The following is a 72,089-nucleotide window of genomic DNA, read 5'->3' as shown; positions in this document are numbered from 1 at the left end:
ATTGCCATTAGCGTGTTTTATAGGCCTGTTTATAGGCATACTTGTTGTTGGGGAATAAGAGGATTTAGGTGAGAATTTTCGTTAGATTTTGGGTAGGTACTGGACATGGAGGCCATGAATGTCTGAATGAGGTGCAGGCAGTGCTAAAAGTATTAAATGCCTCGAGTGGAGAAGACATAAATGTATAGTTGTGTGCCATCATTATATTAATTCTATGAGGAAATGGGTACTTACAATGTTGTTTACAGAGCTCAAAGTAAACCACTCCTTTGTCTTATGTGGCTGCAGATCAACCCAGATGATCTATTCTTTAGGGACACAGGTAACAATTTATATTTAAAACAATGAACAACATTTCTTCCATAATTCACACACATAAAAAAACTTTACTCTAGAAGTTATCTCAAGACTGTATTCAGAGAAAGGATGATCCTGATTTAGGCAAATGTTCCCCAGATCAGAATAAAAACCTGGAACTGAAAGCAGCATTATCAAACAAAGGGGCCAAAGGCTTAAAACCATGTTTAGAAGTCATACATTCTGATAGGCTTAGACTGGGGGTCTTCACACTTTGAGAAGAGAGGAAATTACGAAATGGCTTAACTGCAGCACACGTTTGGTTTTTGCTTTTGTGACAGTGCTACATTAAAAGCTACTGTAATTTCCATATTATTACCCTTTTTTCAAATTTAATAAATCTACTAGGATAAGATAATTATTCCCATTATTGCACAATGTTTGCTCTTTTCTTGAAGCATTATCCCTTCCCAACTAAAAGTAAGTCAAATCAGTATGGTCTTGTCATACAAAAGCACTGACTGCTTAAGCAAAGTCCCCCATAATGCTGTTCTCTGACAGGATAATATTTGTCAACATTACGCACCTTATCCTGGACAAAAAGTAATCTGAATGGATTCTATGTAGCATGAAATTCATGTTCATATTTTACAATGACTATCAGAGTTATCTAAATGTTTAACAATTTGTTTTTGATTTTGTATTTATACTTTGATTTTATGTAATGATAATTGCATGTTTGTGCATTTAGAGGGGTGGTTACTGTTAACTGGGGGGAGCAAGAGGGAGAGTGGAGATAGCAATTTGAGTGGCAGACGATGACCCAGATGCAACAGTCACTCCAGGGTCTGCCACCACTATGGTCTGGTCATCATTGGAGGCCGACAAAGAAGATGTAGAGTCACTCGTGGCCTTCATACCAGTCCACACCAGAGCCATAGTGGCGAGCATCCTCCCCACGGACGTTAACACTACTGCCTTCGCCTTGCCTAGGTGATGCTTAAAAGACAGATACAATAGTTTGAGGGTATCTGTGGGAACACAATTGGACATGAACTTTGATCACACAACATTTGCTCAAAGTCTAGAAATTCCCCATGCTAGCATCTATATCATGTATGCCTTTATTTATTATCTACTCCTAATCCCCTTAATGGCAAAGGGCTTCGACAGCATGCTTTAAGATAGTCCAAACCCACTGCAGTACAGAGCTAAAATATATTCACAGATCCAAATGAACCATGTGTCTACCTTAAAATTAACATCTCAAGATGGGACACTACTACATATATGTGATGTAATCTTCCATCTGCAAATGTCCCTTTAAGTATCACATTTCTCACCATCATTGGTTTTTCATCTGGACAGATCTAAGATGGTACTTTCCTACACAACCCCCCCAAATGAGGGACAATTAGGCTAACCTTGCCCAGATGAGTCTTCATTGTCTAAGTGGAAATATCTGGAGAGTCCATCTGCATTGGAGGGGGTACTCCCAGGTCTATGCTCCACTGTATGGTCCATTCCCTGTAGGGATATGGACCACATCAACAATTTAGGGTTTTCACCTTACATTTGTTTTAGCCAAAGTAGAGGTTTGTGGTCTGTCTGAACAATAAAGTGAGTACCAAACAGGTATGGTCTCAGCTTTTTCAGTGCCCAGACCACAGCAAAGGCCTCCCACTCTATGGCAGACCAATGCTTTTCTCTTGGGGTCAACCTCCTGCTGATAAAAACAACAGGTTGATCCTGGCCCTCAGTGTTAAGCTGTGATAGCACTGCCCCAACCCCCAATTCTGAAGCATCAGTCTGGACTATGAACTTTTTGGAGTAGCAAGGGCTTTTTAGGACAGGTAGAGAGCACATGGCCTGTTTGAGCTCATCAAAAGCTTTTTGACAGCTAGCTGTCCACAATACCTTTTTAGGCATCTTTTTACTAGTGAGGTCATTAAGACAGGCTGCAATGGAACCATAATCCTTAATAAACTTCCTATAGTACCCTGTGAGGCCTAAAAAGGCTCTCACCTGGGTTTGAGTTGTAGGGGGAGCCCATTCCATAATGGTCTGGATCTTCCCCTGTAGTGGTGCAATCTGTTCCCCACCTACCAGGTGGCCCAGATAAACCACTTTCCCCTACCCTATCTGGCACTTTGAGGCCTTGATAGTGAGGCCTGCAATTTGCAGGGCCTCTAAAACTTTCCACAGGTGGACCAGGTGCTCTTCCCAGGTGGAGCTAAAGACAGCTATATAATCTAGATATGCTGCACTAAAAGCTTCCAAACCTTGTAGGACTGTGTTCACCAACCTTTGAAAAGTGGCAGGTGCATTCTTCAGACCAAAGGGCATCACAGTGAATTGATAGTGCCCTCCAATGGTTGAGAATGAAGTTTTAGGTTTTGCATCTTCTGATAACTTAATCTGCCAATACCCTGCAGTTCAGTCAAAAGTGCTCAGATACTTGGCAGAAGCCAGTGTATCAATCAGCTCATCTGCCCTGGGTGTAGGGTGAGCATCTGTCTTGGTTACTTGGTTGAGCCCTCTATAGTCAACAGAAAACCTCATCTCTCTTTTACCATCCTTACTGTGAGGTTTAGGAACAAGCACCACTGGGCTAGCCCATTGGCTTTCCAAAGGCTCAATCACTCCTAGGTCTAACATTTTCTGAACCTCTTGTTTAAAGCAGTCCCTGACATGGTCAGGCTGCCTATAAATCTTACTTTTGACAGGTAAACTGTCTCCAGTTTTGAATGTATGCTCACACCAAGTAGTGGTACCTGGTATCAGTGAGAAGAGTTCAGAAAACTGACTTAAAAGATTTACACAGTTATATTTTTGCTCAGCAGTAAGACAATCTGCCAGTACTACTCCCTCCACTAAGCCATCTGCTTCAGTGGTGGAGAAGAGATCAGGGAGAGGGTCACTCTCTTCTTCCTGTCCCTCATCAGTTGCCATGAGCAGGGTGAGATCAGCCCTGTCGTAGTAGGGTTTCAGGTGGTTGACATGGAGCCCCCTAAAGGGGCTCCTGGCAGTTCCAAAGTCTACCAAGTAGGTAACCTCACCCTTTTTTTCAACAATTAGATGGGGTCCACTCCATTTGTCTTGGAGTGCTCTTGGGGCCACAGGCTCAAATACCCACACCTTCTGTCCTGGGTGGTACTGAGTCAGGACAGCCTTCTGGTCATGCCATTGCTTTTGCAGCTCCTGGCTGGCCTGAAGGTTTTTACTGGCCTTTTTCATGTACTCAGCCATTCTTGATCTTAGGCCATGTACATAGTCCACAATGTCCTGTTTAGGAGCTTTTAAAGGTTGTTCCCAACCCTCCTTAACAAGTGCAAGGGGATCTCTCACAGGGTGCCCAAAGAGGAGTTCAAAGGGGCTAAAGCCCACTCCTTTTTGGGGTACCTCCCTGTAAGCAAAAAGGAGGCAAGGTAACAGGACATCCCATCTCCTTCTGAGTTTTTCAGGGAGTCCCATTATCATACATTTGAGAGTTTTATTAAACCTCTCAACCAGACCATTTGTTTGTGGATGATAAGGAGCAGTGAACTTGTATGTTACACCACACTCCTTCCACATTGCCTTGAGGTATGCAGACATGAAGTTACTACCTCTGTCTTACACCACTTCCTTAGTGAAGCCCACTCTGGAAAAGATTCCCAGGAGGGCCTTTGCCACTGCAGGAGCTGTAGTGGTCCTTAAAGGGATGACTTCATGGTACCTAGTGGCATGGTCCACTACCACCAGGATAATCCTATTGCCTGAAGCTGTTGGAGGGTCAAGGGGGCAAACTATGTCAACCCCTACCCTTTCAAAGGGCACCCAAACCACAGGAAGTGGAATTAAGGGGACCTTTGGAGTGCCACCAGTCTTGCCACTGGCTTGGCAGGTCACATAGGAGCGACAAAACTCTTTAGTGTCCTCTGACATATGAGGCCAGTGAAACAGGGGAACAAGCCTGTCCCAAGTTTTACTTTGGCCCAAATGCCCAGCCAAGGGAATGTCATGTGCCAAGGTAAGAAGAAACTCTCTGTATTGCAAAGGGATGACCAATCTCCTGGCAGCTCCAGGTTTAGGGTCCCTTGAGTCGGTATACAAGAGGTTGTCTTCCCAATAACCCTTATGGCTATCACTGACATCCCCATTCTGCTGTTTGACAGCTTGCTGTCTCAAACCCTCTAGTGTTGGACAGGTCTGCTGTGCCACACTCAGCTCTTCCCTAGCAGGCCCCCCTGCACCCAAACGCTCAGAAGTGTCTGCTGCCAGCTCATCTGGTGTAGGTTCTGCACAGGGAGAGGATTCCTCTTCCTCAAAAGGGGAACCTTCTGGTGAGGGAGGGATAGTGGGCAAGGATTTACCCTTCCTACCCCTAGCTTTTGGGAGCACTTGGTCCATTGTTCCATGATCCAACTTTCCCTGTCCTTTTTGCTTCTTGGCCTGAGCCCTTGTTAAAGCAAAAATATGCCCAGGAATGCCCAGCATTGCTGCATGGGCCTCCAACTCCACTTCAGCCCAAGCTGATGTCTCCAAATCATTGCCTAGTAAGCAATCTACAGGTAATTCAGTGGCTACCACAACTTTCTTTGGACCAGTAACCCCCCCAGTTGAGATTCACAACAGCCATGGGGTGGCTACACGTGTTATTGTGAGCATCAGTCACTTGGTACTGCTGACCAAGTAGGTGTTGATCAGGGTGGACCAGTTTCTCTATAACCAGAGTTACACTGGCTCCTGTGCCCCTGAAGGCCTCAACCTCAACACCGTTAATTAGGGGTAGTTGCATGCACTTACACATATTAAGGGGACAAGCAATCAAGGTGGCAAAGTCAAAGGCACCATCAGAGACTAAAACAGCCTCTGTGGTCTCCCTAACAAGACCAACCACAACTACACTGCCAATAGTTAGCCCAGCTACACCCTTGGATTGGCTATTTGTAGTAGACTTCCCACCACCACTGCTAGTGCACATGTTTAGTGCTTTTCTTTCGACAAGTGGAGTCACTTGCCCAATGGCCTTTTACTCTACATAAATAACACAAAAGCTTTTCTGATTGTTAGAAGAGGATTTGGACCCACCACCCCCAGAGGATTTTTGTGGGCCTGATGAAGACTCAGAATGTTTTTTATCTTTGTCCCCACCCTTGTCAGAAGACTTACCATCCTTCTTCTTGCCATCCTTGTCACCCCCTGTAAGAACTTTTCTGTTCACTCTTGTTCTTACCCATTTGTCTGCCTTCTTTCCCAATTCTGGGGGAGAGGTCAAATCTGAGACTAGCAAGTACTGGTGCAATAAATCAGGCACACAATTGTTCAAAATATGCTCTCTCAGGATTAGATTATACAGGCTTTCATAGTCAGTCAATTAACAAAAAAATATACACTGTTCCAAAAAAGATAGTAGGAGGGAGGAGTCCTAATTATAGGAGCAAGTAACCTCACACACCCGAATGGGTGTCATGCTTCATCATCGGAATTGCTCCTCGTCAGGCTGGCTCTGCAATGCCTGACGGGCACCCCCCAAAGGGGGCTCTTTGCCGGAGATCTTTACTCGATAATGCCAAGGCCCCAAAGGTGAGCTTGGTAGTGAGGAGAAAAAGAAAGAGAGTGGAAATAAAGAATAAAATTGGCTCAGAACCCTCCACCTAGGAATAACAATTTCATTTGACCACGGAGGGTCAAGGCCAAGACTAAAACTAATGAGGAGAGTGGAGAGTGGGATGAGTATAATGGTCAGACCACTCTCAACAACATATCATGGAGAAAGGAATGTGTGGAATTTCCAAGCCGTCCCTGAAACAAGGGTCAACATGTTTCGCGTCTTTAATGGTCCAAATGGATCCAGCGACACTTCATCAGGACCAGGATGGGGATATACTTCTCCTTCTATACAACTAGAAACACTCCTATACAGTAAGACTGTACTATACTCCAGTCACTTACACTGCTTGTGTGTAGCTAGAATGTCCTGTTCCTAACTGTCGCCCTGTAATCAAAAAAGAAAACAGGTAACAAACGAAAACATATAATTGGTAATAAAAATGAAAAGCAAGTGTGATTTATGGTGAAAAACACGCTGCGATGGTGCATGACGTGGCAGGCTGTGCATATAAAACTGTTCAATAGCTTACCCTCCCCCTAGAGGAACGAGCCTCATGGGACAGCGATGGCCCAATGGCCGGGCGTGAACTTATCAGGTTAATAAATAAATAAACAACAAGAATGGTTGTCATTCTAGGAAAACATTGTTTCATACCAACAACAAACAATAGGGTGAGTATGTCTATTTTTGACAGCGAGCAAAGTGTTAAAACTCTAACGGTCATGGGACACACATATATATCCATTTGATCTGAAGCTAGGCATGAATCCAGAATAAAGCACCATTTAAATGGATGATGCAGGGTGAAAGGAAAAGTCAACACTACGCATATGGTATGATGCAGAGGGAGCCTACTCTGGTTTACAAAATCGTAAAAAAGATGAATATCTTCTCACACAAATACTATTATGCGAGGCTGAGAGAACATGGCATCGTAATTGCAAGGAGTCAAAAAGATTTGCAAGGTTCAAGGCAAAATAGATTACCAGCCATCAACCAGAGGTGTCAGGAAGCCGAGATCTCAGCTCGTCTAACAATATGAGCTGATATAGTTAAAAGCCCATGTATAACAATGTGGAGGGTATCGCAGTAGTAATGTAGAAAAGAAAAGTCACTTGGACATAAGCTTACGGGTGACGCTCCGTCGCCGCAAAGAGGCACCTACCCCTGGCTGCGCTCCCGTATGAATGGGGGAGATGCTGGATGCGGGGAAGAAAAACCCGTCCACCGGAAACAGGGGCATCGGAATGACGCATATCATACCGGGTAGCTACCCGGAACGAAAAGCACCGGCATGACGCGGGTGTTGCTAGGCAACATGGCCGAGCAGACGCTACGGTCGTGTTGTGGGAAGATAGCAACAGAAAGAGGACTAAGCCAATACACCCCAGCTGAATGTGTGCGAGTTGTCAAAGACCAGAGAGTCAGGGTATCTCAAAAAATTCTTTGTGAGAAGGAAAGCGAACTGGTGCTCCTTAATGTAAAAAAAAAGAAACACTACTACCAGTAAAGGGGAATACCAAAAAACTTGTGATCACCACTCACAGGAGTATCAATGAGTGGAACGGACGTTTTTACAATCAAACTTCAACTGATTGGAAGAACATCACATGGATCCTGAAAGTGTACATCCTCAAAAAGACAACGGAATTCAGTCATAAAAATACAAAGGGCACATACACTGGGGACCCAATTAGATGATAAGTCAGGAATGGTTACGGAACAAATAACTAAATGGACATTCCAAAACATAATTATCTTTGTGACAGGCTTATCCACGGGATATCGTCATTAAGTCCCCTAATATGGGTGTTGAGTTTGTACACCCACTGTTGTTCTAGTTCAAAGAGGGATCTCGTATCCTGTAGAGGGCTAGTATGCAAAATTACCCACCACATGTCATCTGGACTGTGGTTCACATCAATGTAATGTATGCTCAGTTTGGTTGTAGTGCGCCCGCATCTGATATTACTCCGATGCTCGTTGATTCTCAGTTTAACTGCTCTCATAGTCATCCCTACATAACGCAAATTACAAGGGCATGTGATCAGGTAAACACAATTGCGAATGTTACAATTGGTATGTTTTAACACCTGCCAAATGCCGATAGGGTCCAGTTCAAGGGTATGAGTGCGTTTCGTGAGAGTACACACGTTACAATTACTACAGGGAAAATGGCCTGTAATCGGTGGGATATCCCACAATGCCCTTCGTTTGCAAATGGCTGCCGGCGGACGTGGTCGAGTGTGGACCAGTAAATCCCTTATATTGGTTGTTCTTTTGAATGCAAAGAGAGGTTTAGTTATGGCTAATCCTCCACTACACAAAATATTCCATCTTTTGTTGACCACCTTTTTGATAGTATTTGACAAAGGGGTGAATGTAGACTGTAGTGGTACTTACACCTTGTGCCAGGTCCAGTTATCCCTTATTAGTAGATTAGAAGTGTTCTAGCAGCTTAGGCTTATAGAGGTAGCTATAGCAGAGCATCTGAGGCTGAACTAGGAGACATGCAGAGCTCCTACTATACCACTTATATCACTTAGCATTATATATTAAGAAACACAATACTTTATTACCAAAAATAAAGGTACTTTATTTTAGTGACAATATGCCAAAAGTATCTCAGAGGATATACTCCCTTGGGAGGTAAGTAATATACACAAAATATACACACAAACCAAAATCAGGTAAGTAAACCGTTAGAAAAGTAGTGCAAACACTGCAGGGCACAGTAGAATGCAATAGGAGACAGTGGTCCTAGGGGCAACACAAACCATATACTCCAAAAGTGGAATGCGAACCACGAATGGACCCCAGGCCTAGTGTAGTGTGTAGAGGGTCGCTGGGAGTGTAAGAAAACACTAAGGGTGTCCAAGATACCCCACCCCAAGACCCTGAAAAGTAGGAATAATGTTACCCTACTACCCCAGAAAGACAGTAAAGTTGAGATAGGGGATTCTGCAAAGACAACAACTGACTGCAAAGCACTGAAGACGGATTCCTGGACTTGAGGACCTGCAAAGGAAGGGGACCAAGTCCAAGAGTCACGCAAGTGTCCAGGGGGGCACAGGAGCCCACTAAACCCCGGATGAAGGTGCAAAAGGGCTGCCTCTGGGTGGAAGGAGCCAAAGATTCTGCAACAACGGAAGGTGCCAGGAACTTCTCCTTTGGTCAGAAGATGTCCCACGGCATGCTGGAGGACGCAGAGTTGTTTTCACGCAGAAAGATTGCAAACAAGCCTTGTTAGCTGCAAGAGTCACGGTTGAAGGTTTTGGGTGCTACCAGGGCCCAGGAAGGACCAGGAGGTCGGTCCTTGGAGGAAGGGGCGCTCAGCAACACGGATAGCCCATGCACAAGTAGGCAGCACCTGCAGAAGCACCTGAACAGGCGTTCAGAAGATCTGAGCACAGCGGTAGACTCAGCACAACAAAAGGGAGTCCCACGAAGTCAGAGTCCAACTCAGTGAGTTGGGCAATGCAGGATGGAGTGCTGGGGACCTGGGCTAGGCTGTGCACAAAGGAAGTCTTGCTAAAGTGCACAGAAGCCCTAGCAGCTGCAGTTCACGCAGTACACAGGGTTACTGTCTGGCGTGGGGAGGCAACGACTTACCTCCACCAAATTTGGACAGAAGGGCCACTGGACTGTCGGGGACACTTGGATCCAGCTCCTGTGTTCCAGGGACCACCCTCGTCAAGATGAGAGGGGACCCAGAGAACCGGTGATGCAGAAGTTTGGTGCCTGCGTTGGCAGGGGGAAGATTCCATCGACCCACGGGAGATTTCTTCTTGGCTTCCAGTGCAGGTTGAAGACAGACAGCCCTCAGAGCATGCACCACCAGGAAACAGTTGAGAAAGCCAGCAGGATGAGGCGCTGCAATGTTGCTGGTAGTCTTCTTGTTACTTTGTTGCGGTTATGCAGGCGTCCTGGAGCAGGCAGCGGTCGATCCTTGGCAGAAGTCGAAGAGGGAAGTGCAGAGGAACTCTGGTGAGCTCTTGCATTCGTTATCTGGTGAGATACCCACAGGAGAGACCCTATATAGCCCACAGAGGAGGATTGGCTACAGAGAAAGGTAAGCACCTATCGGGAGGGGTCTCTGACGTCACCTGCTGGCACTGGCCACTCAGTGCTGTCCATTGTGCCCTCACACCTCTGCATCCAAGATGGCAGAGGTCTGGGACACACTGGAGGAGCTCTGGGTACCTCCCCTAGGCGGTGCTGGTCAGGGGAGTGGTCACTCCCCTTTCCTTTGTCCAGTTTCGTGCCAGAGCAGGGCTGGGGGGATCCCTGAACCGGTGTAGACTGGCTTATGCAAGGAGGGCACCATCTGTGCCCTTCAAAGCATTTCCAGAGGCCAGGAGAGGCTACTCCTCCCAGGCCCTTCACACCTATTTCCAAAGGGAGAGGGTGTAACACCCTCTCTCAGAGGAAATCCTTTGTTCTGCCTTCCTGGGACCCAGGGGGGCAGAAACCTGTTTGAGGGGTTGGCAGCAGCGGTACCTGCAGAGGAGACCCCGGAAAGTTAGTTTGGCAGTACCCGGGCTCTATGCTGGAGACCCGCGGATGCATGGAATTGTCCCCCAATACCAAAATGGTATTGGGATGACAATTCCATGATCCTAGACATGTTACATGGCCATGTTTGGAGTTACCATTGTGTAGCTACATATAGGTATTGACCTATATGTAGTGCACGTGTGTAATGGTGTCCCCGCACTCACAAAGTCCAGAGAAATTGCCCTGAACAATGTGGGGGCACCTTGGCTAGTGCCAGGGTGCCCTCACACTAAGTAACTTTGCACCTAACCTTCACTAAGTGAAGGTTAGACATATAGGTGACTTATAAGTTACTTAAGTGCAGTGTAAAATGGCTGTGAAATAACGTGGACGTTATTTCACTCAGGCTGCAGTGGCAGTCCTGTGTAAGAATTGTCTGAGCTCCCTATGGGTGGCAAAAGAAATGCTGCAGCCCATAGGGATCTCCTGGAACCCCAATACCCTGGGTACCTAGGTACCATATACTAGGGAATTATAAGGGTGCTCCAGTGTGCTAATCAGAATTGGTAAAATTAGTCACTGACCTGCAGTGACAAATTTAAAAGCAGAGAGAGCATAAACACTGGGGTTCTGATTAGCAGTGCCTCAGTGATACCGTTAGGGACCACACAGGGAACACATACAGGGCACTCTTTATGAGCACTGGGGTTCTGGCTAGCAGGATCCCAGTGGCACAGAGCAAAAACAAATATATATATATATATATGTACAGTAAAAATGGGGTAACATGCCAGGCAAGATGGTACTTTCCTACAGTGGTCAGTCAGGCTTTGAGACCTAGGCCGGAGGTTGTTGAGTGACAGGTCACAGGTGGGGTGACACGTAGCCGGAAAGCAAACACACACCTTAGGGCCAGATTTACAAGGCTGTAGCGCCTCCTTGTGCCACACTAGTCTCATTTTCTTCTCGCTGATGTGGCTCAATAAGGCAATTTGGCTGCGTCATATTTACAAATTGCCACTTTGCATCCCTTTGTGCCACATTAGGCCTGCGTCAGGCATAATGTATGCAAGGGGTACGTTCCTGCGTTAGGAGACCTACAAAAATGGTGCAGTGAAATCTAAAAGATATCACTACGCCATTTTTTACGTCATTTTTAACCCTGCTCAAAGCAGGCTTTAAAGTGATGCACCCATTTTAATCAAAAGGCCTCCTTGCACTTTGCTGCACTAGCTTCAAATGTTTGACGCTAGTGCAGCAAAGCACCACAATAGGGTAAAAAATGTTGACGCTATTGGCCTAATGTGCTCCATGGTACACCGTATTGTAAATACGGTGCACCCATGGTGTCATTAGGTGGGGCAGGGACAACGCAAGAAAACTGGTGTATCAGCACTGATGCGCCAGTTTCTTGTAAATATGCCCCTTTGGTCAATTCACACAGATAGGCGCAGTGACATCGCACTGGTCCTAGGAGATTGGCCCCAATAAAACACACTTGGCCAGAGGGGTGCGTGCATTCCCAAAAACACCACAACGTTAGATGCCACATGTAGTTAAGAACACTTAACCAATCAGAACACAGCAATCATGCGCCCCCTATTTATGACTCCATGATAAATGCAGGCATTCCCAACCAACAAATGAATGTTTTTTTAATTACTTTATCGTACTCAGAGAAATGTATAAAACGTTACTGCAAACTGATGTATATCAAGGGACAGTCCTCAGAAAGGCATTTCTTTAACTGGTCTCCCTACCCTAATGTTTAATTAAATAAACTATTCCTTCACTGCTATATGCCTCATATCTTTTGTTTTTTTTAAGGTAAATTCACACTCGAGCAATGCTAAGGACATCAAAATGTTGTTTAGGGGATGTGTAACTCTCTCTCCAATGTGGCACATTCCTTTCTGTTTCAATCAACACAGTTTAGTATACAATTTCACTGTTTTTCACACAACCTGCTACGTTCCAGATGAACTGAATTGAAATGTGCTGTACAAACAGGTTTCAAACATATTCCAGATAAGGAGTGATGCCACTGTATACATGTTTCCAGTCCTTTTGGAGCAGTTGCTCATTATCATTGTGTCATAGCACCAACTTACCAACGTCAAGTCTGATACATCAGCTGCATAATAAGTGGTAGTTTGCCATTTCACTTGTAACAAAGTCTACATGACCTACTCAATTTGGTGACGGAGCATCCCACCTGACCGAATCATTAAATGGGGCCTGTTTGGTCAAACTCTCCCTCATGACATAAAGAAAATTCAGATACCCCTATGATTACATGCAGCCGTGTGTCTGCTCAAAACAGTACTTGGCTTGTGATGAGGAATCTAGTGGCAACCTTCAGCACAAAGCAATACACCAGATACAGTATCAGACACTGTCTGATTAACCTACATTTCCAGAATTACTCAAGTGTGTTGGATGTGTATCAACCATCATGTTGATGTCATACAACATTGCTGGAAGTTTAAAAGGTAAAATATATATATATCTACAGACAACAACTTACTCCCTTGATTTTGCTGTTGAACTGCCCATCAAGCTCCAGGTAGGCCACCTTAATGATGCAGGTCCTTAGGGCGGTCAGGGTGCTGCATACCCACTTGGTTCACTGGGAGGACTGCCTGAGCTGATCTTCTGCAGACTTGCGTATCTAGCATCACAGATCTTCCCACCTCTTCTGACAATGCAGGCTGTGTCGCTTATGGACCCCCAGGGTTCACACCTTTTTGGTGATGGCCTTCCATATTTTCCACTTTTGATAGGCGTTGACCTGTATGAATGATAGAAAAGAACAAGAAGAGAATTTTAGAGTGATTTGTCTGTAGTGCTGTGACACAGTTTTGTAGCATCACTCACATACATTCACCAAACAGTAACTCAGTCTTCTCCTAGAACATATAGAGGTTCTTAGGAAACACTGATTTGCACTGTTCATTTGAGCACTATCTTTCTCCTCATTTTACTAATTCATGCCCAAAATATCAGCTAGGCCAGGACTATGAAACGATTCCTGTTCTGAGATCCACTCCTGATTACTCACAATCCTTGAGAGCTGTACAAGTGTTGCACAGAACCCCACGCACAACTACACTGTCTTCAGGCCTAAGCTCTCAAGAGTCAAAACTCAAGGTTTGCATCACATACGGTGACTAAGGGAGGTATGGAAGAGTAGCTATGTGTCAGCAAGAGCAGAGGCTTGATGTATGTATGAACAAGTGTGTGTAAGAATGGAACATACTTGTGCAAATGAGTGAGAGCCTGTGGCATTTGAACTTGCAGCACAGGAAATAAGTTTCCCTATATGTGACACCATGACATGAAACCACACAGATCATCCAATCCCACAATATGGACTGTAATGCCACTTAGCAGGACAGCATCAGACAACTCCACTACTTTAAAACATTTTCTGCCACTTAACATCACATAAGTTTTGATATTGGCTGTATGTTGTCACTCATACTACTGGTACACAGTCTACGTATCACTGTTAGGAAGGGGCCTGCTGTTTGTCTGATGAAACTGGAATTGTGAGTTACACGGACAGATATTACAGTTTCTCCTATCTGGTGACTTTACATTCCCATGCATAGACATTTCTAACAGTGACAAGCAATTCTGTCCCCATTAAAATCATTTGGTTCACTGCACTCCAATCTCAACACTTCACTTGTGAATAAAAAAGGGACCAATTAGGTAGTGGACAAAAGGAAACAAGTAAGTTAGTTAAACATTTCCCAGTCAGAATTACCTGCTCTCTGGAACGGAGCTCTGGCTCCTTTGTGGTGAAGGCAGGGCCTGTGACACCTGCTTTGCCTGGCATCCTAGTTCCCAGAGGTCAATAACAGCAGCAAAAAAGCAAGGAGGTCTTGTTGGCTGCAGTGTAAGGAGGCAAGTGAGCCTTTTATCAATCTACCACATTCAAGTACACGGTGGACGCGATCTGTGACAGGGATGGACAGCCATTGGCTTTCGTGCGTAGCTGTCAAACATGTTTGCCTAAGGGAGAGACCATTGTGGAGGGTACCACCTACTAGACAGCAAACTTCTACCGACGGCCATCTGGTATCCAATGTCCTGATGGCAAACTCAGGCATCCGTCATTTTAGGGTGTGAAGTTGGGCATTTTTCAATTGTTAGTGTGTCACCAGCACTCAAAATGGAGGTTAGTGTATTTCTAAATTTCAGATGTGAACGACAATGTTCTTGGCAAGATATGACACAATAAAATGTGCACCGTGACTGTGTATGACCTCAATAGTGCTGTGGACAAAGTAACACCTCCATTGATGGTTGCTAGACCAGGCATCCTTGGTGTGGTCTCCCCTGTCTTCTTTGCCTCTGCTTTCCTGTTTGCTGGACTCTGTTTTTCCTGTCTTTTCACCCCTATGGTAGGCCCTAGGTAGTCCCATGGTCAGGGTGCAGTGTATGTTAAAAGTGGAACATGTACTAATGTGTTTTACATGTCCTAACAGTGAAATACTGCCAAATTTGATGTTCACTGTAACAAGGCCTATCTCTCATCGGTTAACATGGGGGCTGCCTTTAAATATCCTTAAAGTACAGTTTCCCTTTGACAGCAGATAGAGATGTAGGGCCAGATGTATGAAAGACTCAATTTGCATTTCTTAAATAGCAAGTTTTAAGAAATGCTATTTGAGAAATGCAAAATGGGATGTAAGAAAATAGTGAATCCCTAATAGCGATTTCTCAAAATTCGCAATCGCAATTAGGTATTCACCATTTGGGAATGGGACTCCATTCATCCCAATGGGCCTGAAGGCCCATAGGTGCAAATGGCTTTGCATTTCCTAATTTGCAAATTCCTGTTCGGAATTTGTAACTTAAGTAATGCAAATCTAAGGGTGCTGGGGGCCTAAGGCCCCCTTTGATGCACCCCTCAAAAAACTGTGCACATGTAGCGCAGGGCATGTGTACACTACATGGCACTTTTAAAAATGCATTTTCAATCCCTTTTTTAAAAGTGCACATGGTTACCACCAAATTTGAATTTGTGGTAATTGCATTTCCTAAATGCCCAGTTCACATTTAGGAAATGCATTATACATGTGCATAGGTAATTGCAAATAGGTATTACCTATTTGCGATTACCTATTTAGGTAATTGCAATTTGCAGTTCGCTGAATGGAGTCACAATTTTAGGGAATCGCTATTTTAGCAATTCCTTAAAATTGTACTGTTGATACCTTTCATAAATCCTGACATGCTAAGTTCCATTTGCAAACAGTGGAATTTTGCGATTTGCACCGTTTGCGAGTGCAAAATTGTTTGATACATCTGTCCCAGGGAGTTTGGGATCTCTGAACTCACAATTTCAAAATACATGTTTTAGTGCAGATGGTTTTTAGATAGTTGGTTTGAAAATGCCACTTTTAGAAAGTGGGCATTTTCTTGCTTAAGCCATTCTGTGACTCTGCCTGCTTGTGTATACCTGTCTGGGCCAGACAAAGTCATTGTGAACCTGCGCGGATCCGAGGTGCCCTGTCTGGAAATTGTTGCATCGCTTACCCTAACAGGAGAAGAAACAACTCCCGGCCTCACTTGCGAGTAAGGAATCGATGCATCGATGACTTTTCCGACGCAAGTTCGCCCGTGCGACTTTCCTTTGACGCAAACCAGGTACTTTGTGTAAAATCATTGATTTCTATGGAGTAAGACTCTTATTCTTTTGAAAATTCATATCTTAACTTGTGTATATTGGACTTTTGTTGATTTGGTCTTGTTTGATTTAGATAAATATCTAGATAAATATTACCTATTTTTGGAAACTGATGTGGTGTCCATTTTGTAGTGTTTTCATGTATAACTGTGTGTGTTGGTACAAATACTTTACACATTGCTTCTGGGTTCCAATCAATCAGTTTTTATAAGGTGCAACTATTTACCCATGAGGGTCTCAAGATGCTGGTGGTGGGTCTGGGCCTCATTCGAAGAGTCATGTCTTGAGGTTCTTCCTGAAGATGGTGAGTGATGGGCTTTGTCTGAGGTGCGTGAGTAGGTTGTTCCAGCTCTTGGCTGCGAGGTAGGTGAAAGATCTTCCTCCGGTGGTGGTTTTTCGGATGTGTGGAATTGTGGCTAGTGCCTGCTGGGTGGAACGGAGGGGTCTAGCTGCGTTATAGAAAGAGATACGATGATTCAGGTAGGCTGGTCTGATGTTGTGAAGGGCCTTGTATGGTTGGGTGAGTAGCTTGAAGTTGATTCACTTCTCCACCTGGAGCCAATGGAGAAGTCTAAGGTGTTGGGAGATGTGTTCCTGGTGGGGGAGGTTCAGGATGAGTCTGGGGGCACCTTTTTTGATGAGTTGTAGTTTCCTGATGTTCTTTGTCGTGGCGCCAGCGTAGAGTGCGTTGCAGTAGTCAAGCTTGCTTGTGACTTGGGCGTGGGTGACTATTTTGCAGCAATCGTCTGGGATCCATTTGAAGATTTTGCAGAGTTGGCAGAGGGTGTGCCAGCAAGAAGAGGTGACTTCGTTTACCTGTCGGATTATTCTTAGGGAGGAATCGAGGATGATTCCCAGGTTGCAGCCGTGATCAGTCGGAGTAGGTGGGACTCTGAGCAATGTGGGCCACCAGGAGTCATCACAGGCTAAAGTGGAGTTTCTAAAGATGATGATCTTGATCTTGTCTGAGTTGAGCTTGAGGCAGCTCTCCCTCATCCAGGCGGCGACAGCTTTCATTCCTGTGTGAAAGTTCCTCTTGGCTTTGTCCTGGTCTTCAGTGAGGGTTATGATGAGTTGTGTGTCATTGGCGTATGACACGATGTTCATTCCATGGCCTCTGACAATGGCTGCAAGCCGGGTCATGTAGATGTTGAAGAGCTTTGGGCTCAGGGAGGATCCCTGAGGGACTCCGCAGCTGACTTCTGTTGGTTTGGATATGAAGGGTGGGAGCATGACTCTCCTTGTTCTTCTGCTGAAGAAGGAGTGAATCCATTGCAAGGCTTTTCCGCGGATTCCTATGTCGTGGAGTCTGGTACATAAGGTGCTGTGGTAGACAATGTCAAAGGGTGCTGAGAGGTCGAGGAGTATGAGTGCAGCGGTGTGGTCGCGGTCAAGGAGTCTGTGGATGTCATCGGTGGCTGCAAGGAGAGTTGTCTCCGTTCTGTGGTTACTGCCAAAGGCATACTGGGAGGTATCCAGAGAGTGTTGAGTTTATGGATTTTTCCAGGACTTTGGCCGGGTAGGGTAGTAGCAAGATGGGACGGAAATTCTTTAGCTCTGATGGGTCGGCTGTGGGTCTCTTCAGGAGAGGGCGGACTTTGGTGTGTTTCCAATCATCAGGGAAGGTGGCTGTTTTGATAGAGCAGTTCAGTATCTTACAGAGTTCGGGGGCGATGGATGCACTGGCTCTGTTGTAGATATGGTGAGGACAGGTGTTTGGGGAGCTCCAGAGTGAATGCTGTTCATGATGATTTCAGTCTCTTCTGTGGTGAGAGTGGCCCAACTATGGATAGTTTGGGTGGGTTTTGCGGGCTGGGTTGGTAGTAGGTTCTGATTATGGGCGGGTTCTGCAGGAGGAAGCTGTCATAGATGTAATTAATCTTGCGGTGGAAGAAGGTGGCCAGTTTGTTGCAGAGGTCTTGCAATGGGGGATGTTGGTGGCTTCGGAGGGGGGGATTGGTGAATTTGTTGATTATCGTGAAGAGTTCTCGTGTTGTGTAGGGAGGTGTTGATACGTTCCCAGAGTGCAGCTTTTTTTGCGTTCTTGATGAGTCGGTGATGGGTGGCAGTGGCGGCTGTGAAGAAGGTGAGGCCTTCGCTGGTTTTGCTGTTTCTCCATTTCTTCTCTAGGCGCCTGCAAGTGCACTTGGACTGTTGGAGTTCGGCAGTGAACCAGCTGGCTCTTTTTGGGATGCGCTTGACCGAAGTTGGTCAGAGGGGGGCTAAGGAGTTGGCGCATTCAGTGATCCAGACATTGAGGTTTCATGCTGCGGTGTTGGTGTTGTCGTCGGAGGGCCGGGATGATTTGACAAAGGTCATAGTGGGTTGCTTGTCTGTGAGTTCGTTCCATTTCCTGTGGGGGGCCCTGGGGACACAAAGGCGGCTGCTGGGTGCGGTGATGGCGGTGATGGCGAAGTGTAGGCAGGGACGGTCGGTCCAGTCTGGGATAGAGATATTCTTGATGGTAATCTGATTGCTTGAGGTGAAAATGGAGTCTAGTGAATGTCCTGTGACGTGCGTGGGTGCAGTGATTAGTTGTTGGAGTCTGAGGGTGACGAGATTGTCGAGTAGGAAAATGGTGTTTTGGTCGTTGCAGTCCTCGAGGTGGAAATTCAAGTTGCAGGGGAGGAGATAGTCAGTGGACGCCAGCGCGTGAGGTGTGGTGATCTCTACAATGGTGTCAATGAAGTCTGGGCAGGGGCCGGGTGGTCTGTAGACCAGGTTGCCGCGGAGAGAGAAGTTGTGAGTGATGTGGATCAGAAAGTGTAGGTGTTCCATTGTGGTTCAGTGTTCCTCCATGTTGACCATGATGCGGAGTGAGGACTTGTGTACGATGGCCAATCCTCTACCTGGACGGGAGGGCCGGTCCTTATATAGGGTGTTGTATCCATCTGGGATTGCAATGGCGATGTCTGGTCCGGAACTAGGGTTTGTCCAGGTCTCGGTTAGGAATGCAATGTCTGGACCGGTGGAGTTGATCAGGTCCCAAAATTCTGTGGTGTGCTTATGGAGGGAGCATATATTTAGAAGGAGGCAGTTGATGAGGCTGTGGCGGGTGTTGGTGGTTTCAGGTTTGGGGTGTTCCGGTTGTTTGTTGTGGCTGAACCTGAGGTTGCAGTTCATGTAGGAAAAAGGTCTGTGGGTGTCCTTAGGAGATGTGGTGTAGCAGGTGCTGAGACGTCCGGTGTTAAGGCGGTGGAGGATCTTGGCATCGTAATGGAGGCTTGGTAGGGAATGGCTTGTCAAAGATCCAATGTTCCTTGCGCTGGGCACGGTCGGGGTGCAGATGGACTTGCCTTTGGCGCACCAGTGGCGTGGCTGCTGTGCGGCCTACATTAAGAAGGGGAGGGAGGAGGTAGGCAGGAAGGCAGAAAAAGCACTTCGTGGGGGGAGCCGCAGGGGCAGCAGCAACACAGTAAGGAGATGGTCAAGGAAGAGACAGAAAATGAAGAGAAACGATAGAAGAAAAAAAAGAAAAAATGAAGTGAAAAAAGGGTTAAGCCTTTCTGCTCCTCCCAAGCTATAAAGAGGGTGAGTGGGGGTTAACCAGGTGTGTTTCTCCTTTGCCTTGACTAGAGTGAGGGTCCTTGCTTGGACAGAGGGTAACCTGACTGCCAACCAAAGACCCAATTTCTAACAACTGTATTTTAAGAAAATTGAATAAAATGTTTTGAAATTCCAAACATTTTAAACAATGGGTGTACATGTATTACACAACACATTTCTAATGTTACCAAGACTTAAATTGTGTGTTGATGTTCAAAGTATGGTGTGACTATTTAAGCTGATATTTACTTTTCCATATATGCAGACCTTTGAACCTAGGCATGGGTAAAAGATGACAGCCTCAGGTGTTCCGCCCCTTTCCAGACCTTGCCACCATGGAGGAACTGGATGTAATAAAAAAATGTTGTGTAAATAGGCAAGTTATCCTCGACTTGTGTCAGCAGTTGGAGCCTGATCTCTTGCCTCACAATAGGAATACATCAGCAATAACATCAATTGTGAAACTCATGGCAGAACTTAATTTTGTGGCCACTGGCATTTTTCAGTACACTGTGGCAGTATCTGGGGGCATGTCCCAACCAACTTTCAGTGGTGTGCCACAAGAAGTCCTTGCTTCGTTGATGAGACACATCAACAGCTACATCCAGTTCCCACGTCAACAGGATTTGGCCACCGTGAAGGGAGAATTTGATGCTTTGGGTGGAACCACATGTGATTGAAGTAATAGATGGCACTCATATTGCCTTGGTGCCACAACACACAAGGGAACAGGTCTACCACAATAGGAAGGACTTCCATTCCATCAATGTGCAAGTTGTGCAAGTTGTCTGCTTACCGGATATATAAATATCTCAAGAGTGTGTGATCACTTTCCTGGGTCAACACATGATTAATTTGTACTCCAAAACAATGCCATGTCCCTACAGATGTCACAACTTGGACAAGAAAGGGCCTGGCTTATTGGTAAGTACAATATGACTTGAGGATTTGTTGCCAGAATCCTAGTCTAGGAAGGGCACAATGGCTTGTTATGTTATTAATCTGTTGATGTGTTGCTTCCATGTAGAAGACGCAGCGTATCCTAACCAACATTGGTTATTGGTACCTTTAAGAAATCCAACAACACCAGGGGTAGTCCACTTCTTTGAGGCCCATGGAAGAACACAGCGTCCAGTGAAATGGGCTTTTGGGCTCCTGAAGGCCAGGTTTAGGTGCCTGAACAGGGTGGGCCTTCCTTTACTCACCTAATAAGGTGTGCCAACTCATGGTTGCCCGATGCATGCTCCATAATATCACCCTGCGACAGAACCTCCCTATATTCACTGGGAACTGTGAAGAGCCACCAAGTGAGGATGTTTAAATGCCCAATGAAGTTGACAGTGATGAAGAAGAAGGAGTTGACCAATGTCAAGATGTGATTGACCACTTCTTTACCTGAGTGTACATTTATCTTTAAAAATTGGAACATCTAATGTCATAACAACTTGTAACATAGGGAAGATATCAGTCTGCAATAGTAATTTTGTAGGAATGGTCAGTTCAGGAAAGTCCAAGGCAAAGATGTTGGTGGATCAGAGTTTCCCTACGTTGACTACTGTGTTTGTTGCCATTGATTAAGTTTGCTTGGACTCAGTATGTGTGTCCTCCAGACTTGTTGTTTCAGTCAACTTTATTATGTGGAATCATTAATTATCCCTTGTTATTCTGTTTCAAAGTCCTTCACCATGCCATCTTCATTTGGACATTTCAAAGTTGTGACATTTTCAGCAATATGTTGCTGTTGGAAAGTACAAAGTGAACATGCGTTGATTCTGGGACAGACACCCACTTGGGATAGACAGATCTTGTACAGAGGCAACTTGCACTTTGATAGAATGGGAGTACAGGAGATTGCATCATACCTGTTTTCTGTGTGATGGTGCTATCAAGACAATATGTGCCTCTTAACTTGCTCAATCCAGATGTTTATGTCAAGCCCTAGCATACTGTTCTTCCTTTACATTGGCTAAATCTTCAATTTGTGTTCAGTGGAGGTAGCTGTTGATGTGTGTCCTCATAGATAATGGGACGTTTTTAGCACAACACTGAATGGTGGTTGGGACAATGCACCAAGTATTGCCACAGTGTCCTGTAATGGTCATGTGGCCTAAATTGTGTTACTGCCATGATGTAGACTATTGGTATTATTGATGTAGGATTCCGATTGTGAGGGAGAGCAGGATATATGGCTCCACCTGAGGTCATGCATTAATGATAGTTTGCCTATTTAGTTTGATCCCATGCAATATTACTTTGCTGGCAAGTGAACACCATGGTTTTTACAATAAGAGCATTGTCAAGCCATAAAATAGGATGATGAATATATTTCTGATTGTATTTAGACCTCCCCATGCTACATTTTGCTTTTGGACCACCTAGTGTTTGGCTCTAAGCTTTAAGTCCCACTGAGTCTCACCCACTCCAAGCTCTGGTTTTCATCAATTAAGTGCGAAGTACCAGTGGTCACCTTTTAAAATAAGGACTGCTGCTGTGCTGCTGGGGAAAGTGTCTCTTGTCTGGTTACTTGTGATGCACACACATGTGCATCTCTTGAGGGAATAACAAGTAAGACTTCTAAACCCGGTAACTGCATACAAATGGCTTGCCACAGATAGGCCCTTTAATAAGGTGATTATGGTCTGTGCAGGCTTTATAATTGAATTGGGCACATAAAAATAAATATCCCCATACCTTTTGGGTATTTTGTGAGTCTGAGGTGCTTCACTGAAAATCTATAGTGATTTACTACATTCATAATGTAGCTGAAAGAGGCACTAAAATAACAATTTTGCATTGAGTCAACCTACGGAGAGGTTTAACATATGCTTCTCTACGTTCCCACAGGTCCCTAGTGCAAATATATTAGTAATTTGGCCATATTTCCATTGTTTCATGTGCTTTACATTTTGCGATTATTTCTAAGAGTCAGCACTTAATTAAGTTTACACATTGAACAACCATGCTGTGCCAAGATAAATACTCTGCTTGTCAAGATCAAGGGATTAGGCCTGTTTTTCGAAGTATAGAGGGTGGTACTTGACTGCACAAGTTAATTGCATTCACATTACCTGTCAAAATGGGGCATGTCCTTCCCAGATTGGCCCCTTTGAGGTTTTGGTGGAAAGGAACTAATTTTGCAATGGCAGTTAAGGGTGGTCATAAGGTATCAGATCACTTGAATTCTGATCAACTGAGGTTGCCATCTTGAATAGTCACAGGATACTGTTCAGAAGCATAGGGAAAGGGATGGACTGATATTGTGACATTTTTGGATTGGCAGAAGTTCCCACTTTCTGGAACTTTCTGCCAGGGAAGTGTTGAACTGTCAGCCTTAGGGTGGTCTTCCCCAATCGTTATGCATGTTTGCCTCATATGTTTGTTGTATCTTTTTGTTGCCCTTAGGACTCTGAGCACTTCTGACCAGTGCTAAAAATACACGTGCTTCTCCCCTAAAACATGATAACATTAGTGTATGCACAATTGGCATACTTAATTTACTTGTAAGCCGCTTGCAAAGTGGTATACCATGTACCCAAGGCCTGTAAATTAAATGCTACTAGTGGTCCTGCAGCACTGATTGTGCCACCCACACCAGTAGCCTTTCAAACTCAGGCCATTGAAGGGCCTGTATGTGCGGTTTCACTGCCACTTTGACTTGGCATTTAAAACCTCTCACAAAGCCTTAAACTCCCCTTTTACTACATATATGTCACCCCTAAGTTAGGCCCTAGGTTTCCCACAGGGCAGGGTGCCCTGTAAATAAAAGCAGGACATGTACTTAGACGTTTTACGTGTCCTTGTAGTGAAAAACTCCCAAAGTTATTTTCATTACTGTGTGGCCTACTCCACTCTTAGGCTAGCATTGGGAATTCTTTAAAATACTTTTAAGCTGTAATTCCTGATCAGAAAGAAGTAGCTACATCATGTTTTATATAATTGGAATGGTAATGAAATCCTTTATTGGTAAAGTCGGATTTAACATTTCTATTTTAGAAATGCTGCTGTGTGCCTTGCAGCCTGTCTCCAATACTCATCTCGGCTCGGCGACAGCTACACTTTGAACATTCCTTCTAGACAGTCAAAAACATAGAAAGGGTTGGTGTGACAAAAGCCTCATCTGTATTTGTCCGCAATTTGATGAGCCTTCCTGGGCAGGGAGGGTGGACAGGAGTTCAGACTTACACTTGAATAGGGACGTGACTGTCCCTATACAAAGGGCTGATTACCCCATACTTATAGTCTGGAGCCAGGGCTGGGATAAAAGGGGGACCTGTTGACTTCAAGGAGCTGCTTTGAAGTCACCACCACTTCAAAGGCACAGTTGGTTATAGGTACTGGGGCTCTGACCTTATAGAATCAGCATACTATTGGACCTGGTAAGAACTCTTCTGGAGTAAAGACTGCTGTGCTGCACGGATTGCCCTCTGCCTGGGCTGACTGTTCTAGGGAACTACTTCTTTACTTTACTGAGCTGCCCTGCTGCCTGCTGATCTCTACCCTGTTAAGGACAAAGACTGGACGCATCTCATTTAAACCCAAAGTGACTCCAAGGACTTGTTGGCTTGCCCCATGTTCTTCTGCAGTCTTAGGGACAACAAAGACTGCCTGCAACTGTCCTGGTGCTGCTGGACATCTGTGAGTCCTAGCTTTGCCTGATGTGCCCCTTCCAGTCCTGGGCCTCAGAAGTGGGTTTGCAATAGCTTTTTGCTAAAAATGCTAAGAAACTGATGCATCTTTATTAATGCGTTGGGCAATGTAGAGTCTGTTCGATGACAACGGATTCACAGTCTGCGTAACTTGACAAAGACACTCTTCATGGCTCGACGACAGTGCATTGCATTCACCCCCATTGAGCTCAACCCCAACGCGGGACTGGACTGAGTGGAAAATATCACCCCATCACCTCTGGATTTGTTCCTCAACATCAACACTTGCTCCAGTCAAGATAATTCTTAAGCAGACCCTGCGAGGATTATGGTCCCTACTTGGACAGGGTACAAACCTCTGCCAGCTAGAGACCCAATTTCTAACACTGGTGATCAGCAGTGAGGATAGGACTTGTGTTTGTGCAATACCATATAGTAATTCAGTGCCTATTACAACTCTATACTTATAGGAATGTCCTCCTGTTTGCCTGGTCAATCCCAAATGTTTTTGACAGATATTGGTGGTTACTGACTCTTGGCTGTGGCCTGGGTACTGCTAACCAGTCCCAGGGCCAGTGTTCTGTGTAAAGTGGATATGCAAATTAGGCTAAATATAACTGGCTCTAGTAACCTACCTCTAAGTCCCTAGCATATGGTAGGGCATGTTGGTTAGGGACGCCAGCATAGGAAGTGCTCCCATAGGTGCAATGCTGAGGTGCCCAGTATCATTTTGAAAGCAGGCCTGCCTTGCTGGCTACTTTTGAATTAAAGCTACCTTTAGATTTGACTTTGGAATTTAAAAAAATTCCTAAGTCTTAAACTATTCTATTTTGTATATACAAGTCACCCCTCAGGGCCTGGCTAGGCTGCCTTGATAGGATGTGAAGTGGCCTGGGCAGAGGACAAAGGAAGTACCTGGGGGAGGAGACCTGTCTCAGCAGATAGTGAAACTGGATAGAGGGAGAGCAGCCAAACTAGACTTCAAAGGAGGGAAGGACATATGGGGCAGCTCTAGACCTCCCCCATTTCCTGCTAACCCAGAAATCCAGGTACCACCCTGATTAGATTAGGAGAGGGGTGTGTTAAGGAAACTTAGCAACACCAGTGGGTGGGCCCAGCCAGACTTAACCTCTAAGAATGAATTTCTGCAATTTTGGATTTTTTGAGGAATGTTGTTCCCTGCAATTGATTTTTGCCACACTTCTCAGGAAGTGGTCATCCAAGAGGGTGGTGGTCTACACATGATTGGTCAAGAGGCCGTCCTGCTTTCCACTCCAGGAGCAAGGATAAATCGGGCATAGCTGCACCTACATGCCAGATCCCTACCAGGAACAAAAAAAGAAGAAGGACTGCCGTGCTGGACCCCTCACCTGCACCTGGTCACTGCACTCTGAAGGGCTGCATCAGCTGCACACTTAGGCTTCACCACTAAAAGGACTTTGCCTGTCTTCAACTTCTTCAAGAAGGGACTCCCTGTTTGCTACAGGTAGAACATAACTGACCAGAGTCCTCTGCATCAAATCCTGAAGACACTGACCAGCTGACTACTGTCCATTGGTCATTTTTTTGAGTTTGAGTCAGGTGCATTCTGGGAGTTGGACCCTAACCCTCAAGGAGCAACTTAGAGCTTCTGGAACCTTTGAATGAGTTATGGACTCCTAAAGGACCTTCAAAGACCTTATGGAAGAAGATACAGAAGTTTGGAGAAGATTAGAAAACTTCTGGCAAAAAGCTCCATAAAGGGACCGACCCAACGTCATGAGTCAAGCCGGCTTACATCGACCACGACCCGGCCTGACTTGCAGGTTCATCCCGCTGAAAGGTTCTGGAGCCCCAGACCTCCAGGATTTCACCAGGGACTCTTGGAAAGGCAGTCTGATGACGTTGACTCAAAATCAGCTTGCTGTAGAGGGTCGTCCAATGTCGGAGAGAAAAAGCTAAAAAAAAGTGACAAAGTCCAAATGTAAAAAGTTGACCGGGGATTGCCACGTGGCGTATCTGAGGAGGGCTCTAATTTCGGACCTAATTTCAAGTTCAGCCCGGACAAAGGATTCCGTCCTGAAAGAGACTAAGAACGAACAAAGAATCTTCACAGAGGCCTCCTGTGCAGCGTATCCGACGAGGGCTCCAGAGAGGTCGGCTTCAATCTGACTTGGTCCCGGACAAACATTTCTGAAAAGAGGATAAGTCCAAAACAAGGATTCTTCACCAAGGCCTCCTGCAACACAAATCCGAGGAAGGGTTCCAGGGAGGTCGGCTTCATCTGTGACTTCGTCCCAGTGAGAAATAAAACTGGAAAAAAAAGACCAAAGGTAAAGTTTTGACCAAGGCCTCCCGCTTGCTGTAAACGAGCAGGGTTCCATCGCAGTTGGCCTCAAACTTTGGCTTTGCCTCAGTCGATATCATAAGTGCCACTATTAGTTTCTATGCGATAAAAACAGTTACTCTTTACAAATTCATATCTCCTGTTCCCCTTATCCAATTGTATTCATTTTGGTGTCACATTAAAGACAAGAATCTTTTCTATTTTTTTTAACTAATTTTGGATTTTTAAACTGTTCCTGTGTTTTATTTTCTTACTGTTTTGTGATTTCTGAATGCTTTCCACACTTATGCCCTCATTATGACTTTGGCTGTCTTTTTGCAAGACCGCCAAAGCCACAGGTGCCAGAGACCGCCATATTACGAGTACTGCTGGATTTCCGCCACATTTTGGGTGGAAATCCAGCAGTAATCATGCTGGCTGGCAGAGGCGCAGGGGCGGTTTCACCACCAGCCCCCCTGCCAAAAGGACTCTGCCAGCCGTATTACAACCTGTAATGCAGTCTGGCGGTGTCCGGATGGCAGGGCCCTGCCAGAGGTGGAAGTTCCCGTTCCCTGCCCTACTACCTCCTCCTCGGACCAGGAGGGTTGATTGTCCGACAGTGGAGGGGCGTGGGAGGGTGGGGGATGTTGTGTGTGCATGTGTGTATACGTGTATGAATATAAGTGTGTATGCGTGTGTGTATGCATGTATGAATGTAAGTGTGTTTGCATGTGTGCATACGTGTATGAATATTGGAGTGGATGCATGTGTATAAGCGTGTATGAGTGTTGTAGTGAATGTGAGTATGAGTGTTGTGGTGAATGCGAGTATGAGTGTTGTGGTGAAAGCGTGTATGAGCGTTGTGGTGAATGCAAGTATGAATTTTGAAGTGAATGCGTGTATGGATGCATGTGAGTGAATGCGGGTATGTCAGTGTTGGTGAATGAGTGTATGCGGGGTGCGTGTGGGTGTCTGTGTACTTGTGCATGTATGAAGGGAGGGGGTGCTGTACCTGTAGGGGGGTGCTGTACCTGTAGGGGGGTTCGCGGGCATATTGTGATTGCTGGGGTGGAGTCACCGGTAGGCTTTCCGTCAGGGTTTTCATGGCAGTGCTACTGCCGCAGAAACCCTGGTGGAAAGGTGGTTCCTAATGCTGCCTGCGGTCTTCTGTTGACCGCTGGGTTGGAGATGCTCATCTCCGGCCCAATGGGTCCGGCCGCCCTGACGGTCTGAGTGGAGATGTGACGGTCTTCACTGCCAGCCTGTTGCCGGTGAAACCACCATCATGGCCCTGGCGGTCAGAATTAGGGCTTTTGTCTCCTAAGTTAAGCCTAACTGCTAGTTGCCAAACTACCAAGGGTTGAGATTAATTTATTGAGACCTGACTGGACCTAGGTACTTAAGTGCCCTTACCAATAATCCACTTTGCAACAATACTTAAGAACAATTTAAACCTTTTTCAATTCTCCCTGATTGACATATTTGATTTTTTTCAAAAGCCTTTTTACCGATACTCATTTTCCCTATTGTCTGGGGCCTTATCTGCCAATATGGAATTTAAGCTGGTCAATCTGGAAACCTACACAGTGGCCCTGCTCAAGGAGTTCTGCCACGAAAGAAGGGTGTTCCATAAGGAAAGTGCCAAGAAGGCAGAGCTTTAGAAAATCTCAACTTAAGAGCATGGGCAGCATCCCACTCGGATTGAGAAACAATTGATGAGGAGGGGTCAGGGTCTGAAGAGGAATTGAAGCATGACCTGTCTGGAGGTCCTGTCATGCAGCCTACTTATGTGGAAGGTGACATCCTCCCAGGATTGGAAGTCTGCAGCAGTCCAGGCAGCGGTGTGCCTTCAAGGAACCTGTCCCCAAAGAAGCTGGAGGGCAGGAGGGAGGAGAGGAAGCTGAAGGTAGAGCTTTACAATATTAAAATTGGAGCAGGAACAGGCCCTTGTCTAGCTAGCGAAGGAACAGGCTCATGCTAAAATGGAAAAAGAACAAGCTCTAGAGGAGAAAAATAAGGCCATGTAGGAGAGAAAGTGGCCTACAGGCTCAGCATGAGAGAGCTGGACATCAGAACCCTGTGAGAACCCTGAGAGAAGGGTCCAGCAATAGCAATGGTGGCAGCATGCCTGCAGTGTCCACTGGTGAGTCCAGAGTCAGGATACCCAAGGAGTGGTTGCCCAGTTATGTGGTGAGGGATGACATAGACAAATGGCTTGAAGCCTATAAATTGTCTCTGAGAGTGCACAAGGTCCCAGAGGAGTTCTAGGGTGGAAGTGTATGGAGGTATATGGCCACAGTGGGGAGGGACACACTCCTTATACTATAGGTAGAGGACCAGCTATGCTACACTGCAATGAAGACTGTCCTAATTAGTAAGCGTGGACTGACCACTGAGAGGTATAGCCTCAGATTCATGGCAGCCACAAGATCCCATCGCAAACAAAGGTGGATTTTTGGATAATGGCAGCAAGGCACTGAAGTGCTGGGTGACGGGCAAAAAGATTAGTGATTATTCAGGGCTGTACAACTTAATTTTAGAGGAACACATGCTTGATACTTTTTTCCAGAGCTGCGCCAACATCTGGTTAATAGCAAGATTACCGACCCCAGGAAGCATTCTGAGGAGGCGTACATCAGGGTTAGCAGCAGAGTGTCCCAAAATTATCTGTAGGGGACTCCCAAAGGGTGGATCAGCCTTGCCACCAAAAGAAGGAAGGGGGAGATTAAAAGGCAGAGTTCTCTAAAGCCCCACAAAATAACTCGCAGGAGAAAGGGTAGGGTTCACATTCGCAATCTGACCACCAGAAGAAAAGCTACCCTGACAGATGTTAGCTGCCCAAAAATCCATAAGTGCTATGACTGTTGTGAATATGCACACTACAAAGGGGATCCCAAGTGTGCAAAAAGAGAACCACCACCCACTGGATGGAAAACCCCAGGGGTGGTTATTGTAGCAATGGGGGAGGAGCAGCTTATCCCAGTAAATGGACAAGAGTTTAGTCGGTTACTGTAGTGTCCCTGGGTGACAGGGAGATTGTTCCTAAGATCCATGTACTCTAAAATACTATAATGTATACACAATGGATCACCATAAATGGGCAAAGTTTTGAGGCTTTGAGGGAGATAGGTGCTAGCATGACTAAGGTAAGGAGTCAGCTGGTGTCTCCAAAGTAGGTCATTCCCTGTGCATTCCACCAAGTTATGGTGGCTGACAACAGAGAGGGTCAATATCCTGTGGTCAATGTTCCATTTCAGTGGGAGAGTTTCAGGACTTCTGAAGGTTGCTGTGAGCTTTGACCTGCCTGTGGACTTTTGTTGGGTAATGGCTCAGAGTCCACTATCTGGAAAGAAGTGGAGCTCAAGTTTCATGTGAAGATGTTGGAGTTACCTGAGTGGATCTGTGCTATCACAAAAACCATGGCTGCTTGGAAAGGGAGTCAAAAAGGGCTGGAGCCTGGAACAATGGCCTAGCCAGCTGCTAAAATGGGGAAAGACAGAGGGCATGGGAAACCATACCCTGAGTGTACCCACAGTGACATGGAGGGGACACCTGCGGTGGCTACCCCAGAGTCCACTGAGGGGGGCACTGCTTCCCTTGATGACCTTCCTATACTTGCTGGATGGCATGTAGAAGGAAGCCCCACCAAGAATGAGTTCTGTAGGGTACAAAGAGAGTGCCCAATCCTTGAGTTCATTAGGCCCCAGGATGAAGCCCAAAGAGCCGGTAATATCTCTGGGAATTATCACATTTACTGGGAGGACAAACTCCTTTACACTGAGCCTAAGGTTCCTGTGCATGGGACAGCAGGGACCTTGGTGGTCCCCAAATGCTATAGGGCCTTCCTACTAGAGCTGGCTCACAAGATTCCCCTGGCAGGTCACTTGGGTCAGGACAAGATCTTTGCAAGTCTTGCCCCCCACTTCTACTTGCCCAAGATCAGACCTCCCTCAGATACTTTATGTAGGATGTGCGTTACCTGCCAGGCCAGTGGGAAGACAGGACAGAGCCTAAAGGCCTCCCTTAGTCCCTTGTCTGTCATTTGACCACCCTTTGGGCAGTTAGGCACCACCATTGTTGAGCCTATGGATCCCCAGACTACCTTGAAGTTTATCCTGGTCTTGGTGGATCATATCACTAGGTACCCAGAGGCAATCCACCTGAGGCCCATAGATCCACCTGCAGTGGCAAAGGCCCTGATGGGGATCTTTAACTGAGTGAGTTTCCTCAAGGGAGTTGTGTCTGACAGGAGCACAAACTTCATGTCTGCTTACATTTAGTCAATGTGGAAGGAGGAGTGTGGAGTAACCTACAGGTTCTCCACTCCTAACCACCCATAAACCAATCGTTAAGGGATTCAATAAGACCTTGAAAGGCATATTCAGAGTCCTTCCTGAAACCTTGAGGAAAGAGTGGGATATCCTCTTGCCATACCTGTTGTTTGCCTACAGGGAAGTACCACAAAAGGGAGTGGGCTTTAGCCCCATTGAACTTCTGTATGGGCACCCTTGTTGTAGGGTTATTTCAAAGCTTTTCATGGGCACATTTATTTTAGCTCTAGGCCTGAGGCCTGTGCCCTTTCACCTATTTGCATTCCTTTTATTATTTTAGCAATGCTTCATTTTAATGGAGATGTTTTATTATTTTAGCAGTTGCCCTTCCATGCAGAATGTGTTATTAGTTCTTTTGCACGACATTTAATCTTGTGCTCAGCCCAAGGCTATACGCGATAATGTACCAGGTATTGTCGGTCCAAAGAGTACAATGTCTACCTTACATAGAAAGGACATATTATCACATCAGGGAAGTTCTTAGAACAACAACATGTTTTGCCCTCTGCCCAAATGAAGCCAGAGGGGACATTCCAGCCATCTTATGTTGCATCCTGTTGTCGCAGTTCCACTCAACCTGCCATTTTCTCTCCATGCACTTGGGAGAATTGACAGCAGACCAACACCTATTCTCTACCTATCGCACAGGTATGGGGGTTGGGTTTCCTTATGAAGACCAGATGGGCACATTAGGGCTAACACTGCTATTGCTCTCATGCAGGTAAGGATTTTAGATTCACTATTGTGATAGAATGCTGGGGCTTTTTATCTGTTTCACCATCCTTGTCACCACAATAATATTGTTGTGTTTTATCATCCTAATAATCACAATTCAAGCTTCTTTACATAGAACACAGTTGATTCAATAAAATGTGTTGAACCAAGTCATGCTTCTGGTTGTCTTGTGCATGTGTGTGTGACTCGTGTAACTGAGAGAAAGGGGTAAGATCTGTTCCACCATGACTTCCCTGGGAATTCTTAAAGTGTCAAGCGTCAGGCTGCAACAGATACAGATCAGCTTTAATCTTGTGTTTTGGTGAGGTGCTGCTAGCTAGCTGAAAGGATCAGGCCAACAGCTATCAGACAGTGTGGGATAAGACTCGGCCCCCCACAGGCGGTGGTGTTGCCGCCAAATCCAGCCGTCTTGTCCCCATGACAAGAGTCCTACAACACCCAGTCAGAGGACCTCTGAATTTGATCAAGGAAAGCTGCGAACAAGCTCTGAGGAAGATCCCCAGGATGTAGTAAGCTACATGCTTGCCTTCAGGAGCCAAACAGCTAATTTGGGGAAGCAAAGCTTCTGACAACTTAGAAGCTAGCCAGACTGTGATGAAAGAGTGGTATGAGCAGACATCTACCACTGTAGAATTCGAGCCTGGGCAGAACGTGTGGGCTATCAAACCTGTGGAACCTAGAACCCTCCAAGACCTCTGAAGTGATTGGGAGGAAGTGCACGCCAAGGACACCTACCTGCAGGTAGGTGTCCTCTTTGAGAGATCTGAGCTCACCATACTTCTGGTGGCAGATGGAGGAGAGGAAGAGGAAAGTTAACCTCTCCCTGACCTCTTGGGCTTCAAGAAGAAAGCTGGGTCTGTGGAAGGAGTAATCTTTTCCCCCACTCTAACTCCTGAACAACAGAGTGACTGCTGCCAAGTGTTGGGGTAGTTTGCCCCTCTGTTTTCCCTTATTCCTGGGAGTACCCTCCTGTGAACCAGTGATGTGGACACAGGAGACAACCTCCCTGTCAAGAATAAGTCTTACAGGTTGTCAGATAAGGTGAGGGCCAGAATTAGGAGTGAAGTCTCTAAAATGCTGGAGTTGGGATGATGGAATCCTCCAGTAGAGTGAAGTCTCTAAAATGTTGTATTTGGGGGTGATGGAATACTCCAGTAGCAACTGTACTATCATCCAAATAGTTACATATGTGGATCCTAGCTGCACTTTCCCCTTGTGCCACATCGACAAAGTCTCAAAATGCATGCATGGAACCACATTCTAAATCCTTACACCAACATATGCCTGTGGCAGATATGCTGTATGCAAGGAAATTACACTACTATGGGAATGTCCAACATGGTGAATAGGAAGGTAAATGAAGTGCCACCATGGTGTAAGTGCGAGGGGCAAGGAGCCTGCAAGGAAGTTGGTAGTGTGGGATCAATGCACAAAATACCTTGAAAGGTTGCCCCACATGTAATGCACAATGCAACATATAATTTACAACTTCAAGCTGGGGTCTGTAACATGTCACTGAGCCTCCAGTAGCAAGTGAGTGATGAGCCATGTCAACAGCCACCACAGTCAAAGATAGACATTTCACTGTCTCATTGCAGAGCCTTACCTCCTGCTGATATCCTGCCTGGCCTGGATTTTACAGATGACATGGATGACCAGCTGCTGACCATCAATGAAGAGACTCTCCAGGGTGTCCTAGGTTCCCCCCAGGCCCCACCTCCAGTCGCAGGGAGGACACACAGCATTGCGGGGTCTCCACATGAACCACCCAGCTACCAACACATAGCGCCAACCAGTCCTGCCACAGCCCTGGACTCCGAGAACCCAGAAATCACCTTTCAGAGGACAGTGGTAGGAGTCCAGCGGGACCGGGGCAAGCAAGTGCAGGTGGGGATGGGAACCATGGCAGGCAGCCTCGAGAGAGTGCAGAGGTGACTCAGTCAAAATAAGGACAACTCAGCTGTCATCAGAGGTACCCACTCCCCACTCTATGGATTCCAGCAGTCCCCAGCTGACATCTTTGCTCTCATGAGGCAGAGGCTTCAACAATTGCCCTCCAAAAGTGTCAGCAGCATGATAGACAACAGGCTGGGGCTATACAGAATACCCTGGAGTCCATAAATAGAGAAGTGGCCTCCCTCAGGAAAAACATGGCTGCTACCACCATGATGGTGCTGCAGAGTTGAGAAATCATCAGTTCCTCCTTTCTGTTCCCCCAAATGGCAGATGCTGGGACCTTTGACTCCACATCTCTGTCTCCTGATGTGTGTGTGGCCCCTTCAACCTCAAGAACAGCACCACCCATGGCACAGGAGGCACCACACACATCAGAGGATGAAGATGAAGATGTGGAAGGAACAACGTTCACATGGAAATCCACCTGTAGCACCAGTCTGTACCTCATGGAGAGTAGCTCCTTAGCTCTGTGCTTAAGATCATGCCAGTGTTGTGACAGCTGGCAATGTGCCCTCTTCCCTCAACCACTGTTGACTTTTCTGCTATCGACTGGTCTCAATTCCTATCTATTGCCAATTTGGAGACCACCTCACTAATGCACACTTCTCCGACCCATGTCTCATTACATGTCCCTGTAAAATGAAAAAGGTGACGGGTGGTGTTGTGGGCTACAACCAACTTACAGAGCTTCAAAACATGCATTGAACAGATATCCATGCAAGTTGACATATGGCATGTATGGGTCAGAACCAAATGTCAGGAACTTTCCCAGATGAGAGCACCAGTACGACTAATATGCGTGGAACAGAAGAGCTAAATTTCATCAGTGACGGGCAGCTGTCTGTGTGCCAGGATACATACTCTAAATTAGTTGATGTGATATGTGCCACACTTTTCAACATTATTTCTGCCGACCTCTGCGATGACAGTTGAAGTTTGTTACTTACCATTCAAAGATTCCGTATACATACACAATGCAGATGTCTAGGACAGGGGATGACAGATGTTTTGAGTAGCTGATGCCATAATGCAGCCACTCTGACAGCTCCTGACAACTCCTTGGTCATAGGGGATACACATTGTCATACATGTAAATCAATACAGAAAGCATACCCTAAGGCAGTGGTTCCCAGCCTTTTGACTTCTGTGGACCCCCACTTTATCATTACTGGAGCCTGGGGACCCCCACTGAATATTTATTGGATTCCGGGGACCCCCCACTGAGTCATTACTGAAAGCTGGGGGACCTAATCTGTTAATATCATTTAATTCTGTAAGCAGTCACGGATCCCCTGAGGCCGCTTCGCGGACCCCCGCGGGTCCCTGGACCACAGGTTGGGAACCACTGCCCTAAGGCTTTCCTCTAACTTGGCTAGTGCACACATGAGAACACCCGGGCACTCAAACAACATGGAGACATAATTGTCTAAAACTAACTGGACTTATTTAAATATTAAAATAACACCTTATTAACTCGTACAGTGCCTTGGACGAGGTGATCTCGTCCAAGGCACCAGTTCCCGGGTGCTTTGGACGAGATCACCTCGTCCTGCACCCGGGAACTGGGGGGAGCACTAGCGCTCCCCCATGGCCTTCCCACCCATGTGGATGGAAGGGGAAGCCCTTCCCCTTCCACCCCGACCCCCCCCTCGGCAATTCGGTGACATCAGCACGCTTACAGCGCGCCAGCGTCATCAAATATTGCCGAGGGACGCGCTGGAAGCCATTTGCTTCCAGCGCGTCCAGGAGAAAGGATCAAAAAGGTGAGTCCTTTCTTCTTTGGGGGTTGGGGAGGGGGAAACAGACACGGGGGGAAAGGAAAGGGTTTTTCCTTTTCCCCTGTGCCTGTTTTCAGTGGATTCCTGCTCCACGATTGCAGGAATCCCCACTAGGCACCAGGGAGTTCTTTTAGGTGTTAGATTTGGGAGCGACCCCTTGGGCAAGGGTTGCTCCCATGGGGGGCTAATTTTTTCCAAATTTCGGCCTCCCGTGGGGGCAGATCGGCCGATTTCCTAGAGTAGAAGTGTTGGAGGAAGTGGCTAGATTGAAAGATCACCACTTTCCAGATCACATTCCTCCCACTCCCAAAAAAGACTTGCCCACAAAGAAATGTAGAGTATGTGCCCTGAGATCAATCCGGAGGGAGAGCCGGATGTACTGCCCCGAATGCCCTTCAAAGCCTGGGCTGTGTGTGCCCGGCTGTTTTAGAAGTTACTTCCTGTTTTATATTTTCATATGTTCAGCTTCACGGTTGGCATTACTGTCATGTATTTAGTTAGAGCTTTTGTGTTTGTAGTTTTGTACTTATTTTATAATTAGTTAGTGGTTTCTTTGTTGTTTATAAACAAAAAAAGTGATGGCGGTGTGTGTGGGATGGCGCTTGGCTGGCGGTGTGCGCGGGGTGGCGCTTGGCTGGCGGTATGGGTGGGGTGGCGCTTGGCTGGCGGTGTGCTTAGCGTGGCGCTTGGCTGGCGGTATGGGTGGGGTGGCGCTTGGCTGGCGGTGTGCTTGGGGTGGCGCTTGGCTGGCGGTATGGTTGTGGTGGCGCTTGGCTGGCGGTATGGGTGGGGTGGTGCTTGGCTGGCGGTGTGCTTGGGGTGCCGCTTGGCTGGCGGTGTGCTTGGGGTGGTGCTTGGCTGGCGGTATGGGTGGGGTGGCGCTTGGCTGGCGGTGTGCTTGGGGTGGCGCTTGGCTGGCGGTATGGGTGGGGTGGCGCTTGGCTAGCGGTGCCATCCAAACGCCAGTCCACACACTCATCAGCTGGTGTGATTGCTGTATCAGGCATGTGGGTGTATGAAAGTGATGGGCCCTTGACTGGCGCTGTCTATCGATGCGAGTGTTGTAATGTGCTGGGCCCGTGGCTGGCGGCGTGAATGGTCTTGTGCATGTCATGTATGAAAGGTGTGTGAATGGACTGTAAAGCGGTTGGTGCCTTGCCGTGGCTTTACAGCTCACGAGCTGTGAGTCATTGGTTCCGTTTTTTGGCCGTTCAGTTATTACCAGTGCATTTCAATTTTGCGAAATCTCTTGTTAATAAAATTTGATCTACTGAACCATCACTCACCCTCGTGCCAAATCCAACCAGTATGTGTGGTACAAATGGCAAAACCTGCTCTGCTGTAATCAGGCGTCGCAACACACTTGAAACATGCTAGGTGTCTCAGGTGGGACCCCGATGATGAAGCATGCCACCAACTTGGTTGGTGGGTGAGGGGTCTTTTTCACATAACCTTAGTGTGTTTCTTTTCACAATTTTAGTGTTTGGCACATCACAGACATCTGTGGACACATCAAATTGATATATTACAAAACTACCTGCATTTGGGGGGGATGGGGCACCTATGTTTTTGGTCCTGGGTGTCGCCTTCGTCTAGGGAAACCTACCAAACCCAGACATTTTTTTAAACTAGACACCCCAAGGAGTCCAGAGAGGTGTGGCTTGCGTGGATCCCCCAACATTTTCTTACACAGACTCCTCTGCAAACCTCCAAATTTGCTTAAAAAAGCATATTTTCCTGACTTTCGTTTGTACGATCACCGCTCCAGCACAAAATTTCTACTCCCCAGCGTTCCCCTCAGTCTCCCAAGTAAAATGACACCTCACTTGTGAGGGTCCCCAAAGCAGAGTCAGCCTAAAGATGTATAAAAGAAGAATATGTCCTTATCAACTCGCTGTGCTATCCCCTGTATCTCTACAAGTTTTTGGCCTTATTCTGTTGCAGGCACCTGGCCCACCCACACAAGTGAGGTATCCCGTATTATTATCGGGAGACTTGGGGGAACACTGGGTGGAACCACATTTGTGGCCCCTCTCAGATTCCAGAACTTTCTGTCACCAAAATGTGAGGAAAATTTGTTTTTTTAGCCAAAGTTTGAGGTTTGCAAAGGATTCTGGGTAACAGAACCTGGTCAGAGCCCCACAAGTCACCCCATCTTGGATTCCCCTAGGTCTCTAGTTTTCAAAAATGCTCAGCTTTGGTAGGTTTCCCTAGGTGCCTACTGAGCTAGAGTCCAAAATCTACAGGTAGGCACTTTGCAAAAAACACCTCTGTTTTCTGTCAAAAAAATGGGATGTGTCTACGCTGTGTTTTGGGGCATTTCCTGTCGCGGGCGCTAGGCCTACCCACACAAGTGAGGTATCATTTTTATGGGGAGACTTGGGGGAACGCTGGTTGGAAGGAAATTTGTGGCTCCTCTCAGATTCCAGAACTTTATGTCACCGAAATGTGAGGAAAATGTGTTTTTTTTGCCAAATTTTGAGGTTTGCAAAGGAATCTGGGTAACAGAACCTGGTCAGAGCCCCACAAGTCACCCCATCTTGGATTCCCCTAGGTCTCTAGTTATCAAAAATGCACAGGTTTGGTAGGTTTTCCTAGATGCCGGCTGAGCTAGAGGCCAAAATCTACAGGTAGGCACTTTGCAAAAAACACCTCTGTTTTCTGTCAAAAAATGGGGTGTGTCCACATTGTGTTTTGGGGCATTTCCTGTCGTGGGCACTAGGCGTACCCACACAAGTGAGGTATAATTTTTATCAGGAGACTTGGGGGAACGCTGGGTGGAAGGAAATTTGTGGCTCCTCCCAGATTCCAGAACTTTCTGTCACCGAAATGTGAGGAAAATGTGTTTTGTTTGCAAATTTTGAGGTTTGCAAAGGATTCTGGGTAACAGAACCTGGTCAGAGCCCCACAAGTCACCCCAACCTTGGATTCCCCTAGGTCTCTAGTTTTCAAAAATTCACAGGTTTGGTAGGTTTTCCTAGATGCCGGCTGAGCTAGAGGCCAAAATCTATAGGTAGGCACTTTGCAAAAAACACCTCTGTTTTCTGTCAAAAAAATGGGGTGCGTCCACATTGTATTTTGGGGCATTTCCTGTCGTGGGCGCTAGGCCTACCAATAGAAGTGAGGTATCATTTTTATCGGGAGACTTGGGGGAACGCTGGGTGGAACCACATTTGTGGCTCCTCTCAGATTCCAGAACTTTCTGTCACTGAAATGTGAGGAAAATGTGTTTTGTTTATCAAATTTTGAGGTTTGCAAAGGATTCTGGGTAACAGAACCTGGTCAGAGCCCCACAAGTCACCCCAACCTTGGATTGCCCTAGGTCTCTAGTTTTCCAAAATGCACAGGTTTGGTAGGTTTTCCTAGGTGCCGGCTGAGCTAGAGGCCAAAATCTACAGGTAGGCACTTTGCAAAAAACACCTCTTTTTTCTGTCAAAAAAAGGGGTGTGTCCACATTGTATTTTGGGGCATTTCCTGTCGTGGGCGCTAGGCCTACCCACACAAGTGAGGTATCATTTTTATCGGGAGACTTGGGGGAACGCTGGGTGGAACCACATTTGTGGCCCCTCTCAGATTCCAGAACTTTCTGTCACCAAAATGTGAGGAAAATGTGTTTTTTTAGCCAAAGTTTGAGGTTTGCAAAGGATTCTGGGTAACAGAACCTGGTCAGAGCCCCACAAGTCACCCCATCTTGGATTTCCCTAGGTCTCTAGTTTTCAAAAATGCACAGGTTTGGTAGGTTTTCCTAGGTGCCGGCTGAGCTAGAGGCCAAAATCTACAGGTAGGCACTTTGCAAAAAACACCTCTGTTTTCTGTCAAAAAATGGGGTGTGTCCACATTGTGTTTTGGGGCATTTCCTGTCGTGGGCACTAGGCCTACCCACACAAGTGAGGTATCATTTTTATCGGGAGACTTGGGGGAACGCTGGGTGGAAGGAAATTAGTGGCTCCTCCCAGATTCCAGAACTTTCTGTCACCGAAATGTGAGGAAAATGTGTTTTGTTTGCCAAATTTTGAGGTTTGCAAAGGATTCTGGGTAACAGAACCTGGTCAGAGCCCCACAAGTCACCCCAACCTTGGATTCCCCTAGGTCTCTAGTTTTCAAAAATGCACAGGTTTGGTAGGTTTTCCTAGGTGCCGGCTGAGCTAGAGGCCAAAATCTACAGGTAGGCACTTTGCAAAAAACACCTTTTTTTTCTGTCAAAAAAATGGGGTGTGTCCACATTGTGTTTTGGGGCATTTCCTGTTGTGGGCGCTAGGCCTACCCACACAAGTGAGGTATCATTTTTATCGGGAGACTTGGGGGAACGCTGGGTGGAAGGAAATTTGTGGCTCCTCTCAGATTCCAGAACTTTCTGTCACTGAAATGTGAGGAAAATGTGTTTTGTTTACCAAATTTTGAGGTTTGCAAAGGATTCTGGGTAACAGAACCTGGTCAGAGCCCCACAAGTCACCCCAACCTTGGATTGCCCTAGGTCTCTAGTTTTAAAAAATGCACAGGTTTGGTAGGTTTTCCTAGGTGCCGGCTGAGCTAGAGGCCAAAATCTACAGGTAGGCACTTTGCAAAAAACACCTCTTTTTTCTGTCAAAAAAATGGGGTGTCTCCACATTGTGTTTTGGGGCATTTCCTGTTGTGGGCGCTAGGCCTACCCACACAAGTCAGGTATCATTTTTATCGGGAGACTTGGGGGAACGCTGGGAGGGACCAAATTTGTGGCTCCTCTCAGATTCCAGAACTTTCTGTCACCAAAATGTGAGGAAAATGTGTTTTTTTAGCCAAATTTTGAGGTTTGCAAAGGATTCTGGGTAACAGAACCTGGTCAGAGCCCCACAAGTCACCCCATCTTGGATTCCCCTAGGTCTCTAGTTTTCAAAAATGCACAGGTTTGGTAGGTTTCCCTAGGTGCCGGCTGAGCTAGAGGACAAAATCTACAGGTAGGCACTTTGCAAAAAACACCTCTGTTTTCTGTCAAAAAATGGGGTGTGTCCACATTGTGTTTTGGGGCATTTCGTGTCGTGGGCACTAGGCCTACCCACACAAGTGAGGTATCATTTTTATCGGGAGACTTGGGGGAACGCTGGGTGGAAGGAAATTTGTGGCTCCTCCCAGATTCCAGAACTTTCTGTCACCGAAATGTGAGGAAAATGTGTTTTGTTTGCCAAATTTTGAGGTTTGCAAAGGATTCTGGGTAACAGAACCTGGTCAGAGCCCCACAAGTCACCCCAACCTTGGATTCCCCTAGGTCTCTACTTTTAAAAAATGCACAGGTTTGGTAGGTTTTCCTAGGTGCCGGCTGAGCAAGAGGACAAAATCTACAGGTAGGCTCTTTGCAAAAAACACCTTTTTTTTCTGTCAAAAAAATGGGGTGTGTCCACATTGTGTTTTGGGGCATTTCCTGTCGTGGGCGCTAGGCCTACCCACACAAGTGAGGTATCATTTTTATCGGGAGACTTGGGGGAACGCTGGGTGGAAGGAAATTTGTGGCTCCTCTCAGATTCCAGAACTTTCTGTCACTGAAATGTGAGGAAAATGTGTTTTGTTTACCAAATTTTGAGGTTTGCAAAGGATTCTGGGTAACAGAACCTGGTCAGAGCCCCACAAGTCACCCCAACCTTGGATTGCCCTAGGTCTCTAGTTTTAAAAAATGCACAGGTTTGGTAGGTTTTCCTAGGTGCAGGCTGAGCTAGAGGCCAAAATCTACAGGTAGGCACTTTGCAAAAAACACCTCTTTTTTCTGTCAAAAAAATGGGGTGTGTCCACATTGTATTTTGGGGCATTTCCTGTCGTGGGCGCTAGGCCTACCCACACAAGTGAGGTATCATTTTTATCGGGAGACTTGGGGGAACGCTGGGTGGAACCACATTTGTGGCTCCACTCAGATTCCAGAACTTTCTGTCACCAAAATGTGAGGAAAATGTGTTTTTTTAGTCAAATTTTGAGGTTTGCAAAGGATTCTGGGTAACAGAACCTGGTCAGAACCCCACAAGTCACCCCAACCTTGGATTCCCCTAGGTCTCTAGTTTTCAAAAATGCACAGGTTTGGTAGGTTTTCCTAGGTGCCGGCTGAGCTAGAGGCCAAAATCTACAGGTAGGCACTTTGCAAAAAACCCCTCTTTTTTCTGTCAAAAAAATGGGGTGTGTCCACATTGTGTTTTGGGGCATTTCCTGTCGTGGGCGCTAGGCCTACCCACACAAGTGAGGTATCATTTTTATCGGGAGACTTGGGGGAACGCTGGGAGGGACCAAATTTGTGGCTCCTCTCAGATTCCAGAACTTTCTGTCACCAAAATGTGAGGAAAATGTGTTTTTTTAGCCAAATTTTGAGGTTTGCAAAGGATTCTGGGTAACAGAACCTGGTCAGAGCCCCACAAGTCACCCCATTTTGGATTCCCCTAGGTCTCTAGTTTTCAAAAATGCACAGGTTTGGTAGGTTTTCCTAGGTGCCGGCTGAGCTAGAGGCCAAAATCTACAAGGCACTTTGCAAAAAAAACACCTCTGTTTTCTGTCAAAAAATGGGGTGTGTCCACATTGTGTTTTGGGGCATTTCCTGTCGTGGGCACTAGGCCTACCCACACATGTGAGGTATCATTTTTATCGGGAGACTTGGGGGAACGCTGGGTGGAAGGAAATTTGTGGCTCCTCCCAGATTCTAGAACTTTCTGTCACCGAAATGTGAGGAAAATGTGTTTTGTTTGCCAAATTTTGAGGTTTGCAAAGGATTCTGGGTAACAGAACCTGGTCAGAGCCCCACAAGTCACCCCAACCTTGGATTGCCCTAGGTCTCTAGTTTTCAAAAATGCACAGGTTTGGTAGGTTTTCCTATGTGCCAGCTGAGCTAGAAGCCAAAATCTACAGGTAGGCACTTTGCAAAAAACACCTCTGTTTTCTGTCAAAAAAATGGGGTGTGTCCACATTGTGTTTTGGGGCATTTCCTGTCGTGGGCGCTAGGCCTACCCACACAAGTGAGGTATCATTTTTATCGGGAGACTTGGGGGAACGCTGGGTGGAAGGAAATTTGTGGCTCCTCTCAGATTCCAGAACTTTCTGTCACTGAAATGTGAGGAAAATGTGTTTTGTTTACCAAATTTTGAGGTTTGCAAAGGATTCTGGGTAACAGAACCTGGTCAGAGCCCCACAAGTCACCCTAACCTTGGATTGCCCTAGGTCTCTAGTTTTCAAAAATGCACAGGTTTGGTATGTTTTCCTAGGTGCCGGCTGAGCTAGAGGCCAAAATCTACAGGTAGGCACTTTGCAAAAAACACCTCTTTTTTCTGTCAAAAAAATGGGGTGTGTCCACATTGTATTTTGGGGCATTTCCTGTCGTGGGCGCTAGGCCTACCCACACAAGTGAGGTATCATTTTTATCGGGAGACTTGGGGGAACGCTGGGTGGAACCACATTTGTGGCCCCTCTCAGATTCCAGAACTTTCTGTCACCAAAATGTGAGTAAAATGTGTTTTTTTAGCCAAAGTTTGAGGTTTGCAAAGGATTCTGGGTAACAGAACCTGGTCAGAGCCCCACAAGTCACCCCATCTTGGATTCCCCTAGGTCTCTAGTTTTCAAAAATGCACAGGTTTGGTAGGTTTCCCTAGGTGCCTACTGAGCTAGAGTCCAAAATCTACAGGTAGGCACTTTGCAAAAAACACCTCTGTTTTCTGTCAAAAAAATCGGATGTGTCTATGCTGTGTTTTGGGGCATTTCCTGTCGCGGGCGCTAGGCCTACCCACACAAGTGAGGTATCATTTTTATCGGGAGACTTGGGGGAACGCTGGTTGGAAGGGAATTTGTGGCTCCTCTCAGATTCCAGAACTTTATGTCACCGAAATGTGAGGAAAATGTGTTTTTTTTTGCCACATTTTGAGGTTTGCAAAGGATTCTGGGTAACAAAACCTGGTCAGAGCCCCACAAGTCACCCCATCTTGGATTCCCCTAGGTCTCTAGTTTTCAAAAATGCACAGGTTTGGTAGGTTTTCCTAGGTGCCGGCTGAGCTAGAGGCCAAAATCTACAGGTAGGCACTTTGCAAAAAACACCTCTGTTTTCTGTCAAAAAATGGGGTGTGTCCACATTGTGTTTTGGGGCATTTCCTGTCGTGGGCACTAGGCCTACCCACACATGTGAGGTATCATTTTTATCGGGAGACTTGGGGGAACGCTGGGTGGAAGGAAATTTGTGGCTCCTCCCAGATTCTAGAACTTTCTGTCACCGAAATGTGAGGAAAATGTGTTTTGTTTGCCAAATTTTGAGGTTTGCAAAGGATTCTGGGTAACAGAACCTGGTCAGAGCCCCACAAGTCACCCCAACCTTGGATTCCCCTAGGTCTCTAGTTTTCAAAAATGCACAGGTTTGGTAGGTTTTCCTATGTGCCAGCTGAGCTAGAAGCCAAAATCTACAGGTAGGCACTTTGCAAAAAACACCTCTGTTTTCTGTCAAAAAAATGGGGTGTGCCCACATTGTGTTTTGGGGCATTTCCTGTCGTGGGCGCTAGGCCTACCCACACAAGTGAGGTATCATTTTTATCGGGAGACTTGGGGGAACGCTGGGTGGAAGGAAATTTGTGGCTCCTCTCAGATTCCAGAACTTTCTGTCACTGAAATGTGAGGAAAATGTGTTTTGTTAACCAAATTTTGAGGTTTGCAAAGGATTCTGGGTAACAGAACCTGGTCAGAGCCCCACAAGTCACCCTAACCTTGGATTGCCCTAGGTCTCTAGTTTTCAAAAATGCACAGGTTTGGTAGGTTTTCCTAGGTGCCGGCTGAGCTAGAGGCCAAAATCTACAGGTAGGCACTTTGCAAAAAACACCTCTTTTTTCTGTCAAAAAAATGGGGTGTGTCCACATTGTATTTTGGGGCATTTCCTGTCGTGGGCGCTAGGCCTACCCACACAAGTGAGGTATCATTTTTATCGGGAGACTTGGGGGAACGCTGGGTGGAACCACATTTGTGGCCCCTCTCAGATTCCAGAACTTTCTGTCACCAAAATGTGAGGAAAATGTGTTTTTTTAGCCAAAGTTTGAGGTTTGCAAAGGATTCTGGGTAACAGAACCTGGTCAGAGCCCCACAAGTCACCCCATCTTGGATTCCCCTAGGTCTCTAGTTTTCAAAAATGCACAGGTTTGGTAGGTTTCCCTAGGTGCCTACTGAGCTAGAGTCCAAAATCTACAGGTAGGCACTTTGCAAAAAACACCTCTGTTTTCTGTCAAAAAAATCGGATGTGTCTATGCTGTGTTTTGGGGCATTTCCTGTCGCGGGCGCTAGGCCTACCCACACAAGTGAGGTATCATTTTTATCGGGAGACTTGGGGGAACGCTGGTTGGAAGGGAATTTGTGGCTCCTCTCAGATTCCAGAACTTTATGTCACCGAAATGTGAGGAAAATGTGTTTTTTTTTGCCACATTTTGAGGTTTGCAAAGGATTCTGGGTAACAAAACCTGGTCAGAGCCCCACAAGTCACCCCATCTTGGATTCCCCTAGGTCTCTAGTTTTCAAAAATGCACAGGTTTGGTAGGTTTTCCTAGGTGCCGGCTGAGCTAGAGGCCAAAATCTACAGGTAGGCACTTTGCAAAAGACACCTCTGTTTTCTGTAAAAAAAAAATGGGGTGTGTCCACATTGTGTTTTGGGGCATTTCCTTTTGTGGGCGCTAGGCCTACCCACACAAGTGAGGTATCATTTTTATCGGGAGACTTGGGGGAACGCTGGGTGGAAGGAAATGTGTGGCTCCTCTCAGATTCCAGAACTTTCTGTCACTGAAATGTGAGGAAAATGTGTTTTGTTTACCAAATTTTGAGGTTTGCAAAGGATTCTGGGTAACAGAACCTGGTCAGAGCCCCACAAGTCACCCCATCTTGGATTCCCCTAGGTCTCTAGTTTTCAAAAATGCACAGGTTTGGTAGGTTTCCCTAGGTGCCTACTGAGCTAGAGTCCAAAATCTACAGGTAGGCACTTTGCAAAAAACACCTCTGTTTTCTGTCAAAAAAATGGGATGTGTCTACGCTGTGTTTTGGGGCATTTCCTGTCGCGGGCGCTAGGCCTACCCACACAAGTGAGGTATCATTTTTATCGGGAGACTTGGGGGAACGCTGGTTGGAAGGAAATTTGTGGCTCCTCTCAGATTCCAGAACTTTATGTCACCGATATGTGAGGAAAATGTGTTTTTTTTTGCCACATTTTGAGGTTTGCAAAGGATTCTGGGTAACAGAACCTGGTCAGAGCCCCACAAGTCACCCCATTTTGGATTCCCCTAGGTCTCTAGTTTTCAAAAATGCACAGGTTTGGTAGGTTTTCCTAGGTGCCGGCTGAGCTAGAGGCCAAAATCTACAGGTAGGCACTTTGCAAAAAACACCTCTGTTTTCTGTCAAAAAATGGGGTGTGTCCACATTGTGTTTTGGGGCATTTCCTGTCGTGGGCACTAGGCCTACCCACACAAGTGAGGTATCATTTTTATCGGGAGACTTGGGGGAACGCTGGGTGGAAGGAAATTTGTGGCTCCTCCCAGATTCCAGAACTTTCTGTCACCGAAATGTGAGGAAAATGTGTTTTGTTTGCCAAATTTTGAGGTTTGCAAAGGATTCTGGGTAACAGAACCTGGTCAGAGCCCCACAAGTCACCCCAACCTTGGATTCCCCTAGGTCTCTAGTTTTCAAAAATGCACAGGTTTGGTAGGTTTTCCTAGGTGCCGGCTGAGCTAGAGGCCAAAATCTACAGGTAGGCACTTTGCAAAAAACACCTCTTTTTTTCTGTAAAAAAAATGGGGTGTGTCCACATTGTGTTTTGGGGCATTTCCTGTCGTGGGCGCTAGGCCTACCCACACAAGTGAGGTATCATTTTTATCGGGAGACTTGGGGGAACGCTGGGAGGGACCAAATTTGTGGCTCCTCTCAGATTCCAGAACTTTCTGTCACCAAAATGTGAGGAAAATGTGTTTTTTTAGCCAAATTTTGAGGTTTGCAAAGGATTCTGGGTAACAGAACCTGGTCAGAGCCCCACAAGTCACCCCATCTTGGATTCCCCTAGGTCTCTAGTTTTCAAAAATGCACAGGTTTGGTAGGTTTCCCTAGGTGCCGGCTGAGCTAGAGGACAAAATCTACAGGTAGGCACTTTGCAAAAAACACCTGTGTTTTCTGTCAAAAAATGGGGTGTGTCCACATTGTGTTTTGGGGCATTTCCTGTCGTGGGCACTAGGCCTACCCACACAAGTGAGGTATCATTTTTATCGGGAGACTTGGGGGAACGCTGGGTGGAAGGAAATTTGTGGCTCCTCCCAGATTCCAGAACTTTCTGTCACCGAAATATGAGGAAAATGTGTTTTGTTTGCCACATTGTGAGGTTTGCAAAGGATTCTGGGTAACAGAACCTGGTCAGAGCCCCACAAGTCACCCCAACCTTGGATTCCCCTAGGTCTCTAGTTTTCAAAAATGCACAGGTTTGGTAGGTTTTCCTAGGTGCCGGCTGAGCAAGAGGACAAAATCTACAGGTAGGCACTTTGCAAAAAACACCTTTTTTTTCTGTCAAAAAAATGGGGTGTGTCCACATTGTGTTTTGGGGCATTTCCTGTCGTGGGCGCTAGGCCTACCCACACAAGTGAGGTATCATTTTTATCGGGAGACTTGGGGGAACGCTGGGTGGAAGGAAATTTGTGGCTCCTCTCAGATTCCAGAACTTTCTGTCACTGAAATGTGAGGAAAATGTGTTTTGTTTACCAAATTTTGAGGTTTGCAAAGGATTCTGGGTAACAGAACCTGGTCAGAGCCCCACAAGTCACCCCAACCTTGGATTGCCCTAGGTCTCTAGTTTTAAAAAATGCACAGATTTGGTAGGTTTTCCTAGGTGCAGGCTGAGCTAGAGGCCAAAATCGACAGGTAGGCACTTTGCAAAGAACACCTCTTTTTTCTGTCAAAAAAATGGGGTGTGTCCACATTGTATTTTGGGGCATTTCCTGTCGTGGGCGCTAGGCCTACCCACACAAGTGAGGTATCATTTTTATCGGGAGACTTGGGGGAACGCTGGGTGGAACCACATTTGTGGCTCCTCTCAGATTCCAGAACTTTCTGTCACCAAAATGTGAGGAAAATGTTTTTTTTTAGTCAAATTTTGAGGTTTGCAAAGGATTCTGGGTAACAGAACCTGGTCAGAGCCCCACAAGTCACCCCAACCTTGGATTCCCCTAGGTCTCTAGTTTTCAAAAATGCACAGGTTTGGTAGGTTTTCCTAGGTGCCGGCTGAGCTAGAGGCCAAAATCTACAGGTAGGCACTTTGCAAAAAACACCTCTTTTTTCTGTCAAAAAAATGGGGTGTGTCCACATTGTGTTTTGGGGCATTTCCTGTTGTGGGCGCTAGGCCTACCCACACAAGTGAGGTATCATTTTTATCGGGAGACTTGGGGGAACGCTGGGAGGGACCAAATTTGTGGCTCCTCTCAGATTCCAGAACTTTCTGTCACCAAAATGTGAGGAAAATGTGTTTTTTTAGCCAAATTTTGAGGTTTGCAAAGGATTCTGGGTAACAGAACCTGGTCAGAGCCCCGCAAGTCACCCCAACCTTGGATTCCCCTAGGTCTCTAGTTTTCAAAAATGCACAGGTTTGGTAGGTTTTCCTAGGTGCCGGCTGAGCTAGAGGCCAAAATCTACAGGTAGGCACTTTGCAAAAAACACCTCTGTTTTCTGTAAAAAAAAAATGGGGTGTGTCCACATTGTGTTTTGGGGCATTTCCTGTCGTGGGCGCTAGGCCTACCCATACAAGTGAGGTATCATTTTTATCGGGAGACTTGGGGGAACGCTGGGTGGAAGGAAATGTGTGGCTCCTCTCAGATTCCAGAACTTTCTGTCACTGAAATGTGAGGAAAATGTGTTTTGTTTACCAAATTTTGAGGTTTGCAAAGGATTCTGGGTAACAGAACCTGGTCAGAGCCCCACAAGTCACCCCATCTTGGATTCCCCTAGGTCTCTAGTTTTCAAAAATGCACAGGTTTGGTAGGTTTCCCTAGGTGCCTACTGAGCTAGAGTCCAAAATCTACAGGTAGGCACTTTGCAAAAAATACCTCTGTTTTCTGTCAAAAAAATGGGATGTGTCTACGCTGTGTTTTGGGGCATTTCCTGTTGCGGGCGCTTGGCCTACCCACACAAGTGAGGTATCATTTTTATCGGGAGACTTGGGGGAACGCTGGTTGGAAGGAAATTTGTGGCTCCTCTCAGATTCCAGAACTTTATGTCACCGATATGTGAGGAAAATGTGTTTTTTTTTTGCCACATTTTGAGGTTTGCAAAGGATTCTGGGTAACAGAACCTGGTCAGAGCCCCACAAGTCACCCCATTTTGGATTCCCGTAGGTCTCTAGTTTTCAAAAATGCACAGGTTTGGTAGGTTTTCCTAGGTGCCGGCTGAGCTAGAGGCCAAAATCTACAGGTAGGCACTTTGCAAAAAACATCTCTGTTTTCTGTCAAAAAATGGGGTGTGTCCACATTGTGTTTTGGGGCATTTCCTCTCGTGGGCACTAGGCCTACCCACACAAGTGAGGTATCATTTTTATCGGGAGACTTGGGGGAACGCTGGGTGGAAGGAAATTTGTGGCTCCTCCCAGATTCCAGAACTTTCTGTCACCGAAATGTGAGGAAAATGTGTTTTGTTTGCCAAATTTTGAGGTTTGCAAAGGATTCTGGGTAACAGAACCTGGTCAGAGCCCCACAAGTCACCCCAACCTTGGATTCCCCTAGGTCTCTAGTTTTCAAAAATGCACAGGTTTGGTAGGTTTTCCTAGGTGCCGGCTGAGCTAGAGGCCAAAATCTACAGGTAGGCACTTTGCAAAAAACACCTCTGTTTTCTGTCAAAAAATGGGGTGTGTCCACATTGTGTTTTGGGGCATTTCCTGTCGTGGGCACTAGGCCTACCCACACAAGTGAGGTATCATTTTTATCCGGAGACTTGGGGGAACGCTGGGTGGAAGGAAATTTGTGGCTCCTCCCAGATTCCAGAACTTTCTGTCACCGAAATGTGAGGAAAATGTGTTTTGTTTGCCAAATTTTGAGGTTTGCAAAGGATTCTGGGTAACAGAACCTGGTCAGAGCCCCACAAGTCACCCCAACCTTGGATTCCCCTAGGTCTCTAGTTTTCAAAAATGCACAGGTTTGGTAGGTTTTCCTAGGTGCCGGCTGAGCTAGAGGCCAAAATCTACAGGTAGGCACTTTGCAAAAAACACCTCTTTTTTCTGTCAAAAAAATGGGGTGTGTCCACATTGTGTTTTGGGGCATTTCCTGTTGTGGGCGCTAGGCCTACCCACACAAGTGAGGTATCATTTTTATCGGGAGACTTGGGGGAACGCTGGGAGGGACCAAATTTGTGGCTCCTCTCAGATTCCAGAACTTTCTGTCACCAAAATGTGAGGAAAATGTGTTTTTTTAGCCAAATTTTGAGGTTTGCAAAGGATTCTGGGTAACAGAACCTGGTCAGAGCCCCGCAAGTCACCGCAACCTTGGATTCCCCTAGGTCTCTAGTTTTCAAAAATGCACAGGTTTGGTAGGTTTTCCTAGGTGCCGGCTGAGCTAGAGGCCAAAATCTACAGGTAGGCACTTTGCAAAAAACACCTCTGTTTTCTGTAAAAAAAAAATGGGGTGTGTCCACATTGTGTTTTGGGGCATTTCCTGTCGTGGGCGCTAGGCCTACCCACACAAGTGAGGTATCATTTTTATCGGGAGACTTGGGGGAACGCTGGGTGGAAGGAAATGTGTGGCTCCTCTCAGATTCCAGAACTTTCTGTCACTGAAATGTGAGGAAAATGTGTTTTGTTTACCAAATTTTGAGGTTTGCAAAGGATTCTGGGTAACAGAACCTGGTCAGAGCCCCACAAGTCACCCCATCTTGGATTCCCCTAGGTCTCTAGTTTTCAAAAATGCACAGGTTTGGTAGGTTTCCCTAGGTGCCTACTGAGCTAGAGTCCAAAATCTACAGGTAGGCACTTTGCAAAAAATACCTCTGTTTTCTGTCAAAAAAATGGGATGTGTCTACGCTGTGTTTTGGGGCATTTCCTGTCGCGGGCGCTTGGCCTACCCACACAAGTGAGGTATCATTTTTATCGGGAGACTTGGGGGAACGCTGGTTGGAAGGAAATTTGTGGCTCCTCTCAGATTCCAGAACTTTATGTCACCGATATGTGAGGAAAATGTGTTTTTTTTTTGCCACATTTTGAGGTTTGCAAAGGATTCTGGGTAACAGAACCTGGTCAGAGCCCCACAAGTCACCCCATTTTGGATTCCCCTAGGTCTCTAGTTTTCAAAAATGCACAGGTTTGGTAGGTTTTCCTAGGTGCCGGCTGAGCTAGAGGCCAAAATCTACAGGTAGGCACTTTGCAAAAAACATCTCTGTTTTCTGTCAAAAAATGGGGTGTGTCCACATTGTGTTTTGGGGCATTTCCTCTCGTGGGCACTAGGCCTACCCACACAAGTGAGGTATCATTTTTATCGGGAGACTTGGGGGAACGCTGGGTGGAAGGAAATTTGTGGCTCCTCCCAGATTCCAGAACTTTCTGTCACCGAAATGTGAGGAAAATGTGTTTTGTTTGCCAAATTTTGAGGTTTGCAAAGGATTCTGGGTAACAGAACCTGGTCAGAGCCCCACAAGTCACCCCAACCTTGGATTCCCCTAGGTCTCTAGTTTTCAAAAATGCACAGGTTTGGTAGGTTTTCCTAGGTGCCGGCTGAGCTAGAGGCCAAAATCTACAGGTAGGCACTTTGCAAAAAACACCTCTGTTTTCTGTCAAAAAATGTGGTGTGTCCACATTGTGTTTTGGGGCATTTCCTGTCGTGGGCACTAGGCCTACCCACACAAGTGAGGTATCATTTTTATCCGGAGACTTGGGGGAACGCTGGGTGGAAGGAAATTTGTGGCTCCTCCCAGATTCCAGAACTTTCTGTCACCGAAATGTGAGGAAAATGTGTTTTGTTTGCCAAATTTTGAGGTTTGCAAAGGATTCTGGGTAACAGAACCTGGTCAGAGCCCCACAAGTCACCCCAACCTTGGATTCCCCTAGGTCTCTAGTTTTCAAAAATGCACAGGTTTGGTAGGTTTTCCTAGGTGCCGGCTGAGCCAGAGGCCAAAATCTACAGGTAGGCACTTTGCAAAAAACACCTCTTTTTTTCTGTAAAAAAAATGGGGTGTGTCCACATTGTGTTTTGGGGCATTTCCTGTCGTGGGCGCTAGGCCTACCCACACAAGTGAGGTATCATTTTTATCGGGAGACTTGGGGGAACGCTGGGAGGGACCAAATTTGTGGCTCCTCTCAGATTCCAGAACTTTCTGTCACCAAAATGTGAGGAAAATGTGTTTTTTTAGCCAAATTTTGAGGTTTGCAAAGGATTCTGGGTAACAGAACCTGGTCAGAGCCCCACAAGTCACCCCATCTTGGATTCCCCTAGGTCTCTAGTTTTCAAAAATGCACAGGTTTGGTAGGTTTCCCTAGGTGCCGGCTGAGCTAGAGGACAAAATCTACAGGTAGGCACTTTGCAAAAAACACCTGTGTTTTCTGTAAAAAAATGGGGTGTGTCCACATTGTGTTTTGGGGCATTTCCTGTCGTGGGCACTAGGCCTACCCACACAAGTGAGGTATCATTTTTATCGGGAGACTTGGGGGAACGCTGGGTGGAAGGAAATTTGTGGCTCCTCCCAGATTCCAGAACTTTCTGTCACCGAAATATGAGGAAAATGTGTTTTGTTTGCCACATTGTGAGGTTTGCAAAGGATTCTGGGTAACAGAACCTGGTCAGAGCCCCACAAGTCACCCCAACCTTGGATTCCCCTAGGTCTCTAGTTTTCAAAAATGCACAGGTTTGGTAGGTTTTCCTAGGTGCCGGCTGAGCAAGAGGACAAAATCTACAGGTAGGCACTTTGCAAAAAACACCTTTTTTTTCTGTCAAAAAAATGGGGTGTGTCCACATTGTGTTTTGGGGCATTTCCTGTCGTGGGCGCTAGGCCTACCCACACAAGTGAGGTATCATTTTTATCGGGAGACTTGGGGGAACGCTGGGTGGAAGGAAATTTGTGGCTCCTCTCAGATTCCAGAACTTTCTGTCACTGAAATGTGAGGAAAATGTGTTTTGTTTACCAAATTTTGAGGTTTGCAAAGGATTCTGGGTAACAGAACCTGGTCAGAGCCCCACAAGTCACCCCAACCTTGGATTGCCCTAGGTCTCTAGTTTTAAAAAATGCACAGATTTGGTAGGTTTTCCTAGGTGCAGGCTGAGCTAGAGGCCAAAATCTACAGGTAGGCACTTTGCAAAGAACACCTCTTTTTTCTGTCAAAAAAATGGGGTGTGTCCACATTGTATTTTGGGGCATTTCCTGTCGTGGGCGCTAGGCCTACCCACACAAGTGAGGTATCATTTTTATCGGGAGACTTGGGGGAACGCTGGGTGGAACCACATTTGTGGCTCCTCTCAGATTCCAGAACTTTCTGTCACCAAAATGTGAGGAAAATGTTTTTTTTTAGTCAAATTTTGAGGTTTGCAAAGGATTCTGGGTAACAGAACCTGGTCAGAGCCCCACAAGTCACCCCAACCTTGGATTCCCCTAGGTCTCTAGTTTTCAAAAATGCACAGGTTTGGTAGGTTTTCCTAGGTGCCGGCTGAGCTAGAGGCCAAAATCTACAGGTAGGCACTTTGCAAAAAACACCTCTTTTTTCTGTCAAAAAAATGGGGTGTGTCCACATTGTGTTTTGGGGCATTTCCTGTTGTGGGCGCTAGGCCTACCCACACAAGTGAGGTATCATTTTTATCGGGAGACTTGGGGGAACGCTGGGAGGGACCAAATTTGTGGCTCCTCTCAGATTCCAGAACTTTCTGTCACCAAAATGTGAGGAAAATGTGTTTTTTTAGCCAAATTTTGAGGTTTGCAAAGGATTCTGGGTAACAGAACCTGGTCAGAGCCCCGCAAGTCACCCCAACCTTGGATTCCCCTAGGTCTCTAGTTTTCAAAAATGCACAGGTTTGGTAGGTTTTCCTAGGTGCCGGCTGAGCTAGAGGCCACAATCTACAGGTAGGCACTTTGCAAAAAACACCTCTGTTTTCTGTAAAAAAAAAATGGGGTGTGTCCACATTGTGTTTTGGGGCATTTCCTGTCGTGGGCGCTAGGCCTACCCACACAAGTGAGGTATCATTTTTATCGGGAGACTTGGGGGAACGCTGGGTGGAAGGAAATGTGTGGCTCCTCTCAGATTCCAGAACTTTCTGTCACTGAAATGTGAGGAAAATGTGTTTTGTTTACCAAATTTTGAGGTTTGCAAAGGATTCTGGGTAACAGAACCTGGTCAGAGCCCCACAAGTCACCCCATCTTGGATTCCCCTAGGTCTCTAGTTTTCAAAAATGCACAGGTTTGGTAGGTTTCCCTAGGTGCCTACTGAGCTAGAGTCCAAAATCTACAGGTAGGCACTTTGCAAAAAATACCTCTGTTTTCTGTCAAAAAAATGGGATGTGTCTACGCTGTGTTTTGGGGCATTTCCTGTCGCGGGCGCTTGGCCTACCCACACAAGTGAGGTATCATTTTTATCGGGAGACTTGGGGGAACGCTGGTTGGAAGGAAATTTGTGGCTCCTCCCAGATTCCAGAACTTTCTGTCACCGAAATGTGAGGAAAATGTGTTTTGTTTGCCAAATTTTGAGGTTTGCAAAGGATTCTGGGTAACAGAACCTGGTCAGAGCCCCACAAGTCACCCCATTTTGGATTCCCCTAGGTCTCTAGTTTTAAAAAATGCACAGGTTTGGTAGGTTTTCCTAGGTGCCGGCTGAGCTAGAGGCCAAAATCTACAGGTAGGCACTTTGCAAAAAACATCTCTGTTTTCTGTCAAAAAATGGGGTGTGTCCACATTGTGTTTTGGGGCATTTCCTCTCGTGGGCACTAGGCCTACCCACACAAGTGAGGTATCATTTTTATCGGGAGACTTGGGGGAACGCTGGGTGGAAGGAAATTTGTGGCTCCTCCCAGATTCCAGAACTTTCTGTCACCGAAATGTGAGGAAAATGTGTTTTGTTTGCCAAATTTTGAGGTTTGCAAAGGATTCTGGGTAACAGAACCTGGTCAGAGCCCCACAAGTCACCCCAACCTTGGATTCCCCTAGGTCTCTAGTTTTCAAAAATGCACAGGTTTGGTAGGTTTTCCTAGGTGCCGGCTGAGCTAGAGGCCAAAATCTACAGGTAGGCACTTTGCAAAAAACACCTCTGTTTTCTGTCAAAAAATGGGGTGTGTCCACATTGTGTTTTGGGGCATTTCCTGTCGTGGGCACTAGGCCTACCCACACAAGTGAGGTATCATTTTTATCCGGAGACTTGGGGGAACGCTGGGTGGAAGGAAATTTGTGGCTCCTCCCAGATTCCAGAACTTTCTGTCACCGAAATGTGAGGAAAATGTGTTTTGTTTGCCAAATTTTGAGGTTTGCAAAGGATTCTGGGTAACAGAACCTGGTCAGAGCCCCACAAGTCACCCCATCTTGGATTCCCCTAGGTCTCTAGTTTTCAAAAATGCACAGGTTTGGTAGGTTTCCCTAGGTGCCGGCTGAGCTAGAGGACAAAATCTACAGGTAGGCACTTTGCAAAAAACACCTCTGTTTTCTGTCAAAAAATGGGGTGTGTCCACATTGTGTTTTGGGGCATTTCGTGTCGTGGGCACTAGGCCTACCCACACAAGTGAGGTATCATTTTTATCGGGAGACTTGGGGGAACGCTGGGTGGAAGGAAATTTGTGGCTCCTCCCAGATTCCAGAACTTTCTGTCACCGAAATGTGAGGAAAATGTGTTTTGTTTGCCATATTTTGAGATTTGCAAAGGATTCTGGGTAACAGAACCTGGTCACCCCAACCTTGGATTGCCCTAGGTCTCTAGTTTTAAAAAATGCACAGGTTTGGTAGGTTTTCCTAGGTGCAGGCTGAGCTAGAGGCCAAAATCTACAGGTAGGCACTTTGCAAAAAACACCTCTTTTTTCTGTCAAAAAAATGGGGTGTGTCCACATTGTATTTTGGGGCATTTCCTGTCGTGGGCGCTAGGCCTACCCACACAAGTGAGGTATCATTTTTATCGGGAGACTTGGGGGAACGCTGGGTGGAACCACATTTGTGGCTCCTCTCAGATTCCAGAACTTTCTGTCACCAAAATGTGAGGAAAATGTGTTTTTTTAGTCACATTTTGAGGTTTGCAAAGGATTCTGGGTAACAGAACCTGGTCAGAGCCCCACAAGTCACCCCAACCTTGGATTCCCCTAGGTCTCTAGTTTTCAAAAATGCACAGGTTTGGTAGGTTTTCCTAGGTGCCGGCTGAGCTAGAGGCCAAAATCTACAGGTAGGCACTTTGCAAAAAACACCTCTTTTTTCTGTCAAAAAAATGGGGTGTGTCCACATTGTGTTTTGGGGCATTTCCTGTCGTGGGCGCTAGGCCTACCCACACAAGTGAGGTATCATTTTTATCGGGAGACTTGGGGGAACCCAAGTCGGAATCCCCATTGGAGCACCGCCGGTCTGTCACCAAAATGTGAGGAAAATGTGTTTTTTTAGCCAAATTTTTAGGTTTGCAAAGGATTCTGGGTAACAGAACCTGGTCAGAGCCCCACAAGTCACCCCATCTTGGATTCCCCTAGGTCTCTAGTTTTCAAAAATGCACAGGTTTGGTAGGTTTCCCTAGGTGCCGGCTGAGCTAGAGGACAAAATCTACAGGTAGGCACTTTGCAAAAAACACCTCTGTTTTCTGTCAAAAAATGGGGTGTGTCCACATTGTGTTTTGGGGCATTTCGTGTCGTGGGCACTAGGCCTACCCACACAAGTGAGGTATCATTTTTATCGGGAGACTTGGGGGAACGCTGGGTGGAAGGAAATTTGTGGCTCCTCCCAGATTCCAGAACTTTCTGTCACCGAAATGTGAGGAAAATGTGTTTTGTTTGCCAAATTTTGAGGTTTGCAAAGGATTCTGGGTAACAGAACCTGGTCAGAGCCCCACAAGTCACCCCAACCTTGGATTCCCCTAGGTCTCTAGTTTTCAAAAATGCACAGGTTTGGTAGGTTTTCCTAGGTGCCGGCTGAGCTAGAGGCCAAAATCTACAGGTAGGCACTTTGCAAAAAACACCTCTGTTTTCTGTCAAAAAATGGGGTGTGTCCACATTGTGTTTTGGGGCATTTCCTGTCGTGGGCACTAGGCCTACCCACACAAGTGAGGTATCATTTTTATCCGGAGACTTGGGGGAACGCTGGGTGGAAGGAAATTTGTGGCTCCTCCCAGATTCCAGAACTTTCTGTCACCGAAATGTGAGGAAAATGTGTTTTGTTTGCCAAATTTTGAGGTTTGCAAAGGATTCTGGGTAACAGAACCTGGTCAGAGCCCCACAAGTCACCCCATCTTGGATTCCCCTAGGTCTCTAGTTTTCAAAAATGCACAGGTTTGGTAGGTTTCCCTAGGTGCCGGCTGAGCTAGAGGACAAAATCTACAGGTAGGCACTTTGCAAAAAACACCTCTGTTTTCTGTCAAAAAATGGGGTGTGTCCACATTGTGTTTTGGGGCATTTCGTGTCGTGGGCACTAGGCCTACCCACACAAGTGAGGTATCATTTTTATCGGGAGACTTGGGGGAACGCTGGGTGGAAGGAAATTTGTGGCTCCTCCCAGATTCCAGAACTTTCTGTCACCGAAATGTGAGGAAAATGTGTTTTGTTTGCCATATTTTGAGATTTGCAAAGGATTCTGGGTAACAGAACCTGGTCACCCCAACCTTGGATTGCCCTAGGTCTCTAGTTTTAAAAAATGCACAGGTTTGGTAGGTTTTCCTAGGTGCAGGCTGAGCTAGAGGCCAAAATCTACAGGTAGGCACTTTGCAAAAAACACCTCTTTTTTCTGTCAAAAAAATGGGGTGTGTCCACATTGTATTTTGGGGCATTTCCTGTCGTGGGCGCTAGGCCTACCCACACAAGTGAGGTATCATTTTTATCGGGAGACTTGGGGGAACGCTGGGTGGAACCACATTTGTGGCTCCTCTCAGATTCCAGAACTTTCTGTCACCAAAATGTGAGGAAAATGTGTTTTTTTAGTCAAATTTTGAGGTTTGCAAAGGATTCTGGGTAACAGAACCTGGTCAGAGCCCCACAAGTCACCCCAACCTTGGATTCCCCTAGGTCTCTAGTTTTCAAAAATGCACAGGTTTGGTAGGTTTTCCTAGGTGCCGGCTGAGCTAGAGGCCAAAATCTACAGGTAGGCACTTTGCAAAAAACACCTCTTTTTTCTGTCAAAAAAATGGGGTGTGTCCACATTGTGTTTTGGGGCATTTCCTGTCGTGGGCGCTAGGCCTACCCACACAAGTGAGGTATCATTTTTATCGGGAGACTTGGGGGAACCCAAGTCGGAATCCCCATTGGAGCACCGCCGGTCTGTCACCAAAATGTGAGGAAAATGTGTTTTTTTAGCCAAATTTTTAGGTTTGCAAAGGATTCTGGGTAACAGAACCTGGTCAGAGCCCCACAAGTCACCCCATCTTGGATTCCCCTAGGTCTCTAGTTTTCAAAAATGCACAGGTTTGGTAGGTTTCCCTAGGTGCCGGCTGAGCTAGAGGACAAAATCTACAGGTAGGCACTTTGCAAAAAACACCTCTGTTTTCTGTCAAAAAATGGGGTGTGTCCACATTGTGTTTTGGGGCATTTCGTGTCGTGGGCACTAGGCCTACCCACACAAGTGAGGTATCATTTTTATCGGGAGACTTGGGGGAACGCTGGGTGGAAGGAAATTTGTGGCTCCTCCCAGATTCCAGAACTTTCTGTCACCGAAATGTGAGGAAAATGTGTTTTGTTTGCCATATTTTGAGATTTGCAAAGGATTCTGGGTAACAGAACCTGGTCACCCCAACCTTGGATTGCCCTAGGTCTCTAGTTTTAAAAAATGCACAGGTTTGGTAGGTTTTCCTAGGTGCAGGCTGAGCTAGAGGCCAAAATCTACAGGTAGGCACTTTGCAAAAAACACCTCTTTTTTCTGTCAAAAAAATGGGGTGTGTCCACATTGTATTTTGGGGCATTTCCTGTCGTGGGCGCTAGGCCTACCCACACAAGTGAGGTATCATTTTTATCGGGAGACTTGGGGGAACGCTGGGTGGAACCACATTTGTGGCTCCTCTCAGATTCCAGAACTTTCTGTCACCAAAATGTGAGGAAAATGTGTTTTTTTAGTCAAATTTTGAGGTTTGCAAAGGATTCTGGGTAACAGAACCTGGTCAGAGCCCCACAAGTCACCCCAACCTTGGATTCCCCTAGGTCTCTAGTTTTCAAAAATGCACAGGTTTGGTAGGTTTTCCTAGGTGCCGGCTGAGCTAGAGGCCAAAATCTACAGGTAGGCACTTTGCAAAAAACACCTCTTTTTTCTGTCAAAAAAATGGGGTGTGTCCACATTGTGTTTTGGGGCATTTCCTGTCGTGGGCGCTAGGCCTACCCACACAAGTGAGGTATCATTTTTATCGGGAGACTTGGGGGAACCCAAGTCGGAATCCCCATTGGAGCACCGCCGGTCTGTCACCAAAATGTGAGGAAAATGTGTTTTTTTAGCCAAATTTTTAGGTTTGCAAAGGATTCTGGGTAACAGAACCTGGTCAGAGCCCCACAAGTCACCCCATCTTGGATTCCCCTAGGTCTCTAGTTTTCAAAAATGCACAGGTTTGGTAGGTTTCCCTAGGTGCCGGCTGAGCTAGAGGACAAAATCTACAGGTAGGCACTTTGCAAAAAACACCTCTGTTTTCTGTCAAAAAATGGGGTGTGTCCACATTGTGTTTTGGGGCATTTCGTGTCGTGGGCACTAGGCCTACCCACACAAGTGAGGTATCATTTTTATCGGGAGACTTGGGGGAACGCTGGGTGGAAGGAAATTTGTGGCTCCTCCCAGATTCCAGAACTTTCTGTCACCGAAATGTGAGGAAAATGTGTTTTGTTTGCCATATTTTGAGATTTGCAAAGGATTCTGGGTAACAGAACCTGGTCACCCCAACCTTGGATTGCCCTAGGTCTCTAGTTTTAAAAAATGCACAGGTTTGGTAGGTTTTCCTAGGTGCAGGCTGAGCTAGAGGCCAAAATCTACAGGTAGGCACTTTGCAAAAAACACCTCTTTTTTCTGTCAAAAAAATGGGGTGTGTCCACATTGTATTTTGGGGCATTTCCTGTCGTGGGCGCTAGGCCTACCCACACAAGTGAGGTATCATTTTTATCGGGAGACTTGGGGGAACGCTGGGTGGAACCACATTTGTGGCTCCTCTCAGATTCCAGAACTTTCTGTCACCAAAATGTGAGGAAAATGTGTTTTTTTAGTCAAATTTTGAGGTTTGCAAAGGATTCTGGGTAACAGAACCTGGTCAGAGCCCCACAAGTCACCCCAACCTTGGATTCCCCTAGGTCTCTAGTTTTCAAAAATGCACAGGTTTGGTAGGTTTTCCTAGGTGCCGGCTGAGCTAGAGGCCAAAATCTACAGGTAGGCACTTTGCAAAAAACACCTCTTTTTTCTGTCAAAAAAATGGGGTGTGTCCACATTGTGTTTTGGGGCATTTCCTGTCGTGGGCGCTAGGCCTACCCACACAAGTGAGGTATCATTTTTATCGGGAGACTTGGGGGAACGCTGGGAGGGACCAAATTTGTGGCTCCTCTCAGATTCCAGAACTTTCTGTCACCAAAATGTGAGGAAAATGTGTTTTTTTAGCCAAATTTTGAGGTTTGCAAAGGATTCTGGGTAACAGAACCTGGTCAGAGCCCCACAAGTCACCCCATTTTGGATTCCCCTAGGTCTCTAGTTTTCAAAAATGCACAGGTTTGGTAGGTTTTCCTAGGTGCCGGCTGAGCTAGAGGCCAAAATCTACAGGTAGGCACTTTGCAAAAAACACCTCTTTTTTCTGTCAAAAAAATGGGGTGTGTCCACATTGTATTTTGGGGCATTTCCTGTCGTGGGCACTAGGCCTACCCACACATGTGAGGTATCATTTTTATCGGGAGACTTGGGGGAACGCTGGGTGGAAGGAAATTTGTGGCTCCTCCCAGATTCTAGAACTTTCTGTCACCGAAATGTGAGGAAAATGTGTTTTGTTTGCCAAATTTTGAGGTTTGCAAAGGATTCTGGGTAACAGAACCTGGTCAGAGCCCCACAAGTCACCCCAACCTTGGATTCCCCTAGGTCTCTAGTTTTCAAAAATGCACAGGTTTGGTAGGTTTTCCTATGTGCCAGCTGAGCTAGAAGCCAAAATCTACAGGTAGGCACTTTGCAAAAAACACCTCTGTTTTCTGTCAAAAAAATGGGGTGTGTCCACATTGTGTTTTGGGGCATTTCCTGTCGTGGGCGCTAGGCCTACCCACACAAGTGAGGTATCATTTTTATCGGGAGACTTGGGGGAACGCTGGGTGGAAGGAAATTTGTGGCTCCTCTCAGATTCCAGAACTTTCTGTCACTGAAATGTGAGGAAAATGTGTTTTGTTTACCAAATTTTGAGGTTTGCAAAGGATTCTGGGTAACAGAACCTGGTCAGAGCCCCACAAGTCACCCCAACCTTGGATTGCCCTAGGTCTCTAGTTTTAAAAAATGCACAGATTTGGTAGGTTTTCCTAGGTGCAGGCTGAGCTAGAGGCCAAAATCTACAGGTAGGCACTTTGCAAAGAACACCTCTTTTTTCTGTCAAAAAAATGGGGTGTGTCCACATTGTATTTTGGGGCATTTCCTGTCGTGGGCGCTAGGCCTACCCACACAAGTGAGGTATCATTTTTATCGGGAGACTTGGGGGAACGCTGGGTGGAACCACATTTGTGGCTCCTCTCAGATTCCAGAACTTTCTGTCACCAAAATGTGAGGAAAATGTGTTTTTTTAGTCAAATTTTGAGGTTTGCAAAGGATTCTGGGTAACAGAACCTGGTCAGAGCCCCACAAGTCACCCCAACCTTGGATTCCCCTAGGTCTCTAGTTTTCAAAAATGCACAGGTTTGGTAGGTTTTCCTAGGTGCAGGCTGAGCTAGAGGCCAAAATCTACAGGTAGGCACTTTGCAAAAAACACCTCTTTTTTCTGTCAAAAAAATGGGGTGTGTCCACATTGTATTTTGGGGCATTTCCTGTCGTGGGCGCTAGGCCTACCCACACAAGTGAGGTATCATTTTTATCGGGAGACTTGGGGGAACGCTGGGTGGAACCACATTTGTGGCTCCTCTCAGATTCCAGAACTTTCTGTCACCAAAATGTGAGGAAAATGTGTTTTTTTAGTCAAATTTTGAGGTTTGCAAAGGATTCTGGGTAACAGAACCTGGTCAGAGCCCCACAAGTCACCCCAACCTTGGATTCCCCTAGGTCTCTAGTTTTCAAAAATGCACAGGTTTGGTAGGTTTTCCTAGGTGCCGGCTGAGCTAGAGGCCAAAATCTACAGGTAGGCACTTTGCAAAAAACACCTCTGTTTTCTGTAAAAAAAAAATGGGGTGTGTCCACATTGTGTTTTGGGGCATTTCCTGTCGTGGGCGCTAGGCCTACCCACACAAGTGAGGTATCATTTTTATCGGGAGACTTGGGGGAACGCTGGGTGGAAGGAAATGTGTGGCTCCTCTCAGATTCCAGAACTTTCTGTCACTGAAATGTGAGGAAAATGTGTTTTGTTTACCAAATTTTGAGGTTTGCAAAGGATTCTGGGTAACAGAACCTGGTCAGAGCCCCACAAGTCACCCCATCTTGGATTCCCCTAGGTCTCTAGTTTTCAAAAATGCACAGGTTTGGTAGGTTTCCCTAGGTGCCTACTGAGCTAGAGTCCAAAATCTACAGGTAGGCACTTTGCAAAAAACACCTCTGTTTTCTGTCAAAAAAATGGGATGTGTCTACACTGTGTTTTGGGGCATTTCCTGTCGCGGGCGCTAGGCCTACCCACACAAGTGAGGTATCATTTTTATAGGGAGACTTGGGGGAACGCTGGTTGGAAGGAAATTTGTGGCTCCTCTCAGATTCCAGAACTTTATGTCACCGATATGTGAGGAAAATGTGTTTTTTTTTGCCACATTTTGAGGTTTGCAAAGGATTCTGGGTAACAGAACCTGGTCAGAGCCCCACAAGTCACCCCATTTTGGATTCCCCTAGGTCTCTAGTTTTCAAAAATGCACAGGTTTGGTAGGTTTTCCTAGGTGCCGGCTGAGCTAGAGGCCAAAATCTACAGGTAGGCACTTTGCAAAAAACACCTCTGTTTTCTGTCAAAAAATGGGGTGTGTCCACATTGTGTTTTGGGGCATTTCCTCTCGTGGGCACTAGGCCTACCCACACAAGTGAGGTATCATTTTTATCGGGAGACTTGGGGGAACGCTGGGTGGAAGGAAATTTGTGGCTCCTCCCAGATTCCAGAACTTTCTGTCACCGAAATGTGAGGAAAATGTGTTTTGTTTGCCAAATTTTGAGGTTTGCAAAGGATTCTGGGTAACAGACCTGGTCAGAGCCCCACAAGTCACCCCAACCTTGGATTCCCCTAGGTCTCTAGTTTTCAAAAATGCACAGGTTTGGTAGGTTTTCCTAGGTGCCGGCTTAGCTAGAGGCCAAAATCTACAGGTAGGCACTTTGCAAAAAACACCTCTGTTTTCTGTCAAAAAAATGGGGTGTGTCCACATTATGTTTTGGGGCATTTCCTGTCGTGGGCGCTAGGCCTACCCACACAAGTGAGGTATCATTTTTATCGGGAGACTTGGGGGAACGCTGGGTGGAAGGAAATTTGTGGCTCCTCTCAGATTCCAGAACTTTCTGTCACTGAAATGTGAGGAAAATGTGTTTTGTTTACCAAATTTTGAGGTTTGCAAAGGATTCTGGGTAACAGAACCTGGTCAGAGCCCCACAAGTCACCCCAACCTTGGATTGCCCTAGGTCTCTAGTTTTCAAAAATGCACAGGTTTGGTAGGTTTTCCTAGGTGCCGGCTGAGCTAGAGGCCAAAATCTACAGGTAGGCACTTTGCAAAAAAACACCTCTTTTTTCTGTCAAAAAAATGGGGTGTGTCCACATTGTATTTTGGGGCATTTCCTGTCGTGGGCGCTAGGCCTACCCACACAAGTGAGGTATCATTTTTATCGGGAGACTTGGGGGAACGCTGGGTGGAACCACATTTGTGGCCCCTCTCAGATTCCAGAACTTTCTGTCACCAAAATGTGAGGAAAATGTGTTTTTTTAGCCAAAGTTTGAGGTTTGCAAAGGATTCTGGGTAACAGAACCTGGTCAGAGCCCCACAAGTCACCCCATCTGGGATTCCCCTAGGTCTCTAGTTTTCAAAAATGCACAGGTTTGGTAGGTTTTCCTAGGTGCCGGCTGAGCTAGAGGCCAAAATCTACAGGTAGGCACTTTGCAAAAAACACCTCTGTTTTCTGTCAAAAAATGGGGTGTGTCCACATTGTGTTTTGGGGCATTTCCTGTCGTGGGCACTAGGCCTACCCACACAAGTGAGGTATCATTTTTGTCGGGAGACTTGGGGGAACGCTGGGTGGAAGGAAATTTGTGGCTCCTCCCACATTCCAGAACTTTCTGTCACCGAAATGTGAGGAAAATGTGTTTTGTTTGCCAAATTTTGATGTTTGCAAAGGATTCTGGGTAACAGAACCTGGTCAGAGCCCCACAAGTCACCCCAAGGCACTTTGCAAAAAACACCTCTGTTTTCTGTCAAAAAAATGGGATGTGTCTACGCTGTGTTTTGGGGCATTTCCTGTCGCGGGCGCTAGGCCTACCCACACAAGTGAGGTATCATTTTTATCGGGAGACTTGGGGGAACGCTGGTTGGAAGGGAATTTGTGGCTCCTCTCAGATTCCAGAACTTTATGTCACCGAAATGTGAGGAAAATGTATTTTTTTGCCACATTTTGAGGTTTGCAAAGGATTCTGGGTAACAGAACCTGGTCAGAGCCCCACAAGTCACCCCAACCTTGGATTCCCCTAGGTCTCTAGTTTTCAAAAATGCACAGGTTTGGTAGGTTTTCCTAGGTGCCGGCTGAGCAAGAGGACAAAATCTACAGGTAGGCACTTTGCAAAAAACACCTTTTTTTTCTGTCAAAAAAATGGGGTGTGTCCACATTGTGTTTTGGGGCATTTCCTGTCGTGGGCGCTAGGCCTACCCACACAAGTGAGGTATCATTTTTATCGGGAGACTTGGGGGAACGCTGGGTGGAGGAAATTTGCGGCTCCTCTCAGATTCCAGAACTTTCTGTCACTGAAATGTGAGGAAAATGTGTTTTGTTTACCAAATTTTGAGGTTTGCAAAGGATTCTGGGTAACAGAACCTGGTCAGAGCCCCACAAGTCACCCCAACCTTGGATTGCCCTAGGTCTCTAGTTTTAAAAAATGCACAGGTTTGGTAGGTTTTCCTAGGTGCAGGCTGAGCTAGAGGCCAAAATCTACAGGTAGGCACTTTGCAAAAAACACCTCTTTTTTCTGTCAAAAAAATGGGGTGTGTCCACATTGTATTTTGGGGCATTTCCTGTCATGGGCGCTAGGCCTACCCACACAAGTGAGGTATCATTTTTATCGGGAGACTTGGGGGAACGCTGGGTGGAACCACATTTGTGGCTCCTCTCAGATTCCAGAACTTTCTGTCACCAAAATGTGAGGAAAATGTGTTTTTTTAGTCAAATTTTGAGGTTTGCAAAGGATTCTGGGTAACAGAACCTGGTCAGAGCCCCACAAGTCACCCCAACCTTGGATTCCCCTAGGTCTCTAGTTTTCAAAAATGCACAGGTTTGGTAGGTTTTCCTAGGTGCCGGCTGAGCTAGAGGCCAAAATCTACAGGTAGGCACTTTGCAAAAAACACCTCTGTTTTCTGTCAAAAAAAATGGTGTGTGTCCACATTGTGTTTTGGGGCATTTCCTGTCGTGGGCGCTAGGCCTACCCACACAAGTGAGGTATCATTTTTATCGGGAGACTTGGGGGAGCGCTGGGTGGAAGGAAATTTGTGGCTCCTCTCAGATTCCAGAACTTTCTGTCACTGAAATGTGAGGAAAATGTGTTTTGTTTACAAAATTTTGAGGTTTGCAAAGGATTCTGGGTAACAGAACCTGGTCAGAGCCCCACAAGTCACCCCAACCTTGGATTGCCCTAGGTCTCTAGTTTTAAAAAATGCACAGGTTTGGTAGGTTTTCCTAGGTGCCGGCTGAGCTAGAGGCCAAAATCTACAGGTAGGCACTTTGCAAAAAACACCTCTTTTTTCTGTAAAAAAAATGGGGTGTGTCCACATTGTATTTTGGGGCATTTCCTGTCGTGGGCGCTAGGCCTACCCACACAAGTGAGGTATCATTTTTATCGGGAGACTTGGGGGAACGCTGGGTGGAACCACATTTGTGGCCCCTCTCAGATTCCAGAACTTTCTGTCACCAAAATGTGAGGAAAATGTGTTTTTTTAGCCAAAGTTTGAGGTTTGCAAAGGATTCAGGGTAACAGAACCTGGTCAGAGCCCCACAAGTCACCCCATCTTGGATTCCCCTAGGTCTCTAGTTTTCAAAAATGCACAGGTTTGGTAGGTTTACCTAGGTGCCTACTAAGCTAGAGTCCAAAATCTACAGGTAGGCACTTTGCAAAAAACACCTCTGTTTTCTGTCAAAAAAATGGGATGTGTCTACGCTGTGTTTTGGGGCATTTCCTGTCGCGGGCGCTAGGCCTACCCACACAAGTGAGGTATCATTTTTATCGGGAGACTTGGGGGAACGCTGGTTGGAAGGAAATTTGTGGCTTCTCTCAGATTCCAGAACTTTATGTCACCGAAATGTTAGGAAAATTTGGTTTTTTTGCCACATTTTGAGGTTTGCAAAGGATTCTGGGTAACAGAACCTGGTCAGAGCCCCACAAGTCACCCCATTTTGGATTCCCCTAGGTCTCTAGTTTTAAAAAATGCACAGGTTTGGTAGGTTTTCCTAGGTGCCGGCTGAGCTAGAGGCCAAAATCTACAGGTAGGCACTTTGCAAAAAACACCTCTGTTTTCTGTCAAAAAATGGGGTGTCTCCACATTGTGTTTTGGGGCATTTCCTGTCGTGGGCACTAGGCCTACCCACACAAGTGAGGTATCATTTTTATCGGGAGACTTGGGGGAACGCTGGGTGGAAGGAAATTTGTGGCTCCTCCCAGATTCCAGAACTTTCTGTCACCGAAATGTGAGGAAAATGTGTTTTGTTTGCCAAATTTAGAGGTTTGCAAAGGATTCTGGGTAACAGAACCTGGTCAGAGCCCCACAAGTCACCCCAACCTTGGATTCCCCTAGGTCTCTAGTTTTCAAAAATGCACAGGTTTGGTAGGTTTTCCTAGGTGCCGGCTGAGCTAGAGGCCAAAATCTACAGGTAGGCACTTTGCAAAAAACACCTCTGTTTTCTGTCAAAAAAATGGGGTGTGTCCACATTGTGTTTTGGGGCATTTCCTGTCGTGGGCGCTAGGCCTACCCACACAAGTGAGGTATCATTTTTATCGGGAGACTTGGGGGAACGCTGGGTGGAAGGAAATTTGTGGCTCCTCTCAGATTCCAGAACTTTCTGTCACTGAAATGTGAGGAAAAGGTGTTTTGTTTACCAAATTTTGAGGTTTGCAAAGGATTCTGGGTAACAGAACCTGCTCAGAGCCCCACAAGTCACCCCAACCTTGGATTGCCCTAGGTCTCTAGTTTTAAAAAATGCACAGGTTTGGTAGGTTTTCCTAGGTGCAGGCTGAGCTAGAGGCCAAAATCTACAGGTAGGCACTTTGCAAAAAACACCTCTTTTTTCTGTCAAAAAAATGGGGTGTGTCCACATTGTATTTTGGGGCATTTCCTGTCGTGGGCGCTAGGCCTACCCACACAAGTGAGGTATCATTTTTATCGGGAGACTTGGGGGAACGCTGGATGGAACCACATTTGTGGCTCCTCTCAGATTCCAGAACTTTCTGTCACCAAAATGTGAGGAAAATGTGTTTTTTTTGTCAAATTTTGAGGTTTGCAAAGGATTCTGGGTAACAGAACCTGGTCAGAGCCCCACAAGTCACCCCAACCTTGGATTCCCCTAGGTCTCTAGTTTTCAAAAATGCACAGGTTTGGTAGGTTTTCCTAGGTGCCGGCTGAGCTAGAGGCCAAAATCTACAGGTAGGCACTTTGCAAAAAACACCTTTTTTTTCTGTCAAAAAAATGGGGTGTGTCCACATTGTGTTTTGGGGCATTTCCTGTCGTGGGCGCTAGGCCTACCCACACAAGTGAGGTACCATTTTTATCGGGAGACTTGGGGGAGCGCTGGGTGGAAGGAAATTTGTGGCTCCTCTCAGATTCCAGAACTTTCTGTCACTGAAATGTGAGGAAAATGTGTTTTCTTTGTCAAATTTTGAGGTTTGCAAAGGATTCTGGGTAACAGAACCTGGTCAGAGCCCCACAAGTCACCCCAACCTTGGATTGCCCTAGGTCTCTAGTTTTAAAAAATGCACAGGTTTGGTAGGTTTTCCTAGGTGCAGGCTGAGCTAGAGGCCAAAATCTACAGGTAGGCACTTTGCAAAAAACACCTCTTTTTTCTGTCAAAAAAATGGGGTGTGTCCACATTGTATTTTGGGGCATTTCCTGTCGTGGGCGCTAGGCCTACCCACACAAGTGAGGTATCATTTTTATCGGGAGACTTGGGGGAACGCTGCGTGGAACCACATTTGTGGCTCCTCTCAGATTCCAGAACTTTCTGTCACCAAAATGTGAGGAAAATGTGTTTTTTTAGTCAAATTTTGAGGTTTGCAAAGGATTCTGGGTAACAGAACCTGGTCAGAGCCCCACAAGTCACCCCAACCTTGGATTCCCCTAGGTCTCTAGTTTTCAAAAATGCACAGGTTTGGTAGGTTTTCCTAGGTGCCGGCTGAGCTAGAGGCAAAAATCTACAGGTAGGCACTTTGCAAAAAACACCTCTGTTTTCTGTCAAAAAAAATGGGGTGTGTCCACATTGTGTTTTGGGGCATTTCCTGTCGTGGGCGCTAGGCCTACCCACACAAGTGAGGTATCATTTTTATCGGGAGACTTGGGGGAGCGCTGGGTGGAAGGAAATTTGTGGCTCCTCTCAGATTCCAGAACTTTCTGTCACTGAAATGTGAGGAAAATGTGTTTTGTTTACAAAATTTTGAGGTTTGCAAAGGATTCTGGGTAACAGAACCTGGTCAGAGCCCCACAAGTCACCCCAACCTTGGATTGCCCTAGGTCTCTAGTTTTAAAAAATGCACAGGTTTGGTAGGTTTTCCTAGGTGCCGGCTGAGCTAGAGGCCAAAATCTACAGGTAGGCACTTTGCAAAAAACACCTCTTTTTTCTGTCAAAAAAATGGGGTGTGTCCACATTGTATTTTGGGGCATTTCCTGTCGTGGGCGCTAGGCCTACCCACACAAGTGAGGTATCATTTTTATCGGGAGACTTGGGGGAACGCTGCGTGGAACCACATTTGTGGCTCCTCTCAGATTCCAGAACTTTCTGTCACCAAAATGTGAGGAAAATGTGTTTTTTTAGTCAAATTTTGAGGTTTGCAAAGGATTCTGGGTAACAGAACCTGGTCAGAGCCCCACAAGTCACCCCAACCTTGGATTCCCCTAGGTCTCTAGTTTTCAAAAATGCACAGGTTTGGTAGGTTTTCCTAGGTGCCGGCTGAGCTAGAGGCAAAAATCTACAGGTAGGCACTTTGCAAAAAACACCTCTGTTTTCTGTAAAAAAAAATGGGGTGTGTCCACATTGTGTTTTGGGGCATTTCCTGTCGTGGGCGCTAGGCCTACCCACACAAGTGAGGTATCATTTTTATCGGGAGACTTGGGGGAGCGCTGGGTGGAAGGAAATTTGTGGCTCCTCTCAGATTCCAGAACTTTCTGTCACTGAAATGTGAGGAAAATGTGTTTTGTTTACAAAATTTTGAGGTTTGCAAAGGATTCTGGGTAACAGAACCTGGTCAGAGCCCCACAAGTCACCCCAACCTTGGATTGCCCTAGGTCTCTAGTTTTAAAAAATGCACAGGTTTGGTAGGTTTTCCTAGGTGCCGGCTGAGCTAGAGGCCAAAATCTACAGGTAGGCACTTTGCAAAAAACACCTCTTTTTTCTGTCAAAAAAATGGGGTGTGTCCACATTGTATTTTGGGGCATTTCCTGTCGTGGGCGCTAGGCCTACCCACACAAGTGAGGTATCATTTTTATCGGGAGACTTGGGGGAACGCTGGGTGGAACCACATTTGTGGCCCCTCTCAGATTCCAGAACTTTCTGTCACCAAAATGTGAGGAAAATGTGTTTTTTTAGCCAAAGTTTGAGGTTTGCAAAGGATTCAGGGTAACAGAACCTGGTCAGAGCCCCACAAGTCACCCCATCTTGGATTCCCCTAGGTCTCTAGTTTTCAAAAATGCACAGGTTTGGTAGGTTTACCTAGGTGCCTACTAAGCTAGAGTCCAAAATCTACAGGTAGGCACTTTGCAAAAAAAACCTCTGTTTTCTGTCAAAAAAATGGGATGTGTCTACGCTGTGTTTTGGGGCATTTCCTGTCGCGGGCGCTAGGCCTACCCACACAAGTGAGGTATCATTTTTATCGGGAGACTTGGGGGAACGCTGGTTGGAAGGAAATTTGTGGCTTCTCTCAGATTCCAGAACTTTATGTCACCGAAATGTTAGGAAAATGTGTTTTTTTAGCCAAATTTTGAGGTTTGCAAAGGATTCTGGGTAACAGAACCTGGTCAGAGCCCCACAAGTCACCCCATCTTGGATTCCCCTAGGTCTCTAGTTTTCAAAAATGCACAGGTTTGGTAGGTTTCCCTAGGTGCCGGCTGAGCTAGAGGACAAAATCTACAGGTAGGCACTTTGCAAAAAACACCTCTGTTTTCTGTCAAAAAATGGGGTGTGTCCACATTGTGTTTTGGGGCATTTCCTGTCGTGGGCACTAGGCCTACCCACACAAGTGAGGTATCATTTTTATCGGGAGACTTGGGGGAACGCTGGGTGGAAGGAAATTTGTGGCTCCTCCCAGATTCCAGAACTTTCTGTCACCGAAATGTGAGGAAAATGTGTTTTGTTTGCCAAATTTAGAGGTTTGCAAAGGATTCTGGGTAACAGAACCTGGTCAGAGCCCCACAAGTCACCCCAACCTTGGATTCCCCTAGGTCTCTAGTTTTCAAAAATGCACAGGTTTGGTAGGTTTTCCTAGGTGCCGGCTGAGCTAGAGGCCAAAATCTACAGGTAGGCACTTTGCAAAAAACACCTCTGTTTTCTGTCAAAAAAATGGGGTGTGTCCACATTGTGTTTTGGGGCATTTCCTGTCGTGGGCGCTAGGCCTACCCACACAAGTGAGGTATCATTTTTATCGGGAGACTTGGGGGAACGCTGGGTGGAAGGAAATTTGTGGCTCCTCTCAGATTCCAGAACTTTCTGTCACTGAAATGTGAGGAAAAGGTGTTTTGTTTACCAAATTTTGAGGTTTGCAAAGGATTCTGGGTAACAGAACCTGGTCAGAGCCCCACAAGTCACCCCAACCTTGGATTGCCCTAGGTCTCTAGTTTTAAAAAATGCACAGGTTTGGTAGGTTTTCCTAGGTGCAGGCTGAGCTAGAGGCCAAAATCTACAGGTAGGCACTTTGCAAAAAACACCTCTTTTTTCTGTCAAAAAAATGGGGTGTGTCCACATTGTATTTTGGGGCATTTCCTGTCGTGGGCGCTAGGCCTACCCACACAAGTGAGGTATCATTTTTATCGGGAGACTTGGGGGAACGCTGGGTGGAAGGAAATTTGTGGCTCCTCCCAGATTCCAGAACTTTCTGTCACCGAAATGTGAGGAAAATGTGTTTTGTTTGCCAAATTTTGAGGTTTGCAAAGGATTCTGGGTAACAGAACCTGGTCAGAGCCCCACAAGTCACCCCAACCTTGGATTCCCCTAGGTCTCTAGTTTTAAAAAATGCACAGGTTTGGTAGGTTTTCCTAGGTGCCGGCTGAGCAAGAGGACAAAATCTACAGGTACGCACTTTGCAAAAAACACCTTTTTTTTCTGTCAAAAAAATGGGGTGTGTCCACATTGTGTTTTGGGGCATTTCCTGTCGTGGGCGCTAGGCCTACCCACACAAGTGAGGTATCATTTTTATCGGGAGACTTGGGGGAACGCTGGGTGGAAGGAAATTTGTGGCTCCTCTCAGATTCCAGAACTTTCTGTCACTGAAATGTGAGGAAAATGTGTTTTGTTTACCAAATTTTGAGGTTTGCAAAGGATTCTGGGTAACAGAACCTGGTCAGAGCCCCACAAGTCACCCTAACCTTGGATTGCCCTAGGTCTCTAGTTTTCAAAAATGCACAGGTTTGGTAGGTTTTCCTAGGTGCAGGCTGAGCTAGAGGCCAAAATCTACAGGTAGGCACTTTGCAAAAAACACCTCTTTTTTCTGTCAAAAAAATGGGGTGTGTCCACATTGTATTTTGGGGCATTTCCTGTCGTGGGCGCTAGGCCTACCCACACAAGTGATGTATCATTTTTATCGGGAGACTTGGGGGAACGCTGGGTGGAACCACATTTGTGGCTCCTCTCAGATTCCAGAACTTTCTGTCACCAAAATGTGAGGAAAATGTGTTTTTTTAGTCAAATTTTGAGGTTTGCAAAGGATTCTGGGTAACAGAACCTGGTCAGAGCCCCACAAGTCACCCCATCTTGGATTCCCCTAGGTCTCTAGTTTTCAAAAATGCTCAGGTTTGGTAGGTTTCCCTAGGTGACTACTGAGCTAGAGTCCAAAATCTACAGGTAGGCACTTTGCAAAAAACACCTCTGTTTTCTGTCA

Source organism: Pleurodeles waltl, chromosome 3_1, assembly GCF_031143425.1.
Source record: "Pleurodeles waltl isolate 20211129_DDA chromosome 3_1, aPleWal1.hap1.20221129, whole genome shotgun sequence".
Classification (NCBI taxonomy): domain Eukaryota; kingdom Metazoa; phylum Chordata; class Amphibia; order Caudata; family Salamandridae; genus Pleurodeles; species Pleurodeles waltl.
The sequence above is the reverse complement of the archived record's forward strand: the minus strand, read 5'-3'. Positions refer to the sequence as shown.